This window comes from Salvia miltiorrhiza, chromosome 4 (assembly GCF_028751815.1).
Source record: "Salvia miltiorrhiza cultivar Shanhuang (shh) chromosome 4, IMPLAD_Smil_shh, whole genome shotgun sequence".
NCBI classification, from domain to species: Eukaryota; Viridiplantae; Streptophyta; class Magnoliopsida; order Lamiales; family Lamiaceae; genus Salvia; species Salvia miltiorrhiza.
Window position 1 is genome coordinate 42,990,986 of NC_080390.1, and position 60,329 is coordinate 43,051,314.

The window sequence follows — 60,329 nt, forward strand, 5'->3', positions numbered from 1 at the left end:
ACGATAATTTCGTGTCGGGTTCGTGTAGCTTGATATAGAGTTATTATTACCCCTCCGTCCCACTATAAGTGACTCAAAACTTTTCGGCACGAGAATTAAAGAGAATGTGTAAATTGATTAAAAGTGGTAGGGCCTACACCTTTTTAAGGCTTAAATTCTTCCATTTATGGAAATAGACCACTTATAGTGGGACGACCCAAAATGAAATATAGGCCACTTTTAGTGGGACAGAGGGAGTATTATTTTTATTAAATATTTATTTTAATTTTTTAATTCTTATTCTACATTTTAGGATTTTTGTTTGACTTGTGTATTTTGGGTACCAATTTACCATTCAATATTTCAACTCAACCTTTTGAAAACTCACCCCATCGTCCCCACGTCTCAACTCTCCGATAATCTGTTCATGTGAATCTTTTTTAATTAGGTTTTAGTCAGATTGTGTCGTTATCGTATCGTTTTCGTATCGTGTTAACACGATTCAAATCGTGTTGCTATTGTGTCCGTGTCGTGTTCGGGTTTATGTAAATTGTATCGGGTTCGTGTTGGTGTCGAGCACTTCTTTAATAAATCATGTTCAGATTTAGTTTTATCAGATCGTGTCGTTATCAGGTCGATTCGAGATGCACAATTTGTCACCCCTAAACTACACCATATATATATATAGAGAGAGAATTATAATTAATAATTACTCCGGTCTATTAGTGCATTATTAGTACCATAAATAAATGAGAAGCAATAGTCACCACCTAATCCACCCTTTGTGTGCAACATATATATATATTAGTCAAACTAACGTTAGCACTGTCAACTATTTTCCTTTCTTAATAGTAAAACTAATGGCTGCTATTGGTGGTGAGCGATGCCATTTTTCTCAATTAATTGTCTTTTTTGTATGAGGGTTTTTTTTTTTTTTTTTTTTTCGGAGTGGAACTTTTTTCTCTAATGTTAGTAATAGACTCATAGTAAAAAATAGTCATGTTTTCGGACTTCCATAAAATTTACGCTATTAGCAAAGATGGACGTGTCTCAACTATCTAACTCGTGAATTAATTTTGAAAAATATCTATTTAATTGATATATGTTATAGTCTATTTAACCCTGAAAATTGTTTTGAAAAATATCTATTTAATTGATATATGTTATAGTCTATTTAACCCTGAAAATTGTTTTGAAAAATATCTATTTAATTGATATATGTTATATTCTATTTAACCCTGAAAATTGTGGTCTTATTATCACATTAAAACGTCCTTGAAAATTATGGTCTTTCCTTATTTGAAAATAATTCCACAAACTTTGTCTATCACTATTTACAAAAAGGTGATTTATGATCTCCACTCAAATACAATTACCACACTTTTTCTTAAAATCTGTGTCATTTTTATTACACCGAAATTTTTAGGGACGGAGTGAATATATTTTAGGGAAAAAGGTGCAGATCCACCCTTGGAGTGGTAGCCCTTATAGCGTATAACCCCCTTTACTCACTGTGTGTGCAACTAAACCCCTTTGACCAAACGGGTGTTATCCCACCGTTAGCCAAACTTTTTTTTTTTAAAATTGAAATGTGGGGCCACCTTTTGTAACCAGAAAATTTCTTCTATGAACACACACACACTCACACTCAATCGGCTCCCTCTCTCTCTCAATTCACACTAAATTCGCCCCCTCCACCTTTTTTCTCACTCTTATCACTACTAGAAAAATGCACATAGATGACACTAGATAGATGACGTTTTTTTTCTAAAAAGTGTCATCTATGTGCGTCGTTTTGGTTTAGATGTCGCTTTGAAAAAAAAGCGTCATCTATGAAGTGTCAAGATTGAAATAGATGACGCTTATACAAGAAGCGTCATATATAAGTGTCATGTATTTATAACATAGGTGATGCTTTATAAAAAGCGTCATCTATGTGCTTGTTTTTGAATTAATATAGATGATGCTTTATGAAAAGCGTCATGTATTATAGTGTTCTTCAAAAATTTATTTTAGTCTTTTTTTATTTTATTTTTATATTTTATTTTTTAGCATTTAAATTCTTTACCTACAACACCATTAATTAATTATTATTGATGTTACTATTTAAAATTTGATATAGTTATTTTTGAAAAAAAAATGTTCTAATTTATTTATTTTTAAAATTGTGTTAAATTGTTCTAATTTTTTTTTTAAGTTGGGTTTCTAATAATCTAATACTATTTAAATTTGATAGTCAATTTTTATTAAAAAAATTATGCTGAAATATTTTTGTAAAATTAAAACAATAAAATATGTGTATTTTATATCTTCTAGTGTATTTTTTAAAAAAATATGCTTCTAAGGAGAATTGAATAATTGACCTGCTAGTGTATTTTAAAAAATCTACCAAGCGCACCATCAGATTATTTTGTTTAGTATGCCATTCTAACTTTATTTTAAAGCACTGCTCTTGCCCTAGTTGCGATTTACCACTTCGTCCGTCAAAATTTTCGTCCGCCAAAATTTCTCCCGCCCTTCGTCCACACTCCTCAACCAACATTTCGTCCACCCTAGTTTGAAAATTGAACCAGGATTGTCGCATTCTCATCCATTGTGACCACCGCCGCACCTCCATCTCGGTCCACCTCCATCTCCGCCTTCCTACAACACTTCTGGAGCAGCAACAGCGGCCGTATTCGCCCTCATTCCGCCGCCTTCGATGGCGCGATTTTGACCACCGCCTACTTCCATCTTCGCCTTTTGATTGCGCTTCTGGAGCAGCATTCACGGCCGGAGCTTCCCTCGTTCTGCTGCCTCTGACGGCGCGATTCTGTCCATCTCCGCCTTCGGAAGTTGTCATCATCGAAATGAAACTATTGGTATCATTTAAATTTAGCAATCTCAGTTTCCAAGTAGCAATCCTCAATTTCCTATTGGTGTCACGGCTAAATTGTGTGTGCTATATTTGTATTTGTTTTTTGGTTGATGATTTACAGCTCTAATCAGACTATATAAATTGCTACATGCTTGTCTTTTGATGGCAAACTTAGTGTCTTTGCATTTTTTGTGTGGACAGTTAATTGTTTTTAGTTCTGTCAAATTGTGCATTTAGTTAGAGATTTGTTTCTATCTTCTTTTTATTTATTGAATTTGAATTTTCTGATTTAATCTGCTCAGTTCTTGATACCTGCTTGTAGAACTCTGTTTGTCTGCAGTTCAAAATAATAGTGGGTTAACTATGGTCTAAAGTCATGATAGTGGGGTTTGTAGATAGATTTTGACAGATTTGTTTCACATGTATTTTTAAATTTTATATTAGTTGTGATTATTGTTCTCAGTGAAAATTTGGATCTAGACTCGATTTCAGTTTAATTAATTTTGTGCAGTATCTTAGTTGAAGAGGTATTTTTTGGCAAATTTTAGTGGAATTGATAGTGTTGGTGGACCTAGCATTTTCTTTGGAGATGGTGGCAGGGGACTAGGAACGATCTAATCAATCCAAGTATTGATACTCTTGAAGCTGGTATAATACGTACTTTTTGCATGTCATTGCCTGCTTATTTGGATAATATGTACATCCCAATAGGCTTGTGGAAAAAAAGAAGAGGTGAGGTATCTTCTCTGGATCAGAAATGCTCTATCACAATATTTGGTTCTTTCATAAAGTTGGCGAGTTCAATTGTGCATGACAAATTGTTCTATTCAGCTATAATGGAGAAAATATTAGTTGAGGCTAGCTTTTCCTAAAACATGTTTCTCTGTCATTACTATATTGTGTCTTTCTCACATGATATGCATACTATCTATATGAATGTTCCATTTATCCTGTTTGTCTCTCTCTTATACAGGCTATGGAGATATACAAACAAGCTATGGATATATACACGTAGGCTACAAGATAACCTAATGTCTATTCGTGCCATAGTAAGAATCTGGAAACTCTATATGCATAGAAGTTTTTGATTAAATAAATTTGTTCCTTCCCTCTTTAGCTGTTTTTTCTTATTGTTTAAAGTTCTCTGAGAACTTGAGATATATCAGTTCATTGTTTATCTTAGTCATATCTTCAATGCCGAACAACTTTTATCCAGTTATAAAGATAACTTCTTCGTTTGTGTAATTATACTCAAGGAATAAAATGAACATTTTCAGTGACACATTCATTTATTTCTTCCAGATATATCAGACTATCTATAAGTCATACATGGAAAATATTCCCCTTTTCAAAGGTTGCTCCCAAGTCCCAAGAATTCATCAATCAAATTGTAAGTTCGTCATTTGATCATCAAGTAATTTTAATTGTATTTTTGGGTCTTGTAGATCGATGAATGGCTTGATTATGCATCAATCTTTGCTTCTAGATCTGAGTTTGAGGAAGCATGCAGCTTTGGTGATGAGTATCTACTGCTGAATACGTTTCTCGCTGGCTATAGCTTATCAATTGCAGATGTTGCAGTCTCGACTAGTCTTGCTGGTAAAAGTTCATGCATTTCTGTTATTGAATTTCATTATATATATTGATGATTCTTGTTTTGGTCTTTGAAATTTTGTTCTTACAAACATTTCCTGAAAGTGATTGCACATGTTTTACGGTATGTGAACACTAATTATTATACACTAATTATAATTATGAGTGATTATAATTAGTTTCATGAATCTCTTTATTTTATGGTCTATTTATTTTATATTTTAGATTAGTTTTATGGTCTATTGGTTCAATGTTTTGTTCCGATTTCGATATCCAAAAGTTATACTATTCAATAGATATGTATCTGCTCTTAACATATTTTCAATCTATCACATTAGCTAACATATTTTCCTTGGTAAATTTTCTGGTGCCATGTTGTTGCATCTTGGACATGGGATGCCCAAGATGAAATCTGTGGAATTTGTTGGATGATTTTTGATGGCTGTTACCCTGATTATAAACTCCCAGGAGATGATTGTCCCTTAAGCAAGTTACATATTTATTTTCTTTTTTGAGTATTCGCAACGTGAGATTGACGAGGTTCGTGAGGATTGGGTCTCTTGTGTGATCAATGAGGTTTGTCAAATTCATAAAGTTTATATCTAACTATTATAATGTCCAAATAATGCATATAACTCTTCAAACTACTTTGCTTTGTAGATTGACTTGTGAAAGGCAATATTGGTTCATGAAGAGATTCGTCGGTTTTGGATATGAGGTTCCAACGGTTGCTACTTCAAATTACTTTACTTTTTTAGTTTGTATTAGCTTAGGGTGGATTCAAACACTGACCCAAACCTGTAGTATATTTTATTATAATATGGATGTAAGATTCTTAATGTTGGATGATTAATGTATGGATGTGTTTTTGAGAATTTAAATTATGTGTTGAAATGTTATATTATATAATTTATTAGATTTAAAATTTAAAATAGGGAATTAAAAAAAATATGAAATTCGAAAATAATAGATGACGGTGAAAAATTGTCATCTAAAACATAAAAAACGTCATCTATTTACAACTTAGATGACGCTTATTACTTGTCATCTATTGTATGGATACATGACGGTTAAAAAGCGTCATGTATAGTAGTTATAGATGACAGTGATAAAGCGTCATCTATCAAAACATGAAGTGTCATATATTTATCATATATATAACACTTTTGTCATTTACACGCTCATAGATGACGCTTCTTAAGTGTCATCTATACTATAAAAGCGTCATGTATGAGTATATTGATGACGCTTCTTAAGCGTCATCTTATCGAGAAGCATAGATGACATGTCTATTCTTGACACTTGTGGATGCGCATAGATGACGCTTTTTAAGCGTCATCTATGAGCGTTTTTCTAGTAGTGTATCTTCTCTGTTGTCGCCAGCTGCCGCCTCTTATCCCTCGGTCTCTCCACTTTCTCTCCCTTTTGAGATCCGGCGAAGTGGCAGTGACAAGCCACCACTCTGCCTCATATCACTCGCCCTCTGTCTCACCAAACCTGGCGGAAACAGCCTCCACGCCGCCTCCGCCTTCCTCCTTGGCGACGGCGAGGCGCCGCCGCCTCCCTCGTGGTTGCCCATGTTGAATTTGTGGCCGTTGACAGGCTCTGTGAAGTAGTTATTGATGATTCCCTGATAAGCAGGGTACAATCGAGTAGTGATTGGGGAAAGTTAATTAGGATTGGGAAGACCGGAATCAATCCAACTCTCTCTCTCTCTCACACATACAGTGCACAATCAGCCACGGTAAAATCGAACGAATTAGGGCTGAAAAGCTTCCTTAACATGGCGTTGTTGAAAAGATAACCACTGATGGTGTCGTGCTTGGTTATGGGGTCTCTGAACTTGACGCGCTCATCGTACACCGTCAGATTGATTCCTCGATCATCGAACAGGTGGGGAAGGTCCTCGTACAGGAAATCAACCAGCTGCTGCACGTCCAAGGTCTCGGGTTTTTGGCGGGAGTTGTTCTTGGGCGGCGACGCTTCTCACCCACTTTAAAGACTTCACTTGGTTAGTGGTCCTTAGCGGCACAAAGCTATTGCTTTTCTGCTTCCGTGCTGCGGGGAAAAAATAGGTGGTGGTGGTCGGGAGCGGATGAAAGTTGGCGGCGCACCGCTGTGTGGTCGACCGTGGAACGGTGGCGGGGAAGTGTGAGACAGCCATTTGTGGTTGCGAAGGTAGTTTTTGGTTGTTGATTGATTAATATTTGGTGGAATTTTTAAATTTTGCGGTTGTGCTTCTAATTAACAACAACAACATGAAAATATCTTGAAATAGATGCATTAAAGCAATAAACCGCGAGCTTACTAGACAGGGGGCGGAGGCGATACGCCGGCGGCAATTTCGCCGGAGATGGGCTGACAAGCCGATGGAGAAGAAATTGAGAGAGAGAAAGATAGTGTTAGAGAATGGTGAAGGTGGGCCCCACAATTTAATTAAAAAATAAAAAAAATATGGTTGACTAATGGTGGGATAACACCGTTTGGTCAGAGGGGCTAAATTGAGCCGTTTTTTTTAGTTCGGGGGTTTGATTGCACACACAGTGAGTAAGGAGAGTTATACGCTATAGAGGCTACCACTTCAAGGGTGGATCTGCACATTTTCCCTGTATTTTAATATTCTAAGTGCATATGCATATATCATTTTGCCTCTCCAAAATCAAAATTGTTCAGTGAAATATTTTGCAATTATTTGATATGTGTCATAGCATCCTAAATACATTATATTATGTGTTTAATGAAATTATATTGTCACATATATTTGCAGTACGAATTATTAATTAAAAAGTTTGTCCTTGTATGCTCCAATGAATAACTCAAAGTAGGGCTTAATTGGATGAACTAATGCAGAGCTACCTATGAATGCAAGGGTAGGTGCGCGGCCGCGACAGTGGAGCTCGACGGCAGCAACTGTGAGGGCGGAGACAAGTACAAAGTTCAATGAGAGAGAGATACGTAAGGCAGTGGGGTGCGAGCGCCGCAGGGGTGGTGGAGCTCGGCGGCAAAGGGCGGCAACTGTGATGGTGCCAAAAGAAATGGAGAGTTGAGAGAGAGAGACATGACATGGCAAAAGAGATGAAAAAGAGAAAGAGAAGACTGACTTACGGAGGTGATGGAGAGCGGTGGCGGAGAAAGAGAAAGATAGATGCTCTAAGTTACTAAATATATATATATACATATATATATATATATATATATATATATATTTTGAATGCTCTGCCCGTTGAGCTACATTACTAAAAATAGAATTGATGTGGAATAATATTAACTTTCAAAAATCGAATGCTAATAAAGAATAAAAATGATTAAATATTTTAATACATGCTTTAAAAATCTGTTCCAGAGATATGTCCCAAAGATCTGCCCCGAAGACATGTCACGGGGATCTGTCCCAAGGATTGGTCTCAGATACTTCTCCAATTTTATTAGATCCTCTTGTCATTCTTAAGAATTAATAAGCTAATTCACGATAAAGTTCTTCCCTTTTGGACTAAAAGGACATGACCTAGTACTCCCTCTGTCCCAGCTGAAATGTCTTGTTTCTTTTCGGCACGGAGATTAAGAAATGTGTATAAAGTAGATAAAGTGGGTTGGTGGAAATTATTTAAATATTAAGTACAGAGAGAGAGTGTATTGCCAAAAAAGGAAACAAGACATTTCAAGTGGGACAACCCAAAAAGGAAAACAGGACATTTCAGCTGGGACAGAGGGAGTACTATTTAAACTACAAGGAGTGTGCGAAAAATACTCCCTAACTTAATCTTGGGAGTACTACACGTGTCCCCTTTAGAAGGAATGTAAATGATTGTACTCGTTCAGCACACAATAATTACTCCCTCCGTCTCAACTTTTAATATTCATCGTTTTTTTTTTGTCGTTCCACATTTTAGTATTCATTTCTATTTTTAGTAAAAGTAGGTGAGACCTTTATTCCATTTTAATTATTTTAACACTCATATAAAAGGTAAAACTCATATTCCACCCACAAAACACCCAACCACTTTATTAAAATATGTGTCACTATCAAGTGGATACTAAAAGTCAGGACGAAAGGAGTACTTTCTACACATTTAACGGTGTCTGGCAACGACTGTCCTCCCCTCTCCCTAAAAAAAATACTGAAATACCTTTGACATCTGGTGGTAAGAAAAATATGTCCTCAAATGTATTTCGTTATGCATATAAATACCATTTCCATGTTTATGCACAAGGAACACGAACCGAATGAAAACACTTTGAATTGTCTAAGTTTTTTTTGGTTTTATCTCTTAAATTATTTTCTCAAAATCCTTAAGTCGCATCGATAACTTAAGCATCAAAGTCTCTTCGGGGAGAACTATAACGAGCTTGTTTCGCATATTTCATCTGGAGGGTTGAATCTCTGAGGAAGCTTATTTTACACACCTTCCGTTGCTTCATTACGACTTACATTTACCTTTTATGTAAATTTTTAAAGGTGGTTCACCTTACATTGTTTTGCGGTCTCGATTTGAATCTTACAATAATAATATTGGTTTTAGAAGCACCTAAAAAAATAAATTTTTAAAATTTCTCTCTCTCTCTCTCTCTATATATATATATATATATATATATATATAAAGGTTATATAATAATTATAATACATCTAAAAAATATAGACAATAAAAATACATGTGTAATTTTTTAGAGATAATACACATACAAAGGATTTTTATAGGTAATTAAAATAATTGGTGATATATTAATAATGTATATATGTATTTATATCAAGAGTGAGTAATTTATGAAAGTATCCATTTTGAAATATTCTTTCCGTCTCATAAGAATGTGCATAATTATTGATGACACGGATTTTAATAAATATTAGGTGAGTGTGTTATTAGTAGAAGAAGGGACCGCTTTTTTTTTTTTGATAAACTAACAGTATTAAATAAAAAAAATTAAAGGCCGCGCCACAGGGGACTAGAATCTAAGGCCAAAAGGCCTTGGGCCTTGGGCATTGACCCCTTACCACTTGACCAACACACGCACACAAAAAGGAAGAATGACCACTTTTATTAGTGAAAGAAGGGTCCAAAAAAGGAAAGTGCATACTCTTGTTGGATGTCCTAAATGGCAAAAAGTGCACCCTCATGGGACGGAAGGAGTAATAAATATAAAAAATGGAATTCTCTCCTCCTATCCCCTCCCGGTATTGAATCCCATGATCAAGAACCCATCAATAAAATGACGAATTCAACATATATCTTCATGATCTTAGAGTTGAAAATAGTTCATAGTTTATATCTTAAAATAAATTTTTATTTGGGGTAATAGCGTCAAAATACACGAACTTTCACATATTTTTTGGTTTTGCACATGAACTTAAAATATTGCCTCCAAATTAACACACAAACATTCATTTCTTTCCAATTTGGCACACGATGAACATTTTGGGTGAATGATTCATCAAAGCATTTTTGTGTTCTTATAGTGGAATCTATCTAATGTTGAATTACATCATTTAGGAAGACTTCAGTTTAAGCCACGTAGATCATAGTTAGGGCTGTAAATTCGGGTACCCGTGGGTACCCTACCTGCAAAATGCGGGTACTCGCGGGACAAAATCGTCCGAAACTCCCACCCTCACCCGTCCCGCCTACATGTTGCGGGTACCCGAATACCCGCAGCGGTTATCCGCTGCGGGTATGAGGGTACCCTCATTTTCCGCAAGTTCTTGATTGTTTTTTATTTTGCGGGTTTTTTTTGTCCCGCTGGAGGGTATTTTTATCCCGCCGGAGGGTATTCTTGTCTCGCAATGTGCGGGTACCCTCTTTACCCGCGGGTATTTTCAACAAAAATCTTGTTTAATTCTCAAATTCCGACTGTCTCTCTGTAGTGAGTAATGAATTGACTAGGGCTTAGGGAATTATTTTCATCATATTTCCTAAAAATTAATTAATAATTATTAAAATTATTTATTTAATAAAAAATTACATGCGGGTATGCGGGTACCCGATGCCCGCAGTTTTTGGGAAAACAATTCCCGCACCCGACCCTCTTCCTTGATTTTGCGGGTATCGGGACGGGTGAGGGTATACCTGATACCCGCAACCCGAATTTACACCCCTAATCATAGTTCTAAATTCTGACTCAATATTCATCAATCGAAAATATTCACTATGTGCAAAATTAAAAAAAAAAAATGAAAGTTTATGTATTTGAGGAAGGATTTTAAATTCATGTGCAAAACCAGAAATACGTGAAAATTCATTATTTTGGCGTTGTTACCCCTTTTTTATTTTATCTAATACATATTGTATTGAGTGCACTATTTGTATAGCATAATTTCTTACTAATACTAGTATTTAAATAAATATTTTTTAGTTTATTACATGTTAAAAAATTATAATATTCAAGTATAGACTATTAAAATTAAGTTTTTGTATTGAGTTATGCTATTGTAAAGGTCGAATTTAATTATTGATTCGAAATTATAAATATAAAAATATTATATACCATTTATACTACTATACAGATGAATTTCTAAAAGTCGTAGGAGTACATGATAAATAATAAAAATATATATGTAAGCTATTGATTACAATTTACAACAATATGTAATCATCGTTGTATTATATATATTATATTATATTATATATAGATTCCTAATGCGCGTACAAATATTTACAAAATGGTATTATACTAATATATCCCACAACAAAATAATAAGACTAGGAACAATTATTTATTTCGCTAAAGCTTTGATAGGTAAATAAAGCATCCCAATAAAAGTTGAAAAGCTGGAATAGCTCAGTTGGTTAGAGCGTGTGGCTGTTAACCACAAGGTCGGAGGTTCAAGCCCTCCTTCTAGCGAGTTTTAGTTTTATTATTTTGTCTAATTATAGCTTTATTATCATTCTTAATTTTCCTCCTTTTGGTCCCTTGGCATAATCTACATAGTTTTATTATTTTGTCTAATTATAGATTTATTATCATTCTGAATTTTCCTCCTTCTGGTCCCTTGGCATTATTTTGTCTAATTATAGCTTTATTATCATTCTTAATTTTCCTCCTTCTGGTCACTTGGCATAATCTACCTAGTTTTATTATTTTGTCTAATTATAGCTTTATTATCATTCTGAATTTTTCTCCTTCTGGTCCCTTGGCATAATCTACACGAGTCTCAAAGATTCGCGTCATCCGATGACAAGATACACTCCGCCAAGCGTTCAAATGTTTATTATCATTTTGAATTTTCATCCTTCTAGTGATTTAAATTTAATATTTAATTTTATTCTTTTTGTAGCAATTTAAATTTATTCCCACCCTCGGCGTACTCTACACGAGTCTCAAAGATTCGCCAAAGATTCGCGTCATCCGATGACGAGATTCACTCCGACAAGCGTTCAAATGAATCCGATGGCAGCTACACGATGACTTCAAGCGAGCCGAGTGTCACAACAATGTCTATAGACCAAAAGATGGCGTAAAGAGACAAGGGGTAAAGGAAGAAGAAGGTCGAGGCATCGGCCGAATGAGAGAAACAACTAAGAGTCGTTGTGGCCATGAAAAACATGGTCAAAGTCATGGATGTTTTTCACCCAAACGTAACGGGATCTCACCGATTCTATCCTCATGTGCAAGGATATGTCGACTAGGGATGTCAATCGGGCCAACCCACTCGGTTTCGGGTTATTTTCGATTCGGGCTAGTCGATTTTTTTATTTTTCAGGCTAAATTTTTTCAACCCTAACCCTAACCCACTCGGTTTCGGGCTAGCCCGTTCGAGCCCACAAATTTATGATTTTTTTATATGGATAATCATATTATTGTAATAAAAATATGTCGTACTTTTTAAATCAAAACATTTCACCTTATTTTAGATACAAAAATTAGTGCTATTTTAATGTAAATTACATAATATCTAATTTTAACTTTGTTTCCGATAAAAATTGTATATAGATATAACATAAAGTACTATCTTTCTTTGATTTTTATATCATAAATATTTATTATTAATCGTTAGAAAAACTCAAAACATATTATATACAAGCATCAAAATGTTATTATCAAATTAAAAAGTAAAGTATTAAAATTTAGAAATCAATTATTAAGAAAGTGTTCGGTTAATCGGGCCAACCCACTCGATTTTCGGGCCAACCCTATCAGGCTCGGGCTATTTTCGATTCGGGCCATTCAGGCTAAATTTTTTTCGGACTTAAAATTTTCAGCCCTAACCCACATTTTTAATCGGTCTATTCGGGTCGACCCGTCGGTTTTGGGCTTTTTTGGCATCCCTAATGTCGACAATGGCTCTAGATGAGTTGGAGTTTCACCAAAAGATGGTTGGGGGCAATTCACCGTCACAGAGGATGGTGAATTTTATTTTAATTGTAATTTATTTTTAATTAATGTATTTTTTTATTTTAATGAATTTTATGTTTTTAAATTCAATGTTTGTTTAATTTAGAAAATCATTTAAAATAAAAATAAAATTAGAAAGCTCTGATATAGAGAGTTAGAGCATCCGCATTGGGGGTTCCTTGATAGCCTACTTGATAGTGTTTGTGTTATTGAGTAGGTAGTGCTGCATTGGGGTTCCTTGATAGCCTACTTGATAATATTAGTTTTGATTTTATGTTTTTTCATTTAAATTTTATTGCATAATTTAAATAGCATATTTAAATACTGGATTAAACATAAAATTTAAAATTACTTAAAACATAAAATTTAAAATTACTCAAAATTCGAATAAAATTCGAATTTTCGAATTTTTCCTTTTTTTTTTTTTTTTTTAAAATTAGGCGCGTGCATTGCACGCGCCATCTCCTCCGCCCTTCGAGCATACTCGATAACTCGAGGAGTCCTCGAGGAGCTCCACGCCGCATCGCCCTCCTCGACGCCCTCCCTCTCCTCGAGGAGCTCCTCGAGTACCCGCGATGCGGGTGCTCTTATGGGAAAGTGACTGTTAAGTCCTATTATGGGAAAGTGACTTTTAAATGGTGAAGACCACCTAAGAGCCCCTCTAAGAGTCCATAATAGTGACTTTTAAGTCCTATTATGGGAAAGTGACTTTTAAATGGTGAAGACCACCTAAGAGCCCCTCTAAGAGGCTCATTACTGTGAATGCTCTTAAGGAACCGAAGAAATATTATATACAAATATATAAAATTTTCCCCCTTTTTTTAAATTTCTTCCTCTAGAGACTAGGATGCTTGGGAGATTAACTTTTAATATAAACTACTGTTATTAAAATGTAATATTGATTGGAATCAAATGATGGACTAATTAAGATTAGTTTTGATAAATAAAAATAAGAAGATCAAATTTTGAGATATTTTAAAATCTTTAATTATTTATAGTATTATTTAAAATTAATTATTCTCTTGAGGATTAAGATATTGAATCATGCAAAGTAATAGTCCATTTATGATGGTTTAAAAAAAAAATAGTCCATTTATTAATTTGGGCATGCTTTTTATGTTGGTTGTATGATTTTAAATTAATCAAGTTGCACTCTTCATCTATTCATATTTTAATTTAGGAAAATTGTATTCAAGCGCGTTCAATTAAGTTTTACAACTATGTAAAAGTTAAATTTTGAAATTGATATTGGTTGATTTATTAATTCGTGAGAAAGTGCGTTAAATGAATTATTTTTAAAATATAAATTTGTTAATTTATTTTAACCTTTAATTAAGTATATTAAAACATTTGGTTAATTACTATAGTAAAAGGATTAATTGAATATGAATATTTTATTTTTTAGGATAAGTAATATATTTATTGTTTTCAATAATAGTAATATGTTGAATATATGAGCTAATTTAGGTTTGACCGTTTGAATAAACTCAAATAAGTTGCTGAACCTAAACTATTTAATGGATATAATAACTCGAACTGAATTTAATAATACGGGTGAAACTTGAGATGAATGTTAATGTGAGTCGGGTAAATTCTTAGCACCCTCCTATTCCCATGTACAGTATTGTGACTCTCAAAATACGTATAAATGTACGCCTCTTTCCTCGACAAAGTTGAAAGTTCCCGATCTGATTTCCCTTTTTGCCACGTGTCAATTAGATACACTGTGGACACCAGAGATGCCACCTTTTCCCTCTAGCAAAGTCAAACTTGATTTCCCTATTTCACAGAAAACTCCCAAACCAAACCCTAATTCCCCTTTCCCTGCCACCCAATTTTGGTAAAAAAAAAAAGGAAAAGAAAAAAGAGGCAGTTCAATTTCGAGAAAAATATGTCCTTTCTCGGCGACACGAAGCCGCCCGGCGCCGCCGACCCACGAGTTCCGTTGATGAATCTGTCAGCCGTCCAAGCCCGCATGGACAATCTTCAGCAATTCCTGTCTGCTTCAGTGAGCAGCAACACTCCGATCGGCCAGCCTCAAATGGAAATGGTGTCCGCGGAGATCGCCTCCGCGATTCACCAGATCATAGTCAATGGCGCCGCCCTTTTGTCTTGCACGCCATCTGTTTGTTCAAATGACGCAGTGAATCCGAAGGCGGAGGAGGAGGAGGATTACGAGATAATTGAGATGGACGCGGTGGAGCTGCTGGCGGAGCACGTCCATTTCTGCGAGATTTGCGGGAAGGGGTTCAAGAGGGACGCGAATCTGCGGATGCACATGCGGGCGCACGGGAATCAGTTCAAGACCCCGGAGGCGTTGGCGAAGCCGGAAAAGGGCGGCGGTCGGAAGACGAGGTTTTCGTGCCCTTACGTCGGGTGTAACAGGAACAGGCAGCACGGGAAGTTCAGGGCGCTGAAGAGCGCAGTTTGTGTGAAGAATCACTTCAAGAGGAGCCATTGCCCCAAGATGTATTCGTGCGATCGCTGCCATAAGAAGAGCTTCTCGGTGATGGCGGATTTGAAGAGCCACTTGAAGCATTGTGGGGAGACCAAATGGAGGTGTTCTTGTGGGACCAGCTTCTCGCGGAAGGATAAGCTCTTCGGACACATGGCGCTCTTCGAGGGCCACATGCCGGCGCTGCAGCTGGAGGACAAACGGAGGAAGCCGCCGGTGGCGGAGCTCAATGAGGACGTCTTGTTTGATGGGTTGATGGATGGATTTGGATCCATTGATTATATTTGCTTTGACGATGTGTTGAATTCCACCTCTGCTTCGGGCTTGTAATAGTAGAAGAAAAGACTTGATTTTTTTTATTTTATTTTTATTTTAGAGCAAAGGGAATTTTTATTTTTATTTTGCAAAGGGGAAATATTACTACTGAAGCAATAATGCAGCAAAGGGACCAGAATACATTACTATCTGCTAAAGAAACCCAACTATAAGCAAGGATATCCACCTCCTCAGCTAGTTCACGGACACATCCCAGATGGTAGAGATCCATATTAATTATTATTGCGTTTGAGCTTTGAAATGATACTCAGACAATTTGATTTAATAACAATTCTTTTAAATCCTTTTGATTGCGCCGCCAAACCTTCGCCCAACTCAACTGTAATTGTACCCTTGAGAAATCTATAACGGCTCCACACAATCAGCGTCAGAAATGACAAGGAATAACCGCAACATCACAATTAAGCTTTACTTAGGACAAGCCAAGAAAACATTGGCAATCAAAGGCACAACTGAATTTGACCGATTATGAATTGAGTTTTCACCTACAGAACAGAGCCCTGTGGGATATACCAAAACAAATCTTCATGACTGAGCATTTTCTGCTTAAACACTAAGCAATCACAAGACAGATGCAAAGATCGAACGGAAGTAAATATCATCACTATTAACCATTCATTCATACAACGATGATGCATAACTATCCGTTGGGATCCGCAATCGAAAAGCAGCCTTCGTTGGTAAAGCATTTGAGAGGGCCATCCAAGTGAATAATTCCAAGGTCTGCAATTATGAGAAGGAGATACATCGTTCTCTCATAGATGTCGCAAAGTGGTATCCTGATCGCACTGTAAAGTCCACTCTTATCTGACAAGAAAATTTGATAACTTCTCAACATCATCCTGAACAACATGTTGCTCCACCATCTCCTAGTTCCAAGAACCTTCCATAGGCGCCATCAAATCGGTACACGCTCCCCATTACCCATTTTCCATGCAATGCCCTCGTTGAGAAGAACAATTCCATCCGATGAATCACGAATTAAATGCTTTTCCAGCCTGGAGAAAGTCGTATCTAGGATAATACCGATCGAGCTTTAAGAGAATGGGCAAGTAAAGACTCATCAGAGTGGAGAACTCTCCATGCTTGCTTCACAAGTAACGCCTTATTAAAACATTCCAAGTCACGGAACCCCATACCACCATCTTCTTTTCTACGAGTAAGCACCCTCCAATTATGCCAATGAATTCGTCGCTCATCATGAAACTTGTTGCAATTATAGTCAACCTTTGGCATATTTGTTGGGGAAGGAAGAAGCAGCTCATAATGTACATTGGAATAGATTGGATAACTGACTTTAGCAAGATTGTCTTTCTAGTCCCCGAAAGAAACCTTCATTTCCAATCCTTTGTTTTTTTCCGAGCGCGATCCACTAACATTTGGAATATTTCAACCTTAGACCGTCCAATTGTGCTAGGGATGCCCAAGTACTTATCATGATGGGCATCTCGATTTACCCCCATCTGGAGTGCGAGCTCGTCCTTCATAGCCGTTAGAACACTCGCGCTAAATGTGATATCTGACTTCAGAAGATTAACTTGTTGCCCGGACGCGTTCTCATATTTCTGTAATATGCTTTTCACCACATCAATTTCATCCATTGTTGCGTACCCAAAAATAATTGTATCGTCGGTAAAAAGAATAAATAGGTTATGGCAGGGCAGTTTGGCACAACCGAGCACCTTAAATAAGTCTTTGCGTTTCAGCCGACCTCAAGAGTCTTGAAACAGCTTCTGCACATAAAAGAAATAGATAGGGCGAGAGCAGATCTCCTTGTCGGAGGCCCCGCTCTGGCGCAAAAGGGTGTCCAAGTGATATGATCCTTGCCGATCAATCAAACGAACACGCTAGAGAAAGACTGAAGAACAAACGATAGATGGAACAGATAATGGAAATCCCAAAACCTCTTAATCTAATCCACGGAATAATATAGGCGAATGAATTCCCTATACTTAGGGGTGAGCATCGGTTCGGTTCGCTGCAAAATCGAACCAAAAATCTAAAATCGTAAACCGAACCGATGGTTAAAATTAAAACCGAACCACACCAATTGGGGGTGCCAAACCGAACCGAAACCGAACAGGTAATGCTTTCGTGGCAATCGGGTCCAGTTACGAGCTGCTTTTGGGTCATAATGGTTATGGGTTGTTCTAGGAGTTATGCTTGGAGTGAATGGTATGTTGGATTTTTGGATACTTTGTATAAGAATGGAAGTGGGTGTGTAATCAAGCTTAGAAGTTAAAGGAAATGATGGTCTTCCAATGAGATTGGACCAAATATAGGACCTTGTGCTTATAAAATTATGTGTGATCTCAAAGTTTGAAATTAAATTTTATACAGTTTCAATAAGCATTTAAAAAAATCAATAAATATAAAAACTTGTACTCTCTTCGTCCCACGTTAATAGGATCATTTTCATTTTTGGAACTTCCCACTACAATACACTCATTTTCCATTTTAAGTGAAAAAAAATAATACTCATTTTCCATTTTTAGTGAAAAATATATACCCCCGTCTCACAAAAACATGAATATTTTATCATTTCGGGACGTCTCATAAAAACATGAACATGTATATTTTGGTACATTACCCCACCGCAATTCCTTTACTTTTCATAAAGTGAAACCCATCTTCCACTCACAATATATTTTTGTCTAACATTTCTTAAAATCTATGTCACTTACAAATATTCATATTTTTGTGAGAGGGAATGAGTACTTAATTAATATACACCACACAACTTTTCTCCTAAAAAATAAATTTCTTAATCACCATATGCCCAAAAGAGGCGAGCATGTTAGAATGGAACGAGGGAGTATTTCTCACAGGGGCATAGGATGAAAGGATGAAGAGGATCCTTGGGTATGGTACCAATCATTCATATCCACGTTCGAACCTCAGAGAGTCGAGGAAGAAATCACCTGAGAAATGAACCTCAGAGACGCAGTCAAGTTTGAAGCCCTAAAACTTACAACAGAACTTTGGCAATTCTACACAATACATCCAAATTGCTGCCTATCAATTTCTCAATTTAATTAAACATAACGCGAATATATTACTTACACAAAATCATTAGCTGCCAATTGCCAAACAGAGGCAAACCATGAGATTATCAAGATAAATAAACAAATGCTCAAAATTAAATCAGTTCCAAGTTCAAGAACAACCACCACTTTTCTTATGCTACTTCATCTCAAGATTTCGCCCAACGTCGTTCTGTAGAACTTGGCGGAGGAGGATTGGGAGATGAGCGTGTCGAAGAGAGTTCAAAGTGTTCCTCTGTAAAGGCCGTCAGAATTTTGGAAGTTCTGGTCGGTGCAGCCTTTGAAGCCGAGGGCTGAGATCTAGATTTCTTATGTTAATTCATCTTGCTGATCAACTCATTTATCTGAACCTTCCTATTTCCAGAATCTCCTCCATCTTCGAACCTTTTCTTCTTTCCTTGCAACGCCTTTTCCGGGTTGTTCAGCACAAAGGGGCAGAGGAAACTATTGACTGCCTTGAAATGGGAACCAACACTAACAACTTCATTCACAATGTCTTCTATGCATATGATGTTATGTTTACCCAATTCCTGCAACAAGCAAATTATCATGTTAGGACAGATTTGGAAAATGACAAATATACTATCACTACTCGCTCGTACCTGTTCCACAATATTGTTATCGATCAACGGAATCCTCTCCTTGCCAACTCTCACCACACCTTTCTTGTAAATCAAGTCCTTCACACTCTTCACATCGGGATATCTACAACAAAAATAATTGAGAATTAAGTTGCTACGGGATATTATTGAACATTATTTCAATTAGGTGATTCTAGTTCTAGGCAGTTCATGGAACTATAAAGCAACAAACGAGCAACGCATAAGGAAATAAGCACAACATACCCATAAGTTACATACGGCTCCACCTTTTGTAACATTTCCATCATTCCTGCACTGGCCTTGACAAAAACTCCAGTGCGTATTTTCCTCAATCTCAAAGAATACAGAATCTTTCGGGTTTTTGGATGCATGTCATTTTTTCTGGAAAAAATAAATTGAAACTCAAAACACTTGTTGTAAACCAAAAATAACAAGACGCAGCATGGGCTGGTTATTTAAGCTGACCCTTGTATGCGAATGACAAATAGAAGATTGGATTCCAGTGTGAATGATGCTGCTCTAATTAGCTTGCCCCTACTCTTCATTTGAACTAGGTCCAATTCCTGGAAACAAAGCGGCAAATATGAATAATTCTTACTCAATATATGGCCAACAGAGCTGTTTAGCAAAATCAATATGTATATTTCAACAGAATGTTTACAGCAAGCTCATGCCATCAACAAAACAAAACCAAGTTTCACATAGAATAACAAGCCTAGAGCTGACTGACACCTTTAAATATATACCAACGAATTTGCACATTTACACATTCTGAAAATCACAAACACGAACACACAAGAGATTTTTTATATCTGGAAATAGAGTAGCAAAAGTGGTATTATTACCTTATCGCGATTTTCTCGGATGAACTGCTCGGGCTTTTTTATGATAAAAGTTCCGGTTTTGAGACGCTTAGCCCTCTCCTGCTGCTGGAGTTTTCTTCTAATTGCCCACTGTTCATTAGTCTTCCTCTTCTTCAGGACCACCTCCGGTATGAAATTCAGAGCCGCCGCCTCCGCCGCCATGTGACGGCCAGATCAATGAAGGGAAGGGGAAGCTAAGGTTTCAACAATTGATGAAGAAGATAAAAATCACTGAGAAGAGAAACTGTTTGTAAGTTGTGCGCCCATGTGTGTGAAATTCATTGGGCCATTATGGGCCACTTGATATTACAAAAATAAGCCCAAGACTAAAATCCAATAGTCACTAAGGGGCCGGCCCTCAGAAGAGTTCATTAAAGTTTCACAAAAATACACTGAATAACCTTTATGATTAACGAACAATTATTAGATACAATACTAATTCTTTGTTTTTTTATATATATACCTAGATTCATTTTATTTTTCCTATTTGAAAACAAATTAATAATGTCAGTGCAATATTTGAACTTGTAATGAACAATTGTGTTCTAATTTCCACTATACGAGGTATAATTTTTTCTCTTAAAGCTGACAAGGATTAGAAACGAAATGACAATCTATATATAATACAGAGAATTTTTTTTATTCCAAATTTTCCCTCACCTCTCTTTTTTTTTCCTCCAAATTTTCTTTCTTTTTTTTTAGCTTTTTTTCTATTTTATTTTTTCAAAGAATCGATATCTTCTATTAATGGAAAACTATTCAATATGAATGTTAAATAAAAATTATGAGAATATCTTTGATTCGATGTAAAAGTTATAAAAAAAAAAATTTGAAATGAATAAGTTATGATATATAATTCAAATTGTCGTAATTAATTTTTGTTCATTTATATCTAATGTTGAACATTATACTTTTTTTTTTCCATTTTTGTTTTCGTTTGTTGATGATAAAAATAAGTAGTTGCCATTTCAAAAAAAAAATTATATGGTTGTTTAATTATAATTATTTTAAATTTAAATATTTTAAAATTATAGCAGTTTTTAATGCAATTAAAGAGAGGGAAATTGAATTAATTTTAATATGCATTTGTAAATAAAAAATTTGTTATATAACTTAAAGTTATAATTTAAAAATTTGATATATAGAGTATAATATTTTTTATAACTTTTATTGTTTGAAATAAAAGTTAAGGAAGATTCTTAATGTCATAGTAATTTTTTTTATAAAAAGTATTATTCAAATAATAAATATAACATAAAAATTATGGAACATTGAATCTGAACCGTATTTTCTTTCTCGTACGTTTTCTTCTTAGCTTTTAGTTTCCCTCCACAAGCAACTCCATATCCACGCATGCTTTGTATGAAGGAAGAAAACCAGTTATCAACTTTTGACTCTTCTCTCTTTGCATTGAGTGATTTTTGCGTAACATTAAACACTCAACCTCATTCAAAGAACATACACCTGGATTCAAATTGTACACGTCTTTAAATATGCAACTGCACATTTGATAATATGAATATATATTGTTATAAAAATATCTCTAATTTAGAAATATACCATGTTCCCCTATCCTCTATATGGTGTTGTTTGCTTTTTATCCCTCTAAATGCAGAGATAACAAAAATTTGTGCTTTTAAATGTTTGTTTTCTTATCTCACATTTTATACAAACACCATTTTTCCTTCTTTATTTTTACTTTAAGGAGATATAATATTATCACACCAAAAATGGAGGGATAATATTATCCCTCCTTGAAGTGAAAATAAGGAAGGAAAAATGGTGTTTGTGTAAAATGTGGAATAAGAAAAAACAAATATTTAAAGATAAATTTTTGCTATCCCTCCATTTAAAGGGATAAAAAGCAAACACACCTATATGTATAGGCGTATATTTTTTAAAATCAGTAAGCTAGTAATGGTCAGACGAACTTGATAAAAATGGAGACATATCATCTACAAAAACTAATAATAATAATTAGACCTAGGGTATTTGTGGTATGAATAATGTAATACTCTTCCTTTTTTTGGGCAAGTTCCTTTGAGACCATATCTCGCTTTTTTTAAAATCGATTTATTTGGATCAATCCGTCACTATTGAGGTAGATTGATACTTAATACAAATAAATACAAACTTGATTTCTCTGAAATACGTAGAGGGTGTTTCGGCTGCGGATGGAATCCTCTGTTCCACTATTTTACGTGTACCACTCTTAATTTATTATAATTTTTAATTATATTTTCTTCAATTTTAATTTATTATGCTTTAATATTATAAAAAGATAATTAACAAGGGTTCACTCATCTAATTAGGATTTATAATTATTTTTTTATATTTATTTGAATTAATAATTGATTATTTGGGCTCATTAATTCAAAGTTAGGGTATATAATTTTTTAAAATTTCAATTTTTAGTGATAAATATTAATTAGAGTTCATAATATAATAATATTTTTTATTTTTATAAAATAATTAAATTAAGAGTGGTACACGGTGGTACACACAAAATAGTGGGATAGAGGATCTCATCTGGTTCGGCTGAGCTTATAAGCTCTTCAAAGCAGCTTATAAGTTGTCTCCTTCAAAGTATTTGATAAAATAACTAAATAAGTTCATAAACAACTTAAAAGCTCTAAAAATAAGTTTCAAGAGCTTATAAGCTCCCAAACAAAATAAGTTCCTCTATCCAACTTATTGTTTTTATAATCTTATAAGCAATAATCATTTTACAAATATTTATCAACTATAATTTATTATTTTCATCATATACTATTTCAAGTTTATCTCTCTTCGATTTTCTCTCTCTAAAAAATATTTACTCTCTCTAAGACTATCTTTATCAACAACTTACATCGACCGAACTTTTCGCAAAAAATTTATTTCTCTCTTTTCCACACATACACAGCCTTTAAGTTATATCAATAACCTACTACAACTAAATACTTTTTCTTTTATTATTTGTTGTCATATTTTTTAATTATAAAATACCAAATTAAATGGTTTATCTCATTTAATCTTAAAGGTGGATGAACTCAGCAAATTTTTGAACAACCGGTTATTAAGTTTGTTAATATTTTATTATTTTTTTTATTTATTTTTTTTGTCTTTTAGTGATGACCGATCGTATTTGATTATGGATAAATGTAGTCTAACAAAAATAATTTCTCTATAGCTTATAAGCTCAATTATTCAAACACTTTGACAACTTATAAGCTTTTGAAACATATAAGTTACTGAAATTTATAAGCTTTTTAAATTAAGTTTAGTCAAACACCCTATTATCCAAAGATGTAGCACGTTAATTGGTTGAAAAGAAAGAGCATATATAAAAAGTTGAAGTTGAATCTCTGATAAACAAAAGTTAGTTTGGTAATGTACCTTCATTCTTCTAATACTCGTGACCTCGGTACTTCATTCCCTCATCTGACAAGACAGAATATTTATCTTCATTTGACTGCTAAATAAAATCTCCAATATTAATCACAAAATTGCAATTTCATGATGGCATAATTAATTATGCAATGCCTTACATCATCATAGCCATACGCGTCAAGCAATCAAACATGGAAAGTCAATCCAAACTTCACGGGAATGTTATTTAATTTGCAAAGATTTTATGAGTCAAATATGATATGATAATTTCTCAGCATTGTTTCAAATATTTGAAGTCAATGTGAATATTATACGCACGTTCACAGACACTCCTATATATATGCATGTATAAGGCACTTACGTTCTAGTACTTCTTCTACATAAACAAACTCACAAAATATATCCAAAAAAATCAACTTTTTGCCTAAAGGATGACAATTTCACTAGAAGCCCTAGCCATGTCCGGGGCCGACTTTCTTGAAGTCGGCCTTGATTTTGAAGAATGGGAGCGAATAGACACGGAGGTACCTCCGTATCTACTAGCGGAAGAAGAAGAATATGACGATGGAAAAAGAATGAAACGGGCCGATGTGAATTCAAAATGGTCTACATCAACATCATCATATGATGATGATAGTAGTGATTATTGTGATTGGGCGTCCATTTCATCTCTCGACGAAAGCGGCTGTTGGAGTTTTGTGGGTGACAAGAATGAACGTGTGGCCTTGAATTTTGGAATTATGATTATTTGGGCAATAATCGTGATGATTAAATGTAGGAAAAATAGAAGATCATTATGCCGTCTAATGTTTTTGTTCACTTTGTTGTTGAGATGATACGTAGTTGTTCGTAGGAGCTACGTACCAGGAATTTTGTTTTTTATTTTTCATTTCTATAAATTTGTCAAACGAAAACATTTTTTGTTGGAATTAAAGTCGCACTTAATCTCAAGTTTTTTTATTCGGAATAGAAAAATTTAATTCATGCACGCAAATTAGCACACGTAGTATGCATGCATGATGTTTTATATCGGGGAATAGTTTAAATGTGTATACTTATTATAATTGTATAAAATAAGAATTATTTTTTGTCTTAAGATTGTAGCTAGCTAGAGATTTACAGTGAATTTATGGCTTTATTGAATAAATTCATAATCAATTGTTTGAATATCGTAATCGTAGGTGACAAAAATTAATTTTTTTTTTCCAATTCATCATTTTTACAACGAATTCGCAGTGTTACATATATAATGAATTCATAATTACCTATTTTATACGATAAATAGTTTGTAACAATCACTCCATTGTATAGGTATTGATATTATATTGAATTTTGTTGGAAATAATCTCTTATGACGATTCAAGATTCAATTTTAGATTAATAGATATTTAATTATCATATAATTTAATGTGTGTGTCGGATCTACTGGTCTTAAGTTCGAATATATCTGAGACGAAAGGTCTCAAGTTGGAATTCATCGGCGCAATGCTATTTTTATAAATATTACTCACTCTGTCCCAATTCAATAGGTCATATTTCCTTATTTGGGCATCGCAATTCAATATGTCACTTCCTAAAATGGAAAGTCAACATATAACAAATATCCTCACATAATTCATTATTTACATCAAATGTCATTGTACCTCACATAATTATCTCTTCTTTATTTTTCTCTCCTATTTTTTGGATAAATATATTATCAAAAAAAGTTATTTTCTCTCTCCTATTTTATTATAAATTATTCGATTCTTAACATTCGTGTTCGATCCATGTGGCCTATTGAATTGGAATGGAGGGAGTAGTTGTCCATTCAAAAACAAAAATTGATGTGTCGAAACTATTTTAAGAGATTTTTTTTAGAGACTATAAATTGCAAATCAATTATGATATGAACTTATTATTATGTATGAAGAGTTTTGGTTTTTAAACGACAATACACAATATGATCCATATTCCTTCTACATATATTTCTTTATATAAATCCTAGCTAAGGTAGTAATTAATACATACCAAGTATACCGTAAACTTAAATTCAAGAATAGATATATATGAATTCTAGTACCTGCACTTCCCGGTTTAATCTTAGATCTCGATAATTTACAACAGTAACTTGATATCATATTTTCGATGGATCATCTTCTATATTTTATACATATTTTTTAATTATTTATTAAAGGGATTATAGCCAAAAAATACACGAACTTTGATAAAAGTTGCAATTTTCACCTTAACTTTCAAATTAGCCAAAATATACCTGAACTTATATTTTTTGTTGTAAATTTCACCTGAACTTGCAATGATTGAACTCCGTCAAGGTGAAATTTACAACAAAAAATATAAGTTCAGGTATATTTTGGCCAATTTGAAAGTTCAGGTGAAAATTGCAACTTTTATCAAAGTTCGTGTATTGTTTTGCTATAATCCCTTTATTAAAACATGTGTCCTCCAATCCATCATACATTCTTCGTGGATGGAGGGAGTATAATAATTTTAGGCAAAATGAAAAATACTCCTTTAAAATAACAAAAACAAATAATACCCACACTTATAAAAATATATAAAAAGTATCCAGTCTTACCATTTTACCCTTTAGCGTGTAGGCATGTTAGGCCAATTTTAACTAATGCACGCTTACACGTCCGCACGACGCATGACCTAACGTGTAAGCGTACGTGCATGAGATCAGTTTTAATTAATACGTGTTTACACGCTCTCATGACCTAGCTAGCGTGTAAATGTTTATCGATCGCATTTTGTGTAATTTAATGCACGCTTACACACTCACACGTTTAAGTGTGTAAAGATAAACACGAGTTTCATGGTTCGTTCAAATTTGCCCCGAAATCGGAGGGTGTAGCGACTGCGCATCAGAGAAGAGAAAGTGTCGCAGCAGTTCGGATGAGAGAGAAAATGCGGCGAAGAACGCAAGATTCGATTGCCTTGCAGAGATTTTTGAAGGAAGACCGGAGTTTCTGAGCAGGCAGATTTTGGATCCAATATTTAAGGAGAAAGCAGTTAAGGAGAAGGTTCGTAATTGGATCATTTTTCTAGTTTGTGTGATGGCGATTTTTTTCTTTTTTCTTCTTCTTCTTCTTGTTTCTGCATGAGTGGTATGATGAGAGAGTGGGGAAGGAAGATGATGTGTAGTTTTATTTTGTTTCTTTTATTCATTAAGGGTAAAAATGTATTTTCATACAAAAAATGGGTAATTTTTATATGTTTTATAATGGTGGGTATAATTTATTTTTGGTATATGAAATTGGATATTTTTTAATATTGACCCTAATTAATTTTTGGTGCAACAAAGGTTAAGGGAAATATCGGTTCATTTCATAACTCTTTAATTTTAAAAGTAAAATTGAAATTATATTAACGTAAATGTGTAGATGAATACTTAGATATATATATATTAAATATAGAATTTCAAATATATTGTATGAAAATATTTATTTATTTTACGAAACCTTATACTTCGATAATAATAATGCGTAATGTTAATTGTTATTATCAAATAATTTAATATTTAACTGATAATAAATTTATGTTTATATATACATATTCAAAATTATATCCAATTAACTTTTATAAAATCTGAAATTATAATAATTTTTTTAGGGTAAATTTGAAATTGGATATGTATTTAAATAAATATGTTTAATTGAGAAACTTAGGCAAAATGATAATATCTCGTTTTTCACGTTTCTTTTTTCAGAATCAAATTTTTTATTTTTTAAAATTGTAAGAATGTGATTTGTTTTTCTACTTGTCAACTCAAATTTCACTGATAAGAAGACATAATTATGTAATGGGCTAACCTTAGAAGAAGTAGTTTTATTCATGGTTAGCTCAACATTTTTTAATATATATAGTGGTATGAGCACTTTTTTTACTTCTCCTTTGAAATTCTGCCAAGTTCGTCTCACACCAATACACCATAGACCCATTATTAAAGGGGGGAAAAACTGAGATAATTGAAAACACACAGATCTGCATAAAGCGGAAGCACCAAAATCCAATCAACGATTGTTTTGTTTCAACTTGATGAAAGATGGAATTATCATAATCTCATAGCAATAGCATATTAGCATATGATATGCAGACTTGAAACAAACACACACGTGATTTTTCTGAAATACTAAAAGTCAAACATACGTACATTAGTTGAATAGAACCTGAAAAATATGCCCTTCAATTCCCTACTTCCCTCTCATCATCTCAATTACTCACGCAAGACTACTAATTAATTATAATCTTCATTTGACTGCTCTAATATATATATCATCACATAATTATTAGCAAGCAATTGATCATGTCATAATAATTAACTATGCAATGCCTTACATCATCAAACAGTTACAAGTAGAAAGTCAAGGCAAAGTTCACGGAAATGTATCATGTATTTGAAGTCAGTTTGAATAATCTGCATGCACACGTTCACACACACACTTGACTCCTATAATACTGTATATATATGAGGCATTATTGTTCGACATATACAAACAATCTTGTGTTGTGAGAGAGTTTAACTAAGCTAAGGAATGACAAATTCACTAGAAGCCTTAGCCATGTCCGGGGCCGACTTTCTTGAAGTTGGCCTCGATTTTGAAGAGTGGGAGCAGATGGAGTCGGAGATACCATCGTATCTATTAGCTGAAGACGAAGATGATGATGATGAAGATGGAAAAAGAATGAAACAGTCATCGTCACCATACGATGAAAGCAGTTGGAGTTTCGTGTGTGAGAGTGGGAGTTTGGGAATCATGATTATTTCGGCAATAATTGTGGTGATTAAATGTAAAAAAGCATTAACATCCACCATGTGCCGTCTATTGTTTTTCTTCACTTTCTTGTTGAGATGATTCTTACTTGTTTAATTTGTAGGATCTTATTTTTTCAATATTTTATTTTTCATTTCCATTCATTTGTTAAATAAAACGTTTCTTTTTCCACTTGAGTCCAGTTATACGATGATTAATGTTTTACATATGTATCAACACTTTGTTGGAAATAAATCTAAATTCGACTAATATTAAACTAAATATGTAGTTGATTTATGGTAATCCATTTTGGACTATCTATGCAGCCACATTGTAGCCACCTACACACTAGTATAATAAGGAAAATCTTGATTTATTTAATTTATTTTTTAAAATAAAAATAGGATTTAGTTATTTTACTATATTCTCTACATTGTACTTATTTTTTAAAAAAAAATTTGTATTTTTTATTTTTAATTTATTTTTTAATAAAAATAAAAAAGTTACCAAAAAATTACAAAAAAATAATTACAAAGTAGAGAATATGATAAAATAACTAAATCTTATTTTTATTTTAAAAATTAAATTAAATTAAATTAAATTAAATTATTTTTTATTTAAGTAAATTGTGGGTGGCCACAATGTGACTGTTTAGCATTACTCATGGAATTTAATATTTAGATATTATTATTAAGAGATTTGCAACTCTTTTAGTGATAAAAAATCACGAGACACAACCAGGGGGCTTAGCCCACTGGCCACCAGATCCTCACTTAAGTGAAGTGACCCGGGTTCGATCCCTCTTGGGAGCGAATTGGTGATTGGAGATATAACCTCTTGGGAGCGAATTGGTGATTGGAGATATAAGGTACGGATTTGGTCGAATTGGTGATTGGATTGGTGATTGGAGATATAACCTCTTGGGAGCGAATTGGTGATTGGAGATATAAGGTACGGATTTGGTCGAATTGGTGATTGGAGATATAAGGTGAATTGGTGAGCGAATTGGTGATTGGAGATATAAGGTACGGATTTGGTCGAATTGGTGATTGGAGATATAAGGTGAATTGGTGATTGGAGATATAAGGTGGATTTGGTGAATGGAGAGATAAGGTGGTTCTTGGAGTGGATGGGGAACTAATTACTAACATCTAACATGACTTTGCCCTATCAAAAAAAAAAAAAAACAAATCACGAGACACACAATATGATAATTAACGCGAGTTTTAAAATTTTCAATTTTAATTCAGCCTCAAATTAAACAACGTTAATTGAATTGAACGTCTCACGAGATAAATAAATCCACGTAACTTTATGTATTTAAGCCTGAATTTTCACATCAAATAAAAAAACAAATCACGAGACACACAATATGATAATTAACGCGAGTTTTAAAATTTTCAATTTTAATTCAGCCTCAAATTAAACAACGTTAATTGAATTGAACGTCTCACGAGATAAATAAATCCACGTAACTTTATGTATTTAAGCCTGAATTTTCACATCAAATGTTACGTGAGATCCTAAGAGATATTTTGAAGGGAGAGGAGAGATGAGTTGCATTTTCACATGACTTTTTTAATACTATTATTTTAATTACTAGTATTTCTTTTGCATTTCATTCTAATTTTAGTCTTTTGCTTTTCTTTTTTAGTTTTCGGTTTTTTCACTCTATTTCTTTTTATATATTTTTTTGTTTAGTTTTCGTTCTTTTTCATTATTTTACTTTTTCTTAATTATCTTATCTTTTATTAATGGGGATGTTAATTTTGTTATATTATCTTTTGCAAAATAATTTATTTATTTTTATTTTACTTATAAATAATAATTGTTAGAGTATTTATATACTCTAAGTTTAATTAGTTGTCGTTGTGTAGATCAAATGAAGTGTCTTGAGGAGTTTCACATAATGTTTCTTGTTGAGTTGCTACTGCAGTTGCAAGTTCCTGAAGGCTTATTTGCTTCTTCTTTTTGCGGGTTTTTGTTGGGCCTTCCTACGAATTTATATCTGTTGATTCTTCAGTTTGCAAGGGAGTTCTTCTACCTAGGGTTTCAGTGAACCCTTATTATGGACCGCCGCCTGGAGCCCGCAGCCCGCCAAGAGCCCAAACTTCTTCTAGGGTTTGGCTATATATTGGTGATGAAGAGATTTCGAATTTGCTGTTGTTTTCTCTGATATTCTACTTCATATTGAGAGAATTTTCATGCTAGGGCAGAGAGCATACAATACATGTGAGTGTGTTCTAGTTTATGGCTTATTTCTTTTGTAAGCGTGGGTCGTGGGTTTGTTCTATTGTGTTTTCGATTGCTCCAGCCTGTTGGAGAGAGTTTATTTGTTAGGTTTAAGCGTTGAATGTGTAGCATTCAAGATTAGGGAGTGAGTTGTTAATTTGCCCTCAATTATTCATCTTGGTGGAGGTTTGAGAAGATATAGAGGCTAGGGAGAACGAGTCTTCGCGTCAGTAGCGGATCCAGAATTTTTAAATCGGGGGTACGAAAAAATAATCTAATAAACATAAATATAAACTGTCACACCTCAATTCTTGAAACAATAACTATAACTGGGGTACGACTAATCATCTAAATGGACAAGGGAGAATCCTTGTGAAATCCGAATAAAAGGGATAACAATCGGGCTTAGCCCCTTTGGATGAAGAAAGACAGGTATTCAAGTGATACGAATCAATCAACAAACATAATAACTTCAGGATCACAAGTTTAGTGTCATGCTTCAGATAACCAACATTCACTGATCGAAATACTTGAGAGTCAATAGTCTAGGCTCAACAAAAGATATTGTTTAGAGTCACAACATAATAGGTCTTAAGTTAAAGAACAAAAGACAGATACTGGCTAGTTCTACAGCGGAAGTCAAAATAAGGAGTTGAACTCTAGCCTCAGCTCTGCCCCGTCATCACCAGTCATTAACCTGAAAAACATTTGAAAGTATTTTTGGGCTAAGTACTAATGTACTTAGTGGGCTGCAACTTTTAAAACATTTCACAATCTATAAGAGCAGTTTATCCAATCTTACTGACATGACATAGAAGGTTTTAAAGAGATATAACTTCTATGCATGTTAAAACATTTCATATATATATATTTTTGATTGCGCGCAGTTGTCACACTCTATTCTGTTACTCGCTGTGATCCCGGACCTTTTAGCCACCGACGAATCTCTGTCTCCCGCTGACTTGAACTGAGGGCGTAACCCAGCCAAGTAAAATAAACCTCGAAAATTAATCCAGACAGACCTATCATAACTATGCTCCGGAACACATCCCGTCGAGCACCCTTATAACGCCTCTGGTTAGTGCCCGATGGAGATCAACCCACCGAGTCAGCTAACAAGTGTACACAATTCTCAAACAACGTGTTAGGTCATAAGAGAACCTCAATTGATTAACTGTACGAGCCTTAAACATGGTAGAGTGCACAAAAATATTTATTGGATAAACAGTTTGTATTTCATGAAACATTTAAGCTCATTAGCTCAATCATACATTTGGAAAATAAGTCCACCTGTATAGGCAATGTCTGTCGTTTAACCTTATCTCTGAATCGGAATAGCAGTGCTAATCCTTCTGATGCTCAATGCCTACAAGAAATCTATTCTCAATAGGTCTCCTTGAATGTAAACTCAAGTCATGGTGAAGTGCTTAATATTCTATGATTCACTTAGCCGGGTTTTCAAAATTTAATGAATAAATAATTGAAAACATTTCTCTTGAGTTAAGAACACCAACAATATTCTTACTCATCTTTCTTTTGTAATTGGAATTATAAATAAAACCAATTAAATCATAAATACTCTTATTGCAAAATATAATGCAATTCCATGTCATGCTTAGCATATACTCCCTCCGTCCGCCAAAAGTATTCCACTTTGGCTGGGCACGGAGTTTAATAAAATTGGAGATGATGTTGATGTGGTGGAGAAATGGTCCCACCACTTTATGAGATGTTTGGTTGAGATTGAATTTAGGGTGAGTTTTTTTGTAAATAAAAAGTGTTTGTAAGGATAAAATATAAATGTGGATGGTGGGACCATGACTTAAAAAGGAAAGTGGAATACTTTTTGCGGACGCCAAATATAGTAATTGTGGAATACTTTTAGCGGACGGAGGGAGTAATAAGTAATTACTTAAAATATGCACATAATAATAATATGATATTATTATGCAAATTAAAATAATTAATTAAACTTAATAAGTCTAATTAATTAAAATAGTGCAGTACATTTAAATGAAGAAGCTGCACAGCTCAAACCTCGGCCCAACTGATAAAATAAAAGAAAAATCGGCCCAACTGAAAAATTAAAAAAAAAAAACGGCCCAACACAAAAACAAAAACAAGCTCAAGACTTTTTCTTTCTTTTATAAATCATGCTCTGATATATGCATATATATATATATAGATCATTTATACATATCTACATTTGTATAAAAGTTTGTTTGTGAATGTATGTATGCTCGTGAATATCTGTTGGGTAGCTGTAAGATTTCATGTTTGTGAAATGGAAAAAGCAGAGTTCAAAAGATGAAACCTTTGAATGTTTAGTGGGGAAAGCCCTCAAGCTGAAAGCCTCGTGTGGTCTTCAAGAGTTTTTGATTTGAGTTTGCTGAAACTTGAGGTGTGTTGCTGTTGGATTGGTGAGGGGAATGGTTGCTCTCTGTTTCAGTTTCCCTTCACGAAATGAGTTGTGCGGATGGTGAAGGAGTAGTTGAATTGGCAGAGAAGTTTGGGGCATTTGATTGCCTCTGCCAAGCATGGCATAAAGCCTGAATTTTGGGCTGCTTGAATAGGTGTAGGGTGGCTGATGGGAGAGATGAGTGTAAGTGAGTTGAGTGAGGATTTTACATATAAAATCCCTCAGGATAAAATTGTCGAAACTGTAGAAATTCTTCAGGGTTTGCTAATTAAAAGCTTGTGAAAAATGCCTGAATGCTAAATTAAATAAATATGCAATGCATATAAATTCAAATAACTAAAATTTATAAAAGCTTTTGTAAATCATTTTTGTTGGAATTAAAAATAAATTCTTTTTCTCAATCCGGCGTGAATCATCTTAAATCTAAGTTCAAAATTATTCTAAACTTAGCTCAAGGAAACGGGGTATTACATAAACGATACTTTAATATTAAAAATAGTACATTTCAAAATATTGTTCAAAAATACAAAAATAAAAAATATTATATAATTATCTAATTTATCATGTGGACTCAGGCAAGTGATAATTTTGTGGTTTTAATTTAGTTAGTAATATTTTTTTTTCATTTTTTTTTTGAAGTATTTCTATTAATTAGCCATTCCTATTCCCAATATAACCCAATCCTGCTGTCATTTTAAAGTAGAATTGAGGCCCACCAAAATCAAAATAAAATTAAAGAAATTTTCTCTCACCTACTGTTGGAGAACTTTATGGAATACATAATACATGGGATTTTTGTTATAACACATAATAGTATTACTTAAAAAAATTTGGGGGTACAGTCGTACCCCCACCGCCCCACTCTGCATCCGCCCCTGCTTCGCGTGTAAGTACTTTGTATATCTTATCATCACTAGTGGATAATTTACCCTGGGCGTGGCCCCCAGACGTAGGTATTTTATCACCGAACTGGGTAATCATTATTGGTGTTCTTGTGTTTTTCATATTTTCTGCACGAGTTTCAATTATAGTCTCTCTGTGAGTTATAACTTCTGCACGAGTTGATGCATCGGTCTCTCTGTTAGTTTTAACTTCTGTGTGTGCGAGTTTATATGTGTTTGGATAGGCGAAACTTTCATTTGGCATCAGAGCGAGTCAACCAAATTATCGGTGTTGATCTTGTGCTTCCACCGCTTATCCTATCGCTGCGTTCGATGGCTACCCATAGAGTAGGACGGTGTGTTTCCAAACGTGTCTCTGTCGACGTTACAACTGCTGGAGATACAGGTACTGAATTTGATGTTGTTGCTTACTCTGCTAAGATCAAAGATGTTCAAAATTCTATTGTTGTCAATGTTACGACTAATGAGGATACTGACAATGATAATGAGGAATTTGATGAGAACTACTTGGCTGACAATTATGAGATGTTGTACAATAAATGTGTGGCGATGCTTGAGTTGAATCCCTCTCGACACAACTCAGTGATATTTCCAGAGAACGTGATGAGTACAAAGATATGTATGAAAAGCAAAAGAAGGAACTTGTGGTTCTTCAACATGCTATGAATTTGAAGATTGGCGAACTGGAACATCATCAGAAACTTGTCAAAATGATGAACACGGGTACTGACAAGCTTGAAGAAATTTTAGAGAGTAGCCAGAATTCTAACAACAAAGCTGGAATATGTTTCGAAGAAAAAAGAGGGATTCCCAAGGGTGATAATATCAGGCCAGATGTCAATCCATCAAAGGAGAAAAAACGAACTGTGCCTCAGAACTTTCACAAACCTGCTGCGTACAGAAATCTTCCCTCAAGAAGGAACAATTCTCAATCTTTTGTTCCTATTTGTCATTATTGTGATCGTCGTGGACACATCAAACCTCGATGCAGATTTTATCTTGATGATAGGAGGAAGATGGTGGATGCAAGAACATATCAGGCAAGTAAAGCTCATATTCCTGGAAAGCGCGGCAAGGAAGACATTGGTTATTCTAGAGGAAAGATCCATCAACCTCATTTGCATAGATCATCTGCAAGTACATGGCGTCCAATCTGCCATTATTGTGATAAACCAAGTCATATTAGACCAAATTGCAGATCATACCTTGAGGATAACCAGAAGAAGAAAAGAAGAAAAAATCGAAAGAAATGGGTATAGAAATCATTACGAGTTCATCCATCTGTTTCTGAGAATGTTAAAACAGAAGTCTCTGCAGATGTTAAAACAGAGAGTGATTCTAAAGATGACATGGGCTATTCAAGCAATTTAGTTGTTGAAACTCCTGCTACTACGAATGATGGTATTGCTCCTTTTATCACGAATGAACGTGCTTTAGTTAATGTTCCAAAAGTCACTTCATTTGTTATTTCCAGTATGAAGTTTTGTAGCCCCTCGATAGTTGCATCAAGATGGAGAGAAGTTTGGAGAAAGGGGGAGACATGATGTTAAAGAAGAAGTTGTCATTGATGTGTGACAAAAAGGGGGAGCATATGGATTATTGTATTGAGAGAAAGCTGATCACATTGAGGGGGAGTTTTGTTGTTTCGTTTCTGCTGTGTATTCATGAGTTGTGCAGAACGTGGTTTTGTCTACACCAATGACAAAGGGGGAGATTGTTAGAGTATTTATATACTCTAAGTTTAGTTGTCATTGTGTAGATCAAAGGAAGTGTCTTCAGGAGTTTCACATAATGTTTCTTGTTGAGTTGCTACTACAGTTGCAAGTTCCTGAAGGCTTATTTGCTTTTTTTTTCTTGCGGGTTTTTGTTGGGCCTTCCTACGAATTTATATCTGTTGGTTCTTCAGTTTGTAAGGAAGTTCTTCTACCTAGGGTTTTAGTGAACCCTTATTATGGACAGCCGCCTGGAGCCCGCAGCCCGCCAAGAGCCCAAACTTCTTCTAGGGTTTGGCTATATATTGGTGATGAAGAGATTTCGAATTTGCTGTTGTTTTCTCTGATATTCTACTTCATATTGAGAGTATTTTCGTGCTAGGGCAGAGAGCATACAATACATGTGAGTGTGTTCTAGTTTATGACTTATTTCTTTTGTAAGCGTGGGTCGTGGGTTTGTTCTATTATGTTTTCGATTGCTCCAGCCTGTTGGAGAGAGTTTATTTGTTGGGTTTAAGCGTTGAATGTGTAGCATTCAAGCTTAGGGAGTGAGTTGTTAATTTGCTCTCAATTATTCATCTTAGTGGAGGTTTGGGAAGATATAGAGGCTAGGGAGAACGAGTCTTCGCGTGTAAGTCCTTTGTATATATTATCATCACTAGTGAATAATTTACTCTAGGCGTGGCCCCCCAGACGTAGGTGTTTTATCACCGAACTGGGTAATCACTGTTGGTGTTCTTGTATTCTTCATATTTTCTGCACGAGTTTCAGTTAGAGTCTCTCTGTGAGTTATAACTTCTGCACGAGTTGCTGCATCAATCTCTCTGTCAGTTTTAACTTATGTGTGTGCGAGTTCATATGTGTTTGGATAGGCGAAACTTTCAATCATTAAATTAATTTATATTGAATTATATCCACAATGATATCATCAGAAATTTGAGTTTCATGAGGTATTATTAAGAGTGAAAGTAGGAGAAGGGGATTAAGATGATGTATTTGCGATGGTATCAGCAAAAACTTGAAAATGGGAAGGCATCACTGGAGATGGTCTAAGTGCTAGAAATATTATCTTAGAATACAATTATAATTAAAAATATTAAAAATTTGAATCTCAATTTATAATACTTCTTCCGTTCATGAAACAACTTTTTAGAAGGGAGTAACACGAATTTAAAAAAAAAAAGTTATTGAGAATGGTGAAAATGTGTTGTAATTAGTATTAAAGTTGTGAAAAAAAATAGTAAATTGAATATTAATTATAAGTGGTAAGGTATAGTCCAAAAAATAGTGAATTTTTTTTATGAACGTCTCAAACAAAAAAAATAAGAAGTTCTTTCATTGATGGAGGGAGTATTAATATCATGAATTATTGAAAAATGCTTAAACGTTGGAACTAGACTAAATTTATCTTTTAATTTATAATTGGTACATGCCTATTCTTGATAATTCATATCATAAATATACTTAAATATTGAAAAAATAAAGAAGATAATTTGTAAATTATTGAACTTTAGTCAAATTTTAGTTTTGCACTATCATAAAAGAATTCCATCGATAAATTACTATAATTGATTCTGATTTTGTGATTGAACTCAGTTCAACAACTCAAATTAGAATTGAATAGTTACTAACATGGCATAATTATATTCTTTCAAAAAAAAGATGGCATAATTATATATATGTGAAACAAGTGAACATGACATAAAATGAATAATAATAGAACGTAATAATAATAATAATAATAATAATAATAATAATAATAATAATAATAATAATAATAATAATAATAATAATAATAATAATAATAATAATAATAATAATAATAATAATAATAATAATAATAATAATAAATTCCAATAGATTTCCCCACTAAAATGCTATTTATGAACACTAAAATTATAATTTGAGAGTAAATCGATCTCATTCGTAAAATCATAATGTATTTGTGATGTGCAAAGTCAAATTTTGACCAAAATTCGATAATTTACATAAATATTAACATATAAATAAAATATAGGGTAAATATCATTTTAAACCTCAAATTATTTTCGTACTATCAGCAACAATCTAAGTCATTGGAATTATTTTTTTTAATCATGGATTGTAGTCTTGGAGATTGTGGAATACTTCGTCTACAACAGTGATAATCAATTTTGTATCAATTATGCTTCTTAACTATCCATTTTTTGGTTCCGAAAAGTTGATGTAACTCATCAGATTGTCACGTATATTTAACAATAAAATAAAGAAATAAATAAAACTTACATTGCAAAAACGATGTTGTTTGTGCCATACAAATTAGATTTGGCAGAACATATGAACATATCATTTTTGGTGAACAAAGCAAAACTAGCGAACCCGTCAGTTTTGGAAACGACGTTGTTTAGTTTGTGCCATGTAAAATGTTTTTTAAAAAATGAATAAATAAAAGCAAACACATCAATCCAACAAGTCAATTCAACATTCAAAGCTATCAATAGTTCATAGTTAAAAAAAAGGACACATTCTTCAAAAAAATTGTAATACCCCGTTTCCTCGAGCTAAATTTAGAATTTATTTTCGAACTTAGAAGTAAGATGATTCACGCCGGATATAAAGAAAATGAATTTATTTTTTTTAATTCCAACAAAAATAATTTACAAAAACATTTATAAATTTAGTTATTGAATTAATATGCATTGCATATTTATTTAATTTAACATTTAGCATCTACACGAGCTATTTGTTTAAGCGAACACTGAACGATTATTACAGTTTTCATAGTACAAACCGGAAGACTTTTTATTATATTTTTATTTCACTTTCACTCACACTTTCCACTCTCCCCACTCACACTTTTCACTCCCACCCACTCACACTTTTCACTTCCACTCACCCTTTCCACTCTCCCCACTCACACGATACCTTGCCCCCCATTCCCTTCCACTCACCATTTCTCCTACATACCAAGGAACTAAGTGCGGAGCTACACCCACAGAAGTTCAGCTATACCACACGGACTCCACAAACTCAGCTGAAAGCTCTAAAGACTTCATCTACAAATCACTCTGCCCATTTTACCTCCATTCACGGTTAGCACCCCAAATTCAGTTTCAGTGATTTCCTCCAGTACTCAAAACTCTAATGTACAGCAGACAACAATTCATGTTTTTGTGTATGCACGTCACTTACTCTCACTTATAAATTGAATGAAGACTTTTGAACAAAGCATTCATATACATGTGCATACCATCTGTGTTTACATACTACATATGAAACATGTTTTTCTTTAATAAAATGAAAAGAAAGGATTTAGTCTTGAAGCCCTGTTTTAAATCTTCGGTCTTGAGCGAATGGGAAGGGCGCCGGTGGCAGCCCGCCTCATCTGCTGCTACTGTCGACGGTGGCGTGGTGGCTGCGACGCCGAGGGTGGCGCGGCTTGTCGCTGCTGCTCCTCCGGCGAGCACCACGGAGGGCGGCTGTTACCAGCCGAAGAGAGAAAGGCAGAGAGGGCGATGGAAGAGAGGTGTGCTGACGGTGGTGGCGTGGAGCCAATGACCGCGGCTGCCGAACCTAGAACATGGGGAGTTGAGAGAGCTGGGGTTGAGAATCGAGGGAGGACGGAAGAGGGAGGATTGGCGACGGCGGCGGTGGCTTGATGCTCCTGCTGCTCGTTGATTCAGAGAGAGTCGGAGTCACCGGTCGGCGGCAGCTTTTGTTGTTGCGTTGCCGGAGAATAGAGAGAGTATGAGGGATGGCGTCTGTGGGTGTTGGTGCGATGAGGGAGATGAGAGAGGGGAGAGCCGAGCGTCGTCAGCGGCTGCCGCTGTTGCTCCGGCAAGCTTCGGCGGCGATGGTGGCGGCATGAAGCTGCTGCCGTCGGCCAGAGTTGAGCAAGGGCTCGGCGAGCCTGAATCCGAGAGGGAGACAGAGACGGTGGTTGGTTCCAGATGCTGCGGCTGTCGGGTTGTGCAGGTAGAGGGAAAACGAGGGAGAAGAAGATGAGGGAGAGGGAGAGGTCCAGTCGCCGGCTCTTCGCCGGAGGTCAAGTGAACATGACATAAAATGAATAATAATAGAACGTAATAATAATAATAATAATGATGATAATAATAATAATAATAATAATAATAATAATAATAATAATAATAATAATAATAATAATAATAATAATAATAAAAAATTCCAATAGATTTCCCCACTAAAATGCTATTTATGAACACTAAAATTATAATTTGAGAGTAAATCGATCTCATTCGTAAAATCATAATGTATTTGTGATGTGCAAAGTCAAATTTTGACCAAAATTCGATAATTTACATAAATATTAACATATAAATAAAATATAGGGTAAATATCATTTTAAACCTCAAATTATTTCCGTACTATCAGCAACAATCTAAGTCATTGGAATTATTTTTTTTAATCATGGATTGTAGTCTTGGAGATTGTGGAATACTTCGTCTACAACAGTGATAATCAATTTTGTATCAATTATGCCTCTTAACTATCCATTTTTTGGTTCCGAAAAGTTGATGTAACTCATCAGATTGTCACGTATATTTAACAATAAAATAAAGAAATAAATAAAACTTACATTGCAAAAACGATGTTGTTTGTGCCATACAAATTAGATTTGGCAGAACATATGAACATATCATTTTTGGTGAACAAAGCAAAACTAGCGAACCCGTCAGTTTTGGAAACGACGTTGTTTAGTTTGTGCCATGTAAAATGTTTTTTAAAAAATAAATAAATAAAAGCAAACACATCAATCCAACAAGTCAATTCAACATTCAAAGCTATCAATAGTTCATAGTTAAAAAAAAGGACACATTCTTCAAAAAATTTAAATACTTAATAGTGTAAAATTAATAAGGGATTAGTAATAATTTCCTTGGAAAACATAAGATTATATAGAAAGATCACAAATGAAAATTTTGCTTCTTTGATTTCCCCCCTCGGAAATCGTAGAACGTAGAGTAGTGAGATGCAGAACGCGGAAGAAAACTGGTATGCCTCTTTTCCGCAATAAATTACGAGTTAAAGGCGTTCAAAATTCAAAATGATTGCTTGCGTGATTCTTCAAATACTGAGTTTCTTTCACGGGAATTTTATGTTGAAAAAACTCCCGTGTATTCTTTTCGGGAAACATGAATAATGAAAAATAAGGTGTGAATATAGTTTTATTTTTATTTGACGACTTTAATTTCTTTAATAATCTATCATCTGAAGTTGTATGTACTATAATTTGCTCCCATGAAGTTACTGATTAATACGTTTGTAAACAAATAAAGTCAGCTCACGAATTATTTGAAGTTCGGCTCGCAAAAAGTTCGTTCGAAATTCATTCGTCACTTAAATTAGTTGAACTCGAGCTCGATAAAATTAACGAGTCGAACTCGAGCCTGCATATGTTCATATTATTAGCATGCGAGGAGGTTCGCGAATATTGTAAACACACTTTAGGCGGCTCACAAATTTCAGCTACTGAATCTTCTTTGTTTAATTAGAATTGTAGGGTTTAAGGTTTAGCGTTTAGGGTTTACACTAACTATAAAAGAACTAGTTTTGCTATTTAATGATTTTAGGGTTTTCCCAGTTGAGCATTTTTGCTTGTGGGCTAGGACCATGGAATAGGTTATAATTTTAGGATTTAAGGTTTAGCGTTTAGGGTTTACACTAATTATAAAAGAACTAGTTTTGCTCCCGTGTGATGCACGGTAATAATTATTTAATTAAATTAGTAAAAAAATATAAGTTATTTATATTTTTTGAAGTTGGTCTTTTTATATTATACAATTGCAATGAAATTAGTAATATTTTTATAACTTAAAAAATAAAATTCATAAATTTTCAACTCATAGTATAAAATAAACCTCACTAATACTATAAGGATTCAAATAAAAATGACTTTATATAGTTGTATGTGAGTCAAATCAATAATCAATATTTCAACTAACAATATATTCAAAATCATTATTAGATAGTTAAAATGTCCATCAAAAATCCAAATATATTATTCGGATGTTTTTTACCCTTCTATATTATAAATATATATTAGATTAAGTTAATGAACATTCATCGACTATAATATCTTATCTATTATAGATTAAAATCAATAAATACATATACACATTTATAGTATGGAATATATCATTCTTATAACATAATATATTATTAACTGTATATAAGTAAATCTTCATAAATTTATTACAGGTCACTATAGAAGCTATAACATTCAATTAAACTATTAAAATTAATTTGTTATCATGAGTTATGTCATTGTAACATTTTTTTTAGGGAATGTCATTGTAACATTAATTATAAATTTATTTAAAATTATCAATGCATAAATATGATATTTCATTTATACATATCATTTTTATAAACTATATATGAAAAAAATTAAAAATAAAAGTTACTCCCTCCATCCCACTATAAGTGGCTCGTATTCCACTTTGGGCCGTCCCACTATAAGTGGCCTATTCCATTTTCGTCCATACTTAGGGCTTAATTAAGCTTTACTAATTACGCATATATATACTCTAATCTAACCCTAAATATTCATCTCTCTCCTTATTCTCTCATTTCCACGCCCCCCCCCCCCACTATCTCTCATTTTCTCTCTCTATGTCTGAATCGACAATGAATTGGTGCCCTTCTCCTGTGCCGACGGCAGTGATGAAATTGGAAATCTTTTTCGATTATATCCCTTTTTTGAGATCTGCTCTGATCTCACACGATGGTGGCTTCACTACCCTTGTCAACGCGTTTGCAGGCCAAAACCCTTTGCTTCCCTATCCGACAGCAGAGATGAAATTGGAAATTTTTTTCTGATTCTGAGCCGATGAGTCTTCAGATCTGTGAAGTTTTGGAAGAAATCGATTTCAGATGTAAAGTTTATTCATTTTGTTCGATTTTGTTCATTTCTTCATTTTGTTCAATTGTAAAATAGAGAGAGAAAAGTTAATTCAGATGTAAAGTGTATGAGAGACAGAATCAATTGTAATTAAGATAAATAAAATAGTGGGTCATAGTATTTAAAACACTAATTAAACATAACTTCTTTCTTAATTCCCGTGCCGAAAAGTTTCAGGCCACTTATAGTGGGACGGAGGGAGTACTAATTACGACAATATGTATTACTCCAGTTAGTATATATTATATAGATTATAGTAGCTTGATTAATCTTAAATGTTCAAAATTTCTTTTGTACTTGTTGGCTAAATATTCATGAAAGAAAGATAAATAAATACATATGTTAAAAGTCCATACATGGTTATAAATCTTATCTATATTAATATTTTGACAATTTTATTTATATTTATTAAATATTTTATATACATATACTGAACATTTTATGATCATTTCAGACAAAAATATATTATTACATATTTAATAAAAATATATGTTATTGCATATTTAATATGGTCATATAGGGTAAAGTTAGGCTACAATCTCATTTTAAAAATAAGAAGCAAAAATTAAGAAAATGTGAAAAAACATATGAGTATGTTCTATAGTAGATGAAAAAAATAAACAAATAAAATTAAGAAAAAATAATTATTTTTAAAAATAGTAAAATAATTTTGACGAGAAAATATAACTTACTATTTTCAGAGGTGATTCTCCTTTTATATATATATAGACATATCAATTATCAAGTGTATTCATTTAGAGAAAGAAATTCAATGATCAGATTTTAACAATATTTAGCTAAATACTCTCACTAACAGAGTTCCATTCATCTATAACTTTTTGTCAAAAATGGATTTTTTTTTTTTTTTTTGTAGTAATGTTTGTTTAGCTATCCGTAAGTAGGGTTGTCAATCGGTTTAGATTCGGTTACTCGTACCCAAATTTTCGATTATCCGAATTGAAATATACCATATTTCACTAATCGTTCCCGAACCATTTTAGGTGTTCGGGTACCTAATAACCGTTGGGTATCCGAATACCCATTTAAAAAATTAAAACTCACAATAATTTGCTAGTTAGAGGATTTGAACCCTGATTTCCAGAAAATACATTAAGCAACTTATCCACTAAACTAAAGCTCATTCTTGTACTTTAAATATAACATAGTTTTATTTTTTTAATTAATAATTAAATATATATATATATATATATATATATATATATATATAATTGAATAATTTTCGGTTATTCGGTTAACCCGAATCTGTTATCGAGTTAACCGATACCCTGAAATGTTTTAAAAAGTGATAATCGAAACCAATCCAATAACCGAAAATTCCGGTTATTGAATACCCGAACCCGAGAATTTCGGTTAGATTATTTGATTATCCAAAACCCGATAACCAATTAGACAGCCCCATTCGTGAGTACCGCTCGTCCTTAATCTATGATAGCATTATCTTTTTATTTTTAAATATTTATTTTAATTATAAAATAGCTCAAAAATTATTATTAACATCATTAATTTTACGAGTTATATAAAAATCAAAACTCAATTTATCTATTTTCCATATAACTTCAAATCAATGAATAAAAGAACAAAATAAGCTGTGATTTTTATTTAATTTATAAAATTAATGACATCAATAATAATTACTAGACTATCAGAATCAAAATAAAAAAATGTATAAAACAAAAAAAATAAAAAAATGTATAAAACAAAAAAAATAAAAAAATGCTAACGTGGACTAAAAGTAAGAACGATACTCACAAATGCTGCTCACATAAGTATGCTGCTTATCATTCCTATAAATATGGAGTTAGATGAGAAAATATTGCAGGGCGAGGATTATCTTAATCTTAAGTTATATAATTATAAGTTGAATTATATCTATTATTGATTGTTAATGAAGTTAGATGAGAAAATATTGCAGGGCGAGGATTATCTTAATCTTGAGAAAATATGGAAACATTAGTAGCAGAAACCAAGTCATCTGCCCCCAGACAACTCCATAGGAAGGAGGTTGTTGATTGAATGGTCTCCCCAGTTGAATCTCTTCTGCAGCCTCTCGTTTTCGAGCTTCCTCGTGATCTCGACTTGCTGCCACACCTCCCACCTCTCCGCCAGCCCTTCTCCCTCCAGCATCCGCACAACCTCCGACATTGCTGGACGCTCTTCTGGGGAAGACTGAGTACAGAGCAGAGCAACCTGAACCATCATCTCCACTTCGTGGATGTCGTATTTCCTCTCTAAATTGCAATCCACAATGGCTTCCAGTCTATTCTCCTGCTGCAGTTTCTTCACCTTCAAATGGTGAGTGCAAAACCATGAGAGATTGCATGAATTTAAAGCTAAAGAAATTGCATCAGACGGTGGCTTACATGGTCAAGCAGCAAGACATCGTCTTCTTCTTCCAAGCGTGAAAAATCTATAGCTCGCTGGCCAGTTACGAGCTCCAAAAGCATGACTCCATAACCAAAAACATCGGTCTTTTCTGAGGATTTTCCTGTGGACAAGTACTCGGGAGCTATGTGGCCCATCGTTCCACGCACCTGAGTTGTAATGTTGGCTTTCCTGACATCAACCAACTTAGCCAAACCAAAGTCACCAACAACAGCTTGAAAATCTTCATCTAGCAGCACATTTGCAGCTTTAACATCACGGTGAATGATTTTAGGATTACAGTGTTCGTGGAGGTACTCCAGCGCACGTGCTGTGCCTAACGCCACCAATTTTCTGGTCACCCAATCCAATAGAGGGTTCCCGGGTTTAACCTCTGTTCAGATACGAAAATACAGATAAATATAACTCAGATCTTCTACTCAATTTCCTAGTCTCTTTTGATAAATGAGCAAAGAAAGAGAAGCATAAATGAGATGATACCTCTCAAACGAGAGGCAACACTCAAGTTTTGCATGAAAGGGTAAACCAGAAGGCGTTCAGTTGGAGTAGTGCAAAAGCCAATCAAACGCAAAAGGTTTCTGTGAACAGCCACACTTATCATCTCAACTTCACGCTGAAATGCTGTATCGCCCCCAGGACTCTCAAAATCCATCAAACGTTTTACAGCAACTTTGGTGTTATCACCGAGAATCCCTTTATAAACCTTTCCAAAGCCCCCCTGTCCGAGGACATTCTTTTCACTAAAACCATCGGTGGCCAGCTGCAGTTCTCTCCAAGAAAACCTCTTCAATTGACCAAATTCAATTCTCTGGTCCACGTCACCTGAGCACACAATTTAAAAGATTAATGAAAGAAAACGAGCAGCACATGGTTTCAACTTTGATGTTCCTGACGAAGAGGGTAACAGTAAAATGTCCACCAGAAATTAGTGGAGAAAGAATACATATTGAAACAAACCTGCAACATCAACAAAAACTTCATGCCTGTTTCCTATAGCCCCGCCCTTCCACATAAACAACAGGAGAAAACACCCAAGTAGAAGAACAGCAAATAGCGGAACCACAATTCCCACTATCATACCAGTTCTCGATTTCCTTGAACGACCTGCACAGACCAAATACTGATGGTCATTATTATCCCATTACAGCCTCACTTACCATTTAACTTTCCAGGATACCAAATTTTGATATTTTCCTAAACTCCAGCTGTCATAGTTCAAGATTTCCATACTGCGTGATTATAAGATACATATACCTGCATTTTCAGATGCACAAGGCGAGGAAGAAATGATGCCACAGTCCAACTGGTTCCCCGTAAAACTAAAGGAGAAGCAAAGCAACTAAAGTTCAGTCGAAGTAGAATCATTCAAAGTTAATTACATAAGGATATGTGATAATAACATGCAAACAAGCACGATACACGCAACTCACTAGACATGGAGATGAGAGGTTGTTCATACTTATGTTTGGAAATCTGAAATAACTGCTTTGGAATTTTTCCTCCCAATCTATTTGAAGCAAGCTGGCTGAAGAAAAAAAATGTTATCATCAATGACAGGTATAGAAACACTGAATTTAAAGTTGACATATAGGTTTCATTGTAAAAAAACATCTGCAGACCAGATAGTCTAAAGACTTGGGACTTTTGAGTTATTCTACAAGAAACATTACTTACAGGTCCGTCAAGTTGGAAAGACTTGAAAGTGATTCAGGAATTGATCCAGAGAGATTATTATTACTTAAGATCCTGCTCAGGTAAACAAGTGTGTATTATTTGACAGGAATAAATGGAATAATAAAAGTTACTTTAATTTCCTATAGCGCGCTTACAAAAACTTGAGCCCCTTAATACTGCCTAACGACGATGGTATTTCTCCTGTTAAATGGTTATTTTCCAGATCCAACATGGTCAAGCTCGTCAAGTTTCCAAACTCCTCAGGTATGTGACCACTTATGCCGTTTCCTGGCAATTTGCTAAATTAAAAACAAAGGTCACATAAGCACTTTTAAAACAGTTGCTAAATGCAAATCAAAAACAACGGTCAAACCATAGATTGCCAATGCAAATGCAAATGAAAAACAATTTCAACATTTTTCAATTGACTGCTGAAACTAAAAAATCAGTTGTGAAGTAGTTCAACCAACACACAGAGAATATCTCCAGCAAAATTTTACTATTTATTAATGTTTAAGTACTCCACATTTGAACCATAGGTTGCCAGCATCTCCGAGCATTACTTCAATTCTTGAAGTAGATGGGGAGGAGCAGATTCAGTACAAAGATTGAAAGAAAATACGAGTATAAGTAGATTTTCATATCAAAGGCATCCCGGAATTTAATAGAAACAAATTAAATTCAGCATAAGTCAAAGCATTATAAACAGACTTACAGTGTAGTCAGCATCTTCAGAATTGCTATTCTAGGTGATAAGGTTCCGGAAAACCCCATGTTAGGCAATGTCCTGGTACAATTGCAATCATGAAAAAAATCTTATTTAACAATATGAAGTTCATAAGCAGATCTAAATATCAGGTGTGATCTCACATAAAACTCTCAGAGTAAGCACATACATTCTTGAAAAAACCAGTATATGTCCTAGAATTTCTTACACTGATATTACATCGTTGTCACTGTTGCATGTAATTTTGGACCAAGTGCAAGGGTTAACTTGATCCGGATTCCAATCTGCGAGCTGAATGTCTGAAGCATTAAGCGACTTCCTCAAAGCATATAATGCATTCCCTGAAAGGCCCAAATGAGTTATCTAATCAAACAACAGTAAGTACAAAACCGCCATTTGTTTTTAACTTTGACAACTGAGATTGAGGAAACAAATTGAATAAAGACTGTTATTTGCAAGACAATGATGATTTGTAACAAAATGAATAAAGGCTGTTGAGAAAAAAAAAAATTGTTCCTCCATGCCATAAGCTTCTTACAATTCAAAGTAAATTCATATGCTGCAATCTGCATCACAAGATATAATTGATTACCACAAAATTTATATCTATCTCTCTTATACAAAGAACAAAAAATTGTATTTTCGACCGCAAGCTGTATTATGTAAGTACTTCAGACAAAAATTAAGACATTGAGTTTATCAAAAACATTTCACCAGCCTTCAACTGCTAAAAATAAATCTGTGTGGATGGGGAGACGAAATAAAAGTAATCTTCTAGCCATAGTTCTCCAGCGAGCTTTACTTGAACGACATGGAGATTGGTTTATTCGTCACCAACAAATGTTGGTAGAAGCGAAAAAAGGGTTCGCTGTTCTGTTAGTCTTTTTTCACTCTCAAATGACAGGGTCAGTGATGCTCGCTGTCTAATTCATTACATATGTGCATCAAGTATCCAACATTTTATAACTCCAATAGCAAATAACCTGTCACTCTGTTCAAATTCTTTACCCCTCCCGTTAAAAGGTTCTTAATCTGAGAAAAACTCAAATGATCAATTTGCATCACTTTGGAACATCAATTCTTTTTCTCAGTTTCTTTGCTTAAGTAGTTCGCATGATTTTATATACATAACTCTTGGTTTGTGATCACTTCAACTTATGAGGAGAGAAGGAAAAAGTGTGACTTAACCATCCTTGAAAGAAATAACAATCAACCATAGACGAGCATTAAGATAAATGGTTTTGAATGACATGCCCACCTTGTGCATCAGGGTTCACAAAAGAAGATAGACATGCCAATGCTAAAATTCCGATAAGCAGATCCATATCCGATAATAGCAACTCATCTCCCACCAGGAGCCGTTGCACCGAGTGCTAAATTAAGAAAGTAACATAGAAGGCCTTGCAGAGTTTATGTGCATCAGATTCCACAGACTGCTGATTCTGTCTATCATGCAAGAAACTCTGTTAAAGTAAGAAATTGCCTTCATTTAATTGTTAAGAAACCAAGTAGCTTGCAAGAAATCGGATAATATCATTTCAATTCTGTTAGCTGAAATTCCCATGCTATCTGTAATCCTGCCATTCATATGTGATAGTTTGAGGGAAACTAACAAGGTTTATCGGAATATCGGATTGAACTTATCAATAAAGAATAGCCCTAGAATAATTCATTTTGTCATAGTAGGCAACAACTTTCAAGAAAACAGAAATAAGCAATTAGAAAAAGAGCAGAGTGATTAACCGCACCACTTCGAACAACTATGTACACACCAAAAATCCACCTCCAAAAATTTCAAATTTCCAAAATCAACATGTATTTAAGCACCAAAACCAATGCCAATCTCTCACATTATCAAACTCCAGAAAATGAAGCCACCATCCCCAAATTGATAACCAAGAATCTTCTCAAACACAGCTTTTCAAGAAGCTGAAGCAAAACTAAGAGGGTCATGAAACAAAAAGGGCCTTGATGTTTTCCAAAGGCGAGTCGAAAAAAACGAGCTTTACTCTGAAGCAACTCTGGAGCCAACGAAAAACACAGACACGAAAAGGAATCTTCTGAAGAAACTCCTTTCTGGTATTGGCTTTTAGCGACTGTGACGCTCTAAATGCGTGCTCTGGCTTAGTACTGCGTGTAGTTTGTGATACATAAATTGAAGCAATATCCGCAATTACTTTCAGAGAGAGAAATTTAGATAAACTGGGAATACTGTAGTGGTGGGCCATGCCTCTCTACATTTTTGGTACATAAGGATAGAAGATGTTATATGCAGCAAGTAGTAGAAAGAGTGGATGCAGCGGCGAGGCGACTCATCTTCAGGCGACTCATCTTCATTTACGAATTGCATATAGGATGAAATAATACCCTCTCTGCCCCCGCAAAGCTTATCATTTTCTTTTTGTTACGAATTTTAAAAAATTAATATTTAATATGTTAAATATGATAGGTAAAGTATGCATGTATGTTGATGCCTAAGATCATTCGCAATCGGGTTCCTTGATAGCCTACTTGATAGTGGTTGTGTTATTGAGTAGGTAGTGCTGCATTGGGTTCTTTGATAGCCTACTTGATAACATTAGTTTTGATTTTTATGTTTTTCCTTTAAATTTAATTGCATAATTTAAATAACATATTTTTGTTAGTTAAATACGCCATTAAACATAAAATTTAAATTCACCTAAAACATGAAAAAAAATTACATAAAAATTTAAAAACACCTAAAACATAAAAAAAAAATTACATAAAAATTAAAAACACCTAAAACATCATATTACGTCCTAGTCTAGACCACGACGCCTGAGCACGTTGGCGACCATGGACGCGTGCAATGCCCTTTGTGCCTCCGTCATGTGCGTCGTATCCGTGTTCAGGAGCTGCATATCGAGCTCCCTCTCCTTGAATGCCCTCATCTGCTGGTCGGACCTGTCCAACCTCTCCACTATTTCCGGAGGAGGATCCGAGCTCGTATGCGACGCTGATGCCTTCCCTTTCCCCTTCGCCGCCGCCTTCGCCGCCTTGTTGCCAATGGGCCGGGCAGAAGAGATCTCCTCGCCCGACGCCGAGGTGGTGAAGCCGCCCTCTTCTGTAGTCTTTGTCCTCTTGGAGGCATGCACGTCTCCAAGGAGGTACATCGACTTGAACTTGGGATTGTTCCGGAGAACTTTCCACGCGTTCCAGAAATTGAAGGAGGCCCTGTGTGGGCTTCGAGCCCTGAAGAGGATTTGGGCCTTGTCACGAAGCATATCATCCGAATGACCGGAGGGCCAATTGTTGCGCGTCTCCACCCAAATAGCTTCCCAGAGACGCACATCCGCGCTCACCCGGGACCAGTGGCCTTGAAGTTGCTTGATCTTAAGGTCGACGCCGAGGATGGGGTTCACACATGCGCGGATCCGCCCTAATACGCCTCTCCCTTCTGATCCGTCCCACGGATGGCGTCATTGGTCTCCTCCGCCCAAATTTGGACGATGAGATCCGTATGCTCGGGAAGGTAAGTATGACGGTACCTTCCTTCCTTGTCGTGCTTGATTTTGGTGGCCATTTCATTCCTCCGGCCGCCTTTCTTTGGTGGGGAGACACTCTGCTGTGCACTGACCGGTTCCTCCTCGGGCGAGATCTCCTCCAAGTTGATTCCTCCCATATCGGGATGATAATCGGAGGAGAGATCGGGGCACCAATTTTGATCGTAGAAAGGGTTGTGTGGATCCATGACGGAGAAAATTCTTGAAGAGAAATGGAGGAGAAAATGGAGAAATGGAGAAATAGAGAAGAAAATTTGAGAAGAAGAGGTGTGAAGATGGTGGGGAGAAGTTGGGGTTTTTTAAAGAGGAGAGAAGAAAAAAAAAATGAAAACGGTCGGTCAAAAGTGCGCAAATCAAGGAGGTGCAGTCAAAATTCGAATAAAATTCGAATTTATCAATTTTTCCTTTTTTTTATTAGGGCGCGTGCAATGCTCTCCCCCCTTTCGAGCATACTCAAAGACTCGAGTATGCCTCGAGTACCTCCCCCCCGCAACGGCTTACCCGAGTGCAACGCACTACTTGAGGAGGCCCTTGAGTAGCTGCGTTGCAGGTGCTCTAATAACTAATACCAAATGTCTTGGGTTCGAGTTCTCTGTGATGCGGCCTTTAAATTACTTTATTTAATATTGTTAATATATATATATATATATATATAAAGTATGGTAGATGAGAAAATAAAAAAAAAATATATCATATAAAAAAAATGATCAAATTACATGGAACAACCCGAAAATAAATATTGATCAAGCTTCGCGGAACATAGGGAATAGTAGATAACTTACATCTTACACATAGGGAATAGTAGATAACTTACATCTTACACTTTTCAATTAGATATTTTGTGTGATCGTAAATAAATAGTGTTGTAAGTATCTTCCAACAAAGGAAATTCTAATACTCCTTCCCCCCATACCGTATATATAGGATTTTTTTTTCTTTTTCGGATGTCTTATTTATATACACTTATTTCTATAAAAAAATTAATATTTTTTTACTTATATTTCTATTTAATTATTTAATTTAATCCAATTTTAATTCATCAATTAAATAATAAATATGGACATATTCGAAAGTTTATTCATATATTTTCATTCCAATGTTTTTTCTTAATACTTGTGTAAATTTCAATCAACATATATATACGGGATTGAGGGAGTATATGAGCCATAGTCTATTCTAGCCAAAATAATATAGTAAATTAAAGTTTATATATATGAATAAAGTTGTAGAAATAGTAGTCATTGTGATCAAAATACTCTCATGTAAGAGTATAAAATACATTGTTATAGATTTTTTTAATTTTTAAAACTTTTACAAAATTGTGTAATCATCACAAAAATCGTGTAAGTTACACACTTTTTTTTCTACAAAATCGTGTAATACACGAGTTTTTCAAAATCATGCAATAGTCACAAATTTTAGGAGGTGGTGTTTGACGAGGCAACGAAAATGCTAGAGAATCAAGAGAGAGGTAGAATCGAGAGAGAAAAAATGGGGGCAAGAAGTGGCGGCTACGAGGCAAAAAGAGAAATCGGTGCTGAAGAATCAAGAATCAATGCAATGGTGGCGCAACATAGAGAGAGGATATGATGACCAAGTGGTGGCGGCATTGGTGGAGAGAGAGAGAGAGAGACGAACAGAGCTTGCAGGTAGGGCTGGCAATTTTCGACACAATACGAAAGCACGATATGAAATCGCACGAAATTAATGGGTTAGTGTCAAACTTTATCAGGTTCGTGTCCTTATCGTGTCGACCTAATAAGGACATGATAATTTCGTGTCAGGTTCGTGTCACCTGATAGTGTTAATATCATTATTTTTATTAAATATATATTTTAAATTTTAAATTATTTCTACACTTTAACCTTTAGGGTTTCGTGTTTAATTAGGTTTTAATAAGATCGTGTTATCATCGTATCGTGTCAACACGATTCAAATCGTATTGTCATTGTATTTGTGTCAGGTTCGTGTTGTGTTCGGGTTTGAATAAATCGTGTCGGGTTCGTGTTCTTGTCGAGCACTTCCTTAATAGGTCGTGTTCAAATTTGGTCTTATCAGATCGTGTCGATATCATGTCGATCCGATAACGATCTGACACGCACTATTTGCCAGCCTTACTTGTAGGTGGCGGCAACTTTTTAATGGGGAAAGGGCGTAGAGTTTGGAATTAAGTTTTCTTTATTAAAAAAATTAATAAAGATATATTAATATATTTGTATTGGAAAGGCTAGTATTCTTAATTTTTAATCTTTATATTACAAGATCCTTTTGTTATATAAAATGGGCTAGAATAGCCCATTATTTCTTAGAAATATTTCTCACTAATGGTAATCAAAATTGCACGTATTAGAGCATCCACAATGCTTGCACCCATAGTGGGTGCAATAGAATGGGTCTCACTTCTATTGCACCCACTCCAACAATGGTATTGCACCCACCCGGGTGCAATAGATTTTAATTTCATTTTCTCTTTACTTTTATTCTTTTTTCAATTTAAATTAAACAACTTCAATTTTAACAACATAAAATTCATTCAACTAAAAATCCAAACATTACAAATAAAATTAAAAAAACAACAAATATTTAAAACATCCAACTTTCGAAAAATTTAAAGCCGTCGAACTACGGGTCAACCGGACCAAAGCGTGCTCATATATGCTCAACCAAATCGTCGCGGAGGCGAGCATGCAATCGTGCATCCTTCAAGCTTGCATTCCGTGCCAAATAGGCGGCGAACTCCGGTGGTGCTCCGGAATTGAATTGTGTTTGAGGAGTAGAACTCGGTCCCTCGCCGTCGTCACCGTCAAAATTACTTGCATTTCCACCTTCTTCCTCAATGATCATGTTGTGCAATATGATGCATGCAAACATGATCGAACTCATTTGCTCCGCCTTCCACAAACGCGACGGTCCTTTAATTATACCCCACCGAGCCTGAAGAACACCGAAAGCTCGTTCCACATCCTTCCTTGCAGCTTCTTGCATCTCCTTGAACCTCCGCTTCTTCTCATCGTTCGGAAACTGAAAGCTCTTCACGAACACCGGCCAGTCCGGATAGATGTCGTCTGTTAAGTAGTATCCTCGAGTGTGGTGAGAATTGTTGGCGAGGAAGTGCACAGCCACTTCATGCCCCACTAAAACATCGTTGAATAGCGTGGACTGGTGGAGCACGTTGATGTCGTTGTTGGACCCAGCGACTCCAAAGAATGCATGCCAGATCCACAAATCTTGTGAAGCAACGGCCTCTAATATAATTGTTGGCTCGCCTTGATCCCCTCGAGTGTAGGCGCCATGCCAAGCCACGGGCCAATTCTTCCATCCCCAATGCATGCAGTCTAGGCTCCCCAACATTCTCGGGAACCCATGGCGGGCTTCGTGCATTGCAGCGATGCGTTGCACATCGGCAGTTGTTGGCCGCCTCAAATACGTGCCGCCAAAGATACGAACGGCGGCCTTGCAGAATTTCTTCAAGCATTCCAACGCCGTCGACTCTCCTATACGGAGATATTCGTCACAACAATCAGCAGAAGTTCCGTATGCCAATTGTCGAACAGCGGCAGTGCACTTCTGGATCGGGGAGAAGCTTAAGCGGCCAACAGCATCCTGACGTTGTTGGAAGTAAGGATCGACTTCCAGCGCATTGACAATGCGTAGAAAGAACTCCCGGCTCATGCGAAATCGACGGCGAAAGAATTGTGGCCCATAAACAGGCTCGACGGCAAAATAATCGCGATGGAGGCGCTCGCCACCACCTTCACGGTCACGACGAACCACTGCCCGCTTTTTCGTCGGGCGTGGTGGAGGTGGATCGAACCGATATGAACTTGCCACTTGCATAAAATTCACAGCACATCTCATAAAAAATAAATCGGGGGCTTGAGTAGGATCGGGAAGAGGAGGAAGTTGTGCGGGATCAACATGAACTTCTTCGTCGGATGAAGAATTTGAGGAAGAATTATTGTTGGAAGAATTGGTGGATGAAGACATTTTTTTTAAGAGCGGAAGAGAATTGGTGGATGTGTTTGTGATTGAGGGAATGGGATATATATAGGTGAAAAAGGAAAAAAAAAAAAAGAAAAAAAAAATCGGCCGAAAGACCGTTGAAGGCAACGGTCAAATGACCGTTAATTTTTTTTTTTTTTAAATTTCGGAAAGGGGCGCGTGTTTACACGCCCCCTCCTTCGCTCCCACAAACCACGAGTGCGAAGCAACGCCCCCCCCCCCCCCCCCCCATCACACCCGGGAGCGGCAACGGCAGTGGGTGCGATAGGCCGGGTTCGATCCGGCGATCGCACCCACCGCTGCGGATGCTCTTATTCGTTTCGTAAAGCTTTGATTGACTGATATATATCATTTTGATGCGCAAAATTTAAATTCCATCGATGATGAATATATGAATTTCTTTCGCTTTGGCTTTCAAGAAGAAAAAAACTTAATTCAAAAAACAAAATTTTCGCAATGTATAAGATCTGAATCTTGAACCATAAATCCATAAAGCAAAGTTATGTATTCACTGTATATTTTTACAATCAAAATTAAAATGACTCTTATTTTATATACTCCCTTTGTCCCATTTTTATAGTCCATTTTATTTTCCCACATATTAAGAAAATACCATTAATATTATTTGAAAAATACGAATTATATGTAATTATTTAATTTTACCCTTATTTATTATATATTTGAAAGACAAAAATTATAAATTTTGAAATCTTATAAACTTTAAATAAGGATATTTTAGTAAAAAAAAATTAATATAAATTTAATTTTAAAAATGGACTATATATTGGAATATCTAAAAAGAAATAAGGTATTATGAAGGTGGGATAGAGGGAATAATATATACTTCGAACTAATTTGAACCTCTCTCTCTCTCTCTCTCTATATATATATATATATATATATATATATATATAATTAATGAGTAGATTGAATACAAATAAATTATTACTTCCTCTGCCTACTTATTTTTTTGTCATTTTAGGATATTCACAAAAATTAATCACTTTCTATTTTGTAGAAATTAATCCCTTTTGTTCACTTACAATACAATTAATTATCATTGTTTACATCACTTTTTAAGTGTGACCACTCACAATACACTAATGATTTTTTATTGAAATTCGTATCATCCCTTTTTAGTACTATTTATATGGATAACGGGAGTATAACCATATGGATGAGAAAGGGAAAGGTAAATTGGAGATGGAAAAGGAGCGCCATAGGATGCTGAAGGTGGAGAAAGGGAAGGAAGGAATGGGAAAGGTGATGATAGAAAGAAAAAAGAAGAAGAAGGGTTGTTATATATTTTACTTTTTTGTAATGACATGACACTAATGTTAATTTTAAAAAAAATGTTATTTGCATACATTATCTTAAGAGTGACTTTATTACAGCGAAGGTAGTTACCAGGCCAGGCTGCTTAAGAGTAGATAAGGGAGAGGCTATGGATTTATACGAAGCTTTGTCCTGGATTGGATCAAGCAGATGGGCTTTCAGAGGCTGGAATTTTATTTAACAATAAGTTGGTGATCGATGCAATTTCCTCCCAAGGTGTAGATAGCTCTGAACTCGGAGCTATTATTAGAAAGTATCGATCTGTTATGCATGATGTTCAAAACTTTAGAATCAAGCATGTCTCTTGTGAGAGTATTTCAGCTGCTCATAGATTAGTTAGAGGGGCTACTGATTTTCCTATGTCGTATGTATAGGAAAAAACCCCTATGGTTGTAGCGGGTCTTCTTGTTTTACCATGCGTTGCGAACAAATGGACTACATTTAACTCAAAACAAATCTTAATTTGACAAGTCACGTCAATTTTTTGGAGTCAGAAAAATATACGTGGAGTATAATTGATACAAAATTTATAATTTAAGCTTATAAAAAAAAAATCAAAATTTCAAGATATTAATAGTCCAAAATTAGTGTAAGATTCAAAGTGATATCTTTTAAAAGAGTTAATATGCACAAATGCCCATTTTTGTTAATTGTGTATGAAAAAATGCCAATTTTATAAACACACGTCCTATTACAAAAGTACTTTTTATGGCGATACATTTATTTATTACAATAGTATTTTCTTAGTTATAATAATAGTAAGGATCAATGATATAAATTAATTTTTAAATAACAAAATACTTTTACTTGAAGGGTCCTCCTGTTCTTATCAATGTGAAATAAATATTGAAGTAAATGGATTATTTTATAAATAAAGCAAAGAAGGAACGTCCGAGGTCAAGTCAACCTAAATTTCAGCATCAAGCTTTTTATCTTCAGTCAACCTAATGAGATCTACCCCCCCCCCCCCCGTCCAAACTATTAAATTTTTTTAGGTAGTATTAAATATACATAATATAATACAGTATGTAAATGGAGTACATCATTAAACATTTTTATCAATTTGAAATATTTCGAAAATTGAGTAGTCAATTCCTTTTAATTGAAATTGCATTGTACTTAATTACCCATTACAACTTAAAGAAAGGATAATAGCATTTCCAATACACATCTCAAATTTTGAATTCATATGCTTCTCATGTCCACACAAAAATGCCATATTATGGATGATACAAATTTCTAATAAAATGTGAGTGAAATTATTATTAATGAAGTCACTTTAAATGTTAGTGGAGTTTTGTCTTACATAGACTCTATTACTATAAATAAAAATAACAAAGTTTTTGTGAACATACCAAAAATGAATTTGTGGCAATTTTTTGCGGATAAATGGAGTATTAATAAGCAATTTTATGCCAACCCATGTGGAGTCTCGTCTGGATAGAGCGATTTATGCTGACTCTTTTGCGAATCTCTGGAGTTCGGTTTTTGTTCAAGCTCTTCCACGTATTACCTCGGATCATTCGCCGCTTGTTCTTCATTGCATGGTGGATGCTCCTCCTCGCCATCGTTTCTTTAAGTTCCTTAACATGTGGACCTTACATCCGGATTTTCTCAATACGGTGGAAGGGTCCTGGCATATGGATACCGAGATTGGTTGCCCGATTTTTAAAGTTATGCATAAATTAAAGCGTCTTCGGCAGGTTCTTCGCGAGTGGAATCGGAATGTTTTTGGAAATGTGGATTCTTGTATCATGTATACTCAACAAGAGCTTTTGGAGATTCAAGATCAGATTGCCAGGGATGGTTACACGGAGGATCTCTTTGATAAAGAAGTGGAGGCCCAAGCTAAGATCAACGTTGTGCTTTCCAGGCAGAGCTCGCTTTTACAGCAAAAAAGTCGGGTGTCTTGGCTTCAAGACGGAGACAGGAACACGAAGTTCTTTCATGCAATGCTTAGGTTTCGTCGTAAACCTCACATCGTTTCTCACATGGAGATCAATGGTGTTATGAATTATGATCAGACGGCTATTGGAGATCATATCGTGGATTTTTTCTCTTCTTTGTTTTCGACTAGCAGCCATACTAATACTGATATTACGGCGGTGGAGGCGGTTATTGAGGAGATGGTTGAAAATCGTTATAATAATTCGCTCATTCGTTTGCCGGATGAAGAGGAAATTTCTGCTGTGGTTTTTCAGATGGAGCCGAACAGCTCGCCAGGGCCAGATGTTTTCTCGGGTAAGTTCTTTCAGCATTGTTGGTCGATTATTAAAGTGGATATTTGGTGTGTTGTTCAAGCTTTTTTCAGGAATTCTTATCTTCCTCAAGGCTGTAATTCTAATACCTTGGTGTTGATCCCTAAGAAAGATGTCGTCAATTCGGTCTCGGATCTGAGACCGATTGTTTTGTCCAACTTTCTTTACAAGATTATTACTAAGGTGTTGGCGTCTAGACTGAGTCAGGTTGCTGCTGTTTATGTTTCCCGTCATCAGTTTGGTTTTATTAGCGGCCGTTCCATTCATGATTGTATTCTGATTGGGTCGGAAGGAGTGAACTGTATGCATCGTACGAGCCGTGGTCAAAACATGGCTTGCAAGATTGACATCAAAAAAGCTTTTGATACTCTTAACTGGGACTTTCTGCTTAACGTTCTTCGTGTTGCTGGCTATGATCCAAAGTTCATTAGTTGGATTGAGATTCTGCTTCATTCGGCTAGGATTTCTATTCTGTACAATGGTCAGCTTAAAGGCTATTTTGCGTGTTCAAGGGGTGTTCGTCAGGGCGATCCTCTTTCTCCGATTCTTTTTGGAATCGCCGAGGATGTTCTTGGTAGGCTCTTTGCAAATTGTGTTAGCGCGGGCACCCTTACACCGATGCAAATGACACAGGGAATTAATTTTCCCACTCATCTTTTATATGCGGATGATATTCTGGTTTTCTGTCATGCCACGGTCACGAACGCTCATACCATTCAGAAAATTATGGAGTATTATGGTCAAATTTCTGATCAAATTGTTAGCCAGGATAAGTCGCAAATTTTTTTTACTAGCAAAGTTCCATCTCAGACCTGCAGGGCTATACGGAGCATATTGAGGTTTTCTCAGGGCAATTTTCCGATTTCTTACCTTGGGGTTCCTATCTTTAAGGGCCGTGTGCGTGCTTTATATCTTCGACCGATACATGATCGTGTGATCAACAAGTTCGCGAGATGGAAGGGATTACAGTTGTCGATGGCTGGGAGGATTTGCCTGATCAGGTCGGTTATCCAAAGCTCCCTGACGCACTCCATGATGGTTTATAGATGGCCGACAGCTCTTATTAAGGAGCTCGATGCGTGCTGCCGTAATTTTCTTTGGACTGGCAACATCAAGCAAACGCCGTCCTGTTCTGTGAGTTGGAAAAGGGTCTGCTCGATTAAGGAGGAGGGCGGTCTCGGGGTAAGGTCGTTCGACCTCATGAATAAGAGCTATCTCATGAAAATGGCGTGGAAGGTGGTTGGTGGGCGTGAGTTCGGATATGATTTAATTAGAGATAGATATCTCGATCGCTTTGGGCGTAGTAAATCTCTGGTGGCTGCTTCTACTATCTGGATGAGCTTACGTGAGGAAATTGATGGTTTGGTGGCGGATTCGTACTCGTATATTGGTGATGGCGCTTCTACTTCGTTCTGGTATGACGACTGGCTTGGGTATAATCTTTTGAATAAATGCGGTATTCCACATTTCATGCTTCCGTTTCTTACTCAATCGGTGGCAGATTACTTCTATGATGGGGTCTGGCATTTCACGCAAGCCTTTGTTAATGCTTTTCCTGAGATAGTGTGTGATATTTTGCTCACTCCTCTGGGCACTGACGGAGATGTGCGTTTCTGGAAACCCTCGTTGCACGGGAATGTCACTACTGCGCTGGCCTTCAACAAGCATTGTCATCATTTTCCGAAGGTGTCTTGGGGTTCTTGGCTTTGGGAATCCTTTATTCCGATTCGACGTTCCTTGATCTGTTGGCGTCTTCTTCATAATAGAATGCCGACTTATGATCGCCTTATTCGCTACGGTATGATCACGCCTAACGTTTGTTTGCTTTGCTTAAAAGGAAGTGAGTCTCAGGATCACCTTTTCTGGAATTGTGAGCGTGTGAAGAATATTTGGGTTACGTTCCTTGGGTGGTTCAATTTCACGCAAGGGTTGCAAGAGAGTGATATTCATAGTTTTTTGGTGGTAGCTTGGCAGTATAAACTTAGTCCCCTCATCGGTAATTTCTGGAAAGCGGGTATCATCACGGTCATCTGGGCCATTTGGATACAGAGAAACAA

General features: G+C 35.1%; 4 protein-coding genes and 1 non-coding gene across 27 annotated transcripts; 2 read left to right on the forward strand and 3 right to left on the reverse strand.

Annotated features, from left to right (window-relative positions):
• Window positions 1–11,189: 11,189 nt before the first annotated feature.
• Window positions 11,190–11,263, forward strand: TRNAN-GUU (transfer RNA asparagine (anticodon GUU)). Its single transcript has one exon. It is a non-coding gene; the product is annotated as a tRNA-Asn (tRNA).
• A 3,038-nt stretch (window positions 11,264–14,301) lies between these two features.
• Window positions 14,302–15,637, forward strand: LOC131021834 (zinc finger protein STAR3-like). The gene has a single exon (XM_057951127.1). The coding sequence runs from the start codon at window positions 14,646–14,648 to the stop codon at window positions 15,537–15,539; it is 894 nt and encodes a 297-aa protein (XP_057807110.1). The 5' UTR covers window positions 14,302–14,645; the 3' UTR covers window positions 15,540–15,637.
• Window positions 15,638–18,553: 2,916 nt separating this feature from the next.
• LOC131021835 (60S ribosomal protein L7-1-like) lies at window positions 18,554–20,337 on the reverse strand. 2 transcript variants are annotated; one of them, XM_057951130.1, is made up of 5 exons: window positions 20,037–20,337; window positions 19,657–19,754; window positions 19,435–19,572; window positions 19,192–19,294; window positions 18,554–19,119 (listed from the first exon to the last, which is right to left on the reverse strand). In XM_057951130.1, exons 1-5 carry the CDS (start codon window positions 20,214–20,216, stop codon window positions 18,904–18,906), a joined length of 735 nt encoding a protein of 244 aa, XP_057807113.1. In that variant the 5' UTR covers window positions 20,217–20,337; the 3' UTR covers window positions 18,554–18,903. The 2 variants fall into 2 exon arrangements, with proteins under 2 accessions (XP_057807113.1, XP_057807111.1); XM_057951128.1 differs by having other exon boundaries at window positions 18,554–19,294; window positions 20,037–20,290.
• Window positions 20,338–44,197: 23,860 nt separating this feature from the next.
• LOC131021836 (probable LRR receptor-like serine/threonine-protein kinase At5g10290) lies at window positions 44,198–49,537 on the reverse strand. Of its 22 annotated transcripts, none has more exons than XM_057951144.1 (12): window positions 49,163–49,537; window positions 48,412–48,595; window positions 47,362–47,494; window positions 47,142–47,213; window positions 46,582–46,725; window positions 46,427–46,498; window positions 46,212–46,277; window positions 46,007–46,071; window positions 45,710–45,856; window positions 45,233–45,574; window positions 44,731–45,125; window positions 44,198–44,653 (listed from the first exon to the last, which is right to left on the reverse strand). In XM_057951144.1, exons 2-12 carry the CDS (start codon window positions 48,476–48,478, stop codon window positions 44,339–44,341), a joined length of 1,818 nt encoding a protein of 605 aa, XP_057807127.1. In that variant the 5' UTR covers window positions 48,479–48,595; window positions 49,163–49,537; the 3' UTR covers window positions 44,198–44,338. The 22 variants fall into 22 exon arrangements, with proteins under 22 accessions (XP_057807127.1, XP_057807119.1, XP_057807124.1 ...); XM_057951136.1 differs by having other exon boundaries at window positions 46,179–46,277; XM_057951141.1 differs by having other exon boundaries at window positions 49,004–49,537.
• A 3,789-nt stretch (window positions 49,538–53,326) lies between these two features.
• Window positions 53,327–54,514, reverse strand: LOC131023475 (uncharacterized). The gene is made up of 2 exons (XM_057953017.1): window positions 53,602–54,514; window positions 53,327–53,502 (listed from the first exon to the last, which is right to left on the reverse strand). The coding sequence occupies exons 1-2, from the start codon at window positions 54,512–54,514 to the stop codon at window positions 53,327–53,329; spliced, it is 1,089 nt and encodes a 362-aa protein (XP_057809000.1).
• Window positions 54,515–60,329: the final 5,815 nt, after the last annotated feature.

Excerpts from the sequence above, each read along its gene's own strand:
- LOC131021834 (XM_057951127.1), top strand. The coding sequence starts at position 14,646 with ATGTCCTTTCTCGGCGACACGAAGCCGCCCGGCGCCGCCGACCCACGA.
- LOC131021835 (XM_057951128.1), bottom strand. The coding sequence starts at position 20,216 with ATGGCGGCGGAGGCGGCGGCTCTGAATTTCATACCGGAGGTGGTCCTG. Across the intron at positions 19,573-19,656 it reads TTTGTCATTCGCATACAAGG|AAAAAATGACATGCATCCAA; the intron begins GTCAGCTTAAAT and ends TATTTTTTCCAG. Across the intron at positions 19,295-19,434 it reads GAGCCGTATGTAACTTATGG|ATATCCCGATGTGAAGAGTG; the intron begins GTATGTTGTGCT and ends TTTTTGTTGTAG.
- LOC131021836 (XM_057951136.1), bottom strand. The coding sequence starts at position 48,478 with ATGGATCTGCTTATCGGAATTTTAGCATTGGCATGTCTATCTTCTTTT. Across the intron at positions 46,072-46,178 it reads CTCATCTCCATGTCTAGTGA|TTTTACGGGGAACCAGTTGG; the intron begins GTTGCGTGTATC and ends CTTCTCCTTTAG. Across the intron at positions 45,857-46,006 it reads TTGTGCATCTGAAAATGCAG|GTCGTTCAAGGAAATCGAGA; the intron begins GTATATGTATCT and ends TGGTCTGTGCAG.
- LOC131023475 (XM_057953017.1), bottom strand. The coding sequence starts at position 54,514 with ATGCAAGTGGCAAGTTCATATCGGTTCGATCCACCTCCACCACGCCCG. Across the intron at positions 53,503-53,601 it reads TGTTCTTCAGGCTCGGTGGG|GTGGAAATGCAAGTAATTTT; the intron begins GTATAATTAAAG and ends TTGAGGAAGAAG.